Source organism: Aotus nancymaae, unplaced genomic scaffold, assembly GCF_030222135.1.
Source record: "Aotus nancymaae isolate 86718 unplaced genomic scaffold, 86718_ANA_hifiasm-v0.15.2.pri h1tg000010l, whole genome shotgun sequence".
In the NCBI taxonomy this organism is placed as follows: Eukaryota; Metazoa; Chordata; class Mammalia; order Primates; family Aotidae; genus Aotus; species Aotus nancymaae.
In genome coordinates this window covers 7856302-7927186 of record NW_026988421.1, presented here as the reverse complement: position 1 = coordinate 7927186, position 70885 = coordinate 7856302, and the positions used below count along the sequence as shown (strand labels likewise).

General features: G+C 45.6%; 3 protein-coding genes and 1 pseudogene across 4 annotated transcripts; all 4 read left to right on the top strand.

Annotated features, from left to right (window-relative positions):
* Positions 1 to 18591: 18591 nt before the first annotated feature.
* LOC105718009 (ATP synthase subunit d, mitochondrial-like) lies at positions 18592 to 19067 on the top strand (annotated as a pseudogene).
* Positions 19068 to 26505: 7438 nt separating this feature from the next.
* HMX3 (H6 family homeobox 3) lies at positions 26506 to 29952 on the top strand. Its single transcript, XM_012453484.2, has 2 exons — positions 26506 to 26986; positions 27586 to 29952. Exons 1-2 carry the CDS (start codon positions 26587 to 26589, stop codon positions 28263 to 28265), a joined length of 1080 nt encoding a protein of 359 aa, XP_012308907.1. The 5' UTR covers positions 26506 to 26586; the 3' UTR covers positions 28266 to 29952.
* Positions 29953 to 38613: 8661 nt separating this feature from the next.
* On the top strand, positions 38614 to 41176 carry HMX2 (H6 family homeobox 2). The gene is made up of 2 exons (XM_012453415.2): positions 38614 to 39114; positions 40044 to 41176. The coding sequence occupies exons 1-2, from the start codon at positions 38847 to 38849 to the stop codon at positions 40595 to 40597; spliced, it is 822 nt and encodes a 273-aa protein (XP_012308838.1). The 5' UTR covers positions 38614 to 38846; the 3' UTR covers positions 40598 to 41176.
* Positions 41177 to 44894: 3718 nt separating this feature from the next.
* On the top strand, positions 44895 to 55828 carry BUB3 (BUB3 mitotic checkpoint protein). Of its 2 annotated transcripts, none has more exons than XM_012453414.2 (8): positions 44895 to 44999; positions 45427 to 45621; positions 46157 to 46226; positions 48208 to 48359; positions 50930 to 51088; positions 52697 to 52874; positions 53072 to 53288; positions 55506 to 55828. In XM_012453414.2, exons 2-8 carry the CDS (start codon positions 45427 to 45429, stop codon positions 55513 to 55515), a joined length of 981 nt encoding a protein of 326 aa, XP_012308837.1. In that variant the 5' UTR covers positions 44895 to 44999; the 3' UTR covers positions 55516 to 55828. The 2 variants fall into 2 exon arrangements, with proteins under 2 accessions (XP_012308837.1, XP_012308836.1); XM_012453413.3 differs by having other exon boundaries at positions 54266 to 55828.
* Positions 55829 to 70885: the final 15057 nt, after the last annotated feature.

Sequence of the window (70885 nt, the reverse complement as noted above, 5' to 3'; positions counted from 1 at the left end):
CACATGACGCAATTCTTCTGTGATGGAAAATAACCGCAGGTCATCAGGAGGCCGGGCCTCCTCGGGGGCCATCTATTTGTAACAATTCAACTTTTAAGGATTCTAATGGGTCACCAGATTTGCCATTAGTATTGATGACAATCCTTTGGTGAGCCTTCCTCATGCCAAATGTATCCACCTAACTTATTTGCTATACCAAAAACCAGTGAGAAAATAGGGCACATATTCAGAGTTTTCCTTGATGCATCAGCCACCTAGAAAGGGGGGTTTTCTGAGTTTTGTAGCCATTTCTATTTAAGGTGCTATCGCCAATGTCTGAGACTTACAACTAATTTTGATAAAAGTTTCAGTGGAATTGGGATGCTTATGGCTGTTTTTCTTTGATGGAGAATCAAAACACGTGACTTGAGTGAGTATTTGCCTTTTACTACCTATCCCTCTCTGTGAAATATCTGGTTTATGTGCCAAGGAAAGTAAAAACGTATGGCACAGTATTGGTTTTTCAGTAACCTGGCTTAAGCCAAAGGGGGAAAAATCTCATCTTGACACTATTTATGAAACAATTAATGTTGTCAACAGCCTTCCCACCTGCTGAGTTACACACAGCCTTCTAGACTATGAGGACTCCAAGAAGTGTCAACAATTCTAATATGAACTGTTGAAGCAAATCCATTTGAAAAGACTTATTTCTACAACTTATAAAACCCGATGATAGATAGCCCTTCAACTGTAGAGTACAAAAGATGCCTTATTCTCCAGCAAAATCCCCTCATCATAAAGCTAATATCCAGATAGCAAGCAACGATGATATGCCAGCCATTTCTGCAAATGGTATCTCACTTTATCCTAAAAACAGCCAGGTGAGGTAGGCATTGCTATTGTTATCTTCCACGTTATAGAAGAAGCTAGTTCTCACTGAGGTTAAGTAACCTGTTGAATAAGAACCTCATGAAAGTACTTAGAAGCTGAACAAGGATTTCAGGTCTGATCTTTGGGATCTAAGGGAGTATGTGCCCCAAAGGCAGGTCACCCAGGAGGGCCTAGGGTGAACCTCACCTAAATAAACCAGACATTTCCAAATTTCTTTGTTTAAAACTCAGATTCTCAAATTCAGTTTTTTAAAAGACAAAATACTGTGAAATACTTTCAAAAACTGTTTGGCAGTTTCTTATAAATTTAAATACAACTCTTGATATGGTTTGGCTGTGTCCCCACCCAATTTTCATCTGAATTGTAGTTCCTGTAATCTCCACATGTAGTGGGAGGGACCCAGTGGGAGGTAATTGAACATGGGGGTGGTTTCTCCCATGCTATTCTTGTGATAGTAAGTTCTCACAAGATCTGATGGTTTTGTAAGGGGCTTCCCCTTAGAAAACCTTCCCCATGTTTGCTTCCCCTTTCACCATGATTGTAAGTTTCCTAAGGCCTCCCCAGCCTCATGGAACTGTGAGTCAATTAAACCTCTTTCCTTTATAAATTACCCAGTCTCGGTCAGGTATTTCTTCATAGCAGTGTGAGAGTGGATTAATACAACCCTACTGTATGACCCAGCAATTCCACTCCTACGTATTAGTCAAGAAAAATGAAAGCATATATCTACACAAAGACATGCACAAAAATGTGAATAGTCATCCTAAACTGAGGACAAACCAAGGGTTCATCAGCAGATGAACAAGTGAACAAATAGTGGCACATCCATACAAAGGCATACTAGACTGCAAAAAAAAAAAAAAAAAAAAAAGAGTGAACCACTAATACCAGCAACAGCTTAGATCACTCCAAAAACATTCTCCTGAGCTAAAGATGCCAGACAAAACAGAGCAGATAGCAAATGAGTCCATTTAAGTGAAATTCTAGAATGGGCAAAACTAATCTATAGTGACAGAAAATGGGCCAGTGGTTGCCTGAGGCGGGGGAGGGAGGGAGATTGCAATGATGCAGGAACTTTCTAGGGACCAGGAAATGCTCTTTATCTTGATTGTGGTGGTGGTTACAAGGGCATATGCGTTTGACAAAACACTGCACTATGTACTTAAAATTGGTACATTTTATGGCATGCAAATTATACTTAATAATGTTGATTTTTAAAAATATAGGATGGGGCGGTTATGTTGAAAAGTAGCATGATTCTCAAGGTAAGAGGAGGACCTGAATGCATCAGCCTAGCAATTTCTTGGACTGGCTGCTTTATCCCCCTGAGCCCCAGCTTCACCTTGTATTACATAGAGATGAAGATACTAAGGCTGCGCTGGGTAGCATGAACTTTGGCTGCACAGAACAGAAATCCTAAAGCAGACTTCCCAGAGGCGTTTTCAACACCTCCACTTGTACCTGGTTGGCTAAAAGCAAATAGCATGACAATCCTAGCTGCAAGGAAGGCTGGGATATATAGTTCTTTATTCCAGGCAGCATGTGCCCTCCTAAAAATTGGAGTCTGTTTCAGAGAAGAGGAAAGAGGGTGCTGGGGGAGGCACCCAACAGCCTCTGCCCCAAAGATCTCTTCTTCCCAATTAATCTGAGGATCCAAACGCTTTCACTCACCCATTCTGTGGTGCGCAATGCACATAGTTACCAAATTGGTTATTGATTAGATCTTGTTGATTATTCCTCCTCCTTAATGGAATGTTTTCTATGCAAAAGCTGTCACTTTAGAATTCCACTAAAATAGCACCTTCTTCCACTGCTTTTGCACCAAACTCAATCACTCTCCCAGGAGCCAGAGATCCTGGTAGGATTGTTCAGTTGGTCAAATCTAGGTCTCGTCTGCAATAATTATTAAAACAATACTAAATGCTATAACAATGATCACAGCAGACATTAATGAGCCAACACAGTGTTCCAGCCCACACTGTGTGCCAAGCACTTCACACACGTGTTCTCACTTAACTCTTTCCACAACATCCGGTGGCCTCAAGGGACAGTTACCACATTTAGGCCACCTGACAAGAGATAAAGGGGAATCACACCATTGTGTGGATCTTGGGGGTGGAGGCAGAGGAAGGTGAAGTGAGGAAAATCTGCTGCCTTCCCATCATTGGTGGCTGGGATGAAGCATATCACCTAGGCTTGACCTCTCAGATGCTCCCAGCAGAGACGTTTCACGTTGGGAGAGAGTTGCAGAGAGGCAGGACAGTTGGTGTTCCCAGCAGAGGCTGGTGGCCGTGCTGGTGAGGGCCTGTGTTGGTGGCTCCCACAGCAGCCATGTGCAAACTGGCAAGCCTGTCTGGTGTGACTCTGTGCCTGCTGCTGACTGGACAGCCGTGGTTCCTGCTTTTTTCTGAGCCAGTTCTCCAGATGTCCTCTCTCTCTTGAATGGGCCCATGTCTTTCCAAAGAATTTATTTTGGCCTAATCCTACTGCCACTGCTGTCGGGGCCAATCACAAGTATTCTAGGGCCTAAGCCAGGGGGTGCTTGAGTCAACTTCTAAAGAGGCGCAAGACTGGCTTTCTTCCTCAATAGGCCTGAGTCCCACATTCATGCTGCCTGGGCCCAGAGTCTCTCAGATTCTGTGTGAAACACCTCCTCATTCTGGCCTCACTCTCTCTCTGTACCAGGCTCCAGGCCAGTTCATGGGATTGGGAAGAATGGGGCAAACACATGCCATTCTGTGTCTCTTCTCTCATCTCTCCTTCTAGTTGAACAAAAACAAAATAAAACAAAAAAATCTTACTCCTCCTTCTATCAAAGCCAAAGCCTCCATCCACATCAACTTACTAAATAAGAGATCACCAGGTTGCCAGTTTAAAAAAGAGTGATGGGCACAGTGTAATCCCAGCACTTTGGGAGGCCAAGGTGGGAGGATTATTTGAGCCCAGAAGTTTGAGACCAGTTTGGGCATTATGGTGAGACCTTGTCTCTAAAGAAAATACAGAAATTAGTTGGGTGTGGTGGCTTTGCCTGTAGTCCCAACTACTTGGGAGGCTGAGGTGGGAGGAGCGCTTGAGCCTGGAAGGTGGAGACTGCAGTAAGCCATGATGGCACCACTGCACTCCAGCCTGGGCAACAGAGCAAGAACCTATTTTAAAATAAAATTAAAAAGTGCTACATTCTAAATTCCATTGTGCACCTAGCTAGGAACTGCCATAGTAATAAATACATTGTACTCATATGAACGCACACTGGTGAATGTGGTCCTCAGATGGAGTCTTCGGGAATACACGCCCCCGCTCTTTGACTGAGCTGGCTGAGCTTGTCCTCGCACAACCAGTTTAACTTATTCTTAAGCCGAACCTGGTGGCTCATGCCTGTAATCCCAGCACTTTGGGAGGCCGAGGTGGGTGGATGACCTGAGGTCAGGTGTTCGAGACCAGCCTGGCTAACATGGTGAAAACCCTGTCTCTACTAAAAATACAAAATTAGCCAGGCAAGGTAGCACATGCCTGTAATCCCAGCTACTTGGGAGGCTGAAGCTCGAGAATCACTTGAACCTGGGAGGCAGAGGTTGCCGTGCGCAGAGATCATGCCATTGCACTCCAGCCTGGGCAACAAGAGCGAAACTCTGTCTCAAAAAAAAAAAAAATTATTCTTAACCATCAGCTTCACTATTAAGTGACTTTCCAATCTACTATTTTTTTGTTCAAACTACCATCATTTTGTCCTTAGATTTCAAAGCAAATTGATGCTTAGCAGAAGCCACGCTAGATCTTTTGTGTTCATCTTGTGGTTTTATTACAAACAGCATCCACATTTTATCCTCAAAATACTTTCCTTTAAATGCTTTGTTTCAAATGTACTTTGCTTTTTTAAAAACAGAACTTTTTTTCTGATTATAAAAATAGTTGCTTATTGCAGAGAATTAGAAAATTATACAAAGTACAAAGACTAAAATAAAATTACCCATTATCCCATTATGAAAAAAAACCTCAGAAGTTTTATTATATTTTTCAGGTTCCCTGTCCCCTCCCCCAACACGCGCGCGCGCACACACACACACACACACGCACACACCCCTTTTGTCTCTGTCAAACACACATTAACAGAGTATTTTTTCTTAACTGTGAGAACTTTTTCTTGTCATTAAGTAGACTTCAAAAACCAGTTTTGATGGCTTATGTAACATTCTATTCCACTATGTGGCTATACCACAATTTATTTAACCATTTGCTTATTTACATTTTATTGTATTACAAGTAATAGTCGAATGTATGTCTGTGTATTGGTAGGTATGAGTGTGCGTTAAGAATCCAGCTACTTTTTTTAAGGATACACTGTATCTGAAAGGGAAACTTCTGGCTCAAAGTGTTTGAATTCAGGAGTCTTGATCCATATTGCCAAATTATTTTCCGGAAAACTTAAACTTATATATTCCCAACAGTGAGGTATAAATAGATCATTTACTTTTCATCCTCACCAGTATTAAGCGTTGACTTTTTTTTCTTAGCTTTGCTATTTAATAACAGACAGGTATTTCACTGATGTCTTAATATGCATTTATTAAATTCATAAAGATTATAATCTGCTCATTGTTTCTGTGACTTGCTAATTATATTAGTTGTCTAGACTTCTACACCTGTTAAATATTTTTGTAATGGCACATAAATGCTTATTTACTTATTTATTTATTTTAGAGACAGAGTCTCACTCTGTCACCCAGGCTGCAGTACAATGGTGCATTCATAGCTTACTACAGCCTCAAACTATTGGGCTCAAGCGATCTTCTCACCTCAGCCCCCTAAGTAGCTAGGACTACAGGTGTGCACCTACTCTGCTAGTATTTTTTTAATTTTTTTGTAGAGATGGGGGCTCATTATGTTGTCCAGGCTGGTCTTAAACTTCTGGCTTCAAGCAGTCCTCCCTCCTTGGCCTCCCAAAGTGTTGGGATTACAGATGTAAGGCACCTGCCTAGCCCTATAAATGCTTTATCTGGAGTGCAATGGCACGATCTCAGTTCATTGCAACCTCTACCTCCTAGGTTCAAGCGATTCTCCTGCCTCAGCCTCCTGACTAGCTGAGATTACAGACATGTGCCACCACGTCAGCTAATTTTTTGTATTTTTGTAGAGAAGGGATTTTACCATGTTAGCCAAGCTGCTCTCAAACTGCTGACCTCAGGTGATCCACCTGCCTTGGCCTCCCAAAGTGCTGGAATTATAAGTGTGAGCCACCACACCCAGCCTTGCTTTTCATCTATTAAGGATCTCTGTCTCATTTGTGTCAAGAAATTTTTCCAATCGTTTTTCTGTATTTATAGGCATATTTTGGTTGCATATGAAAGCCATAATTAAAAAAAAATTCTAAACTTCCAATTTGATAATAGAAATAAATGCAGAATTGCTGGACTTGCTATGCAGACTCTCAATTTAATCTGTTTCTTTCACAAAGTAGATAAAGGCTTAACTGACCATGGTTTCTTCTTCATAAACTAACTTCTGAACTGAAGTCAATCTTCGCAAAAGATACATAAGTCAGCTGTATGTGTATACTGACCTCCCTTTTTTGGAACTTTCTGTGTGTTTCTCTGTGGTTCTCATGTCTTCCCTCTCCACTGCCTTCCCATGGCCTTTGCTCTTACGTAAACATCTTTCCGTCTCACCTTAGTCCCCGCATTCATGAAACATTTCTCCAAAGCTCTATCCCATTTGAGTGAATATTGTATTGTCTCTTATTTTCCTTCCTCTCTGTTAAATATGCTGTCAGAAAGGAAAGAGAGGGCCCTTGGAGTCAGGCTGACCTGGAGTCAACTCCATGTTTGCTGTGTGACCTCAGGCAAGGTCTCTGAGCCTCAGTTTCCCTTTTTGTAAAGCAGGATTACTGTGTGCCGGGTTTAGCGTATAAGGGAGTCAGATCCAGCATAGAGCCTGACTCAGTTAGCAGCTTCTTTTATGAGTTTGGCTTCTTGAGTTCCTTTTCATCTAATTTTAAAGATTAGGAAGAGACGTATATTTTCCCCCGGACTCCTTCCCCCTCCTCTGTCCTGTAGCTGTTATTCATTAGCTGGGTAACTTGCCAGAGCACTTACTGGTACAATGATTATACTGTACTATTAAAAGTGAAGTTTTCTTGTATTATTTAATAATGATATATTTTTTGCTGTTTTTAAATAATGGAAAATGTGTGAACTGTGTCTCTCCCCCTTATTGCCAGGTGCTCCATTACTGTAAATTGAAAAATAACATTTTAGTGAGTAATACTCCTTCTTCAGGTCATACATCAAATATATGTCATCTTCATTGTTTAATTGATGCTTTAATCTCCCCATTAAGATACAAGCAGAAATAAATTTCACTTCCTTCTCTGTAGATGCAATTTCATTTCGCTCACACGTGTCACTTGGAGCAATAAAACATCAATTAAACAATGAATCCCTGACAAATACATAGCATTTGATGCATAATTACCTCCCCTACCCAATCTCATTTTCTTCAAGGCAAAGGCTTCCTCAGCCCACTTATGTTCAAGGTTTCACCCCCTAAAATAGAGCATAAGCTTTGCACCTTTCTCCCCACCCCCAGGACAGGAATATTGGATACACCTCACGGAAGAGGAGCTGGGCTGGCAGGGATCTTCTAATCATCTTGGATCTTCTAATCATCATCTTGTTATTGAGATGAATCTTGGGAGGCAAAAGCCTTGCACGACCCCACCGCCACCCCACCAGGGTGCAAGCCAGGGCTGGAGCTCAAGTGAGCTCACTTTCCGCCTCAGATTCACCCCAAGAAAGGCCAAGAATGCAGGGGAGTGGGGTTCTTATATACAGGAGAAAGGAGTGAAAGGGGCCTGGAGAAAGCCTGGGAGGCGTGGCCGTGCATCTTGAAGTGAGGCTCCCTGGGAGCGCCAGGAGCCTTGGGCACCTGGCTGGGAAGGTGGAGCAGAGACGCGCTTCTCTCCATTCCAAGCTCCCTAATGCATTCCACACATACAAGGTTAAGAGTTCTCTGTGTGCGGGGCCCTGTGCGGGGCCCTGTGCGGGCCCTGGGGACACTGGCTGTGTGTTCAGTGCCATGAGAGATGAATAAACCCGCTGCGGCGAGGGTAGGGGGAGAGGTGGAGCTCTCAGCCTGAGAGCCGGGCGGGGGGCGCCTACGCAGGAACACCAGAAGCACGCCCCCTTCGGAGTGTTGAATGGATTAGGACGGTCGGAGGCAGTGACTGCTTCACCGCCAGAGCCGCCACCCAGTGCCTGGGCTGGGAGCAGCACCGCAGCACGTGGGCCACGCGCCCGAGCTGGCAGGCGGGCCCCAAGCCGGACGGCCGGAACCACGATCCCAGGAAGGCTGAATGTTTGGGGGCTGAGGCTGCCACCTGGAGCCCGACGGGGGCTTCATTTTCAGGAAAGGCTGTCAGATTCCACCACGGTGTCTGGTGGAGGGAGTGGAGGAGGGGAGGCAGGGGTGAAACGGGCCGTGCCTGAAGTGTCATTTAAGGCGATGTTTAACTTCCACTCCCTGTTTCTGAAGAGTAATTTTCTGCAGAGACAGGAAGAATAATAGGAGGAACTTGGCTCATTTTGGCAAATTGCTCCAATTTTCCCACAATCTCAGCCCCCTGTATCACCTGCCCCCACCTGTCTATTTGGGCCACTTACTGCCCTGGATTCAGACCTAATGGAGGTTGTTTGTTTGGCCCTGGCTCAAAGGCTAGACTTGTTTTCAGGACAGAAGCTGGAAGAAAAACCAATCTAGACATCTAAATCACAGCCCGGACTCATTACATAAATGATATATTTACACAATTGATCCCTTTTCTACTGGGTAATTAATTCGGCATCGGAACCCTTAACGATTTAATTGTCATATGTTTAAACTGAAATGGTTGCCACAAATTTCCAAAGACAAGAAGCAGATTGAGGAGAGGGTCTTCTTTTGTCTTCCAGTGGGGTGGCCTCCCTTGTTTCAATATTGCCGTCAAAAGTAGACAAACGGGGCTGATAGCCGCAAAAGGGCTAACACGTCAGGACTGTGTCTGTTTGGGTGGATGCCTGTCTTGACGGATAAGGCCATTTAAGGGATGAAGGAGCCAGGCATGAAGAGAACTTAAATCCAGAAACGGTAGGTCGGGGCCCTGCTTCCACACTGAATAGGATGGGGCTGTGCCTACCCAGATCCCCTGACTCCTGCTCACTCCATCCCACCTCTGCACGCCGGCACTGCTTGCTTCAGGCACTTCGGAGTCCCATGGCAAGCAGCCGTGACTCCATTTTGGAGGACAACTGAAGCCACTTTGCCCAAATGACCAGAAGAGCCTGGGAGCTCATATCCCCCATGGCGACCTTGACCAAAGACTGCCTGGGAGCTGGAATATGAAAGGTCCAGCACCCTTGCCTCTGACAGGGACAACCCTGAGGCATGACTCGCCCATCGGAGCTCCCGGAAAGATCAGGATGAATCCCCCAAACTGCAAAGCTGTGGCCAGGGGTTGCACAGAGTGGCTTCCCTTCCCTCCCTGCCCTGTGACCCCTGCCTCTTCCCAGTCTTCCTGGTAGGACTTCCTTAATAAACCAATCCTTCCTTCCAGGCCTCTTTGGGAAAACCCGACTGAGGACAGCTACTCTCTAGCTGAGGGACGCTGGCAAGGCTGTTACCTTCTGTCTGCCTCACAGCCATCCTTCCTAACGGGGGGCACTTGTAGAGTGTGTGCCAGGTGCCATGAAGACACTTTCCACACTTTGTCTCACTTAATCCTCTCATCAACTCCAAGGAGAAGCTACTTCCATTATCCCCATTTGACAGATGAGGAGGTGAGGAGTGGAGCAGTTAAGCCCTTTGTCCGTGTTCACACACAGTGCAAGGGCTGAGTGTTTGCGTCCCTCCCAAAATTCACGTGTTGAAATCCTAACCCTCAAAGTGATGGTATTAGGAGGTGGTACCTTTGGGAGAAGATTAGGTCATGAAGATGGAATGAACCCTCATGAATGGGATCAGTGCTCTTACAAAAGGGACCTCAGAGAGCTAGCCGGCCCTCTTCCTGCCATGTGAAGACATCACGAGAGGATGGCCATCTGTGAGCTAGGAAGAGGGACCCCATCAGAAACCTGGCACCCTGATCTCAGAGTTCCAGGCTCCAGAACTGTGAGAAGAAAGAAACAAACCAGTGTCTCTAGAACTAGTTACGGCAGCCCAAACTGACAAAGACAGCTGGTGGGTGGCAGGGACAGGATTCCACCCCAGGCCATTTGGCTGCAGGATGTACCACTGACATTCCTCCCTCATGCATCGCACAGGCCACTCAGCAGAGACATGCTGAGGACTGAAGGTTGTGGAAGAACTGGTGACTTGCAGAGGGCCTGGGACCTCCCCAGGACAAAGGAGGCCCACCTAGCACTTTGTGTCACCTTAATCCCTGGAGAAGAAAGGGGAGTGTCCAGGTCACAGGCATATTGCCACTGCTTCAGTGCACGCCTCATAGTTCTTCAGAGAAATGAAATGACGTGCCTTCCCCACCTACATCCTGCAGCCTCTCCTGCCTCCAGAGGCTCCATGACCATGGACACCACTCCTGCACACTCCCCCACTCACACACAAATGCAGACACAGCTCCCAGAGTGGCCAAGTTGGCCTGCTGTCTTTGTGGATTAAATACATTTGAGCATACGCAGGAGGCTGAGGTGGGAGGATCACTTGAGTCTGCGTGTTCCACACCAGCCTAGGCAACACAGCCAGACGCGCCTCCACAAAAAGTTTTTAAAAAATTAGCCAGGTGCAGTGATGTGTGCCTGTAGTTTCAGCTACTCAAGAGGCTGAGGTGGGAGGATTACTTGAGCCCAGTTTGAAGCTACGGTGAGCTATGATTGCACCACTGCACTCCAGCCTGGGTGACAGAGCAAGACCCCATCTCTAAAACAAAAACAACAATAAAAACCATCTGTGCAACATAAGGGAGAAGAGGCTTTGTCCTAATGTCACGACCAACGTTTGGTGAGAGATAGAACAGGCATGAGGTGTCTGTGCCACCTCAGGCTTCTCAGCTGGGTCAGCCAAGGGGGCAGTGGTGGGGATTTGATGGGCCAAGGAGCCCTTGACCAGTTCTATCTTCTTAGATTTGTTGTGACCCTGCAAACCCAGTTAACTGCTGAAGTTAATATCACAAGCCTGGAACTTCACACCTATGGGCGTTGTCTAATGGGGATATGGTATAGCACAGGCGTGTCCGATCTGTTGGCTTCCCTGGGCCACGCTGGAAGAAGCAGCATTGTCTTGGGCCACACATAAACTGTGCTAACACTAACGACAGCTGACGAGCTAAAAAAAAAAAAAAAAAAAAATCTCATAATGTTTTAAGAAAGTTTACGAATTTGTGTTGGGCAGCATTCAAAGCCATTGGGTTGGACAAGCTTTGTATAGCATAAGTTTTAAGAACACGGGCTTAAAATCAGATAATGTACATGAAACATTTAGCACCATGACAGGCTCCTGCTGTAAAACACACATGTTACAAATATCCTAAGGGGGTTGTTAGTCATGTACACTTTAGTAAGAATCAGTAAAATCTTCCCAAATTGAAAGATGGGTGAGATTAAGTTCTCAAGCTACCCTAACCAGAAAATGGAGATTTAGTAATGGAAAGACACACAGAACCCAAAGGCAAAAATGCAACCAGGCCTCAGGAAGTGAGTAGAAAGAAAGTCAAGAAAGTCATCAGGGGCAGCTCCCCTAAACTGTACAGTTTCTTGCTTCTTTTCTCTAGACCTACTTTTTCTGCTTCATTATGCGTATGGTGAGTAAAATGTGTCCAAACATTTCCAGCCAGTGGGCATTGTCATGTATTACTGGGGAAGAGAGGGAGGGAGGAGGAAGATCAGTTCCCAGGAAAGGAGGTATCTCAATAAATGGAGAGCCGTTAATGCTGGAAGTGAGAGCGTGAAGGCCACAGGCACGAGGGAAGGCAGTGTGGCTTGTAAACAGAATGCCGTACCACACCTGGAGCTTATATCCCCGTGCCCCGCTTCTCCCCTTACAGCTCTGGTTGCTTGGGCAGATTGGTCAACCTCTGCTTTCCCAGATGCAATCCTGCAGAAAGATTAAGATGTGAGAGTACTGAATGAGGTTCAACATGTGCCTCGTACTACGCCTGCTCTCAATAGATGCCAAGGACATTTTGATGAAAGAGCCATGAAGGAAAATGTCACTTTTTTGCTTAAGGCTTAACCTGATCACTAGGCTTAGTCTCTAGCTTTGGCAATCTGGAAATAAAATATATAGTTGAAGTCAAATTATGTGGGAGGCTAAACACTAGAATTATTAAATAAGAGAATTGTTCTATAATAGTACAGCATTTTTACAATTGCCATTTTAAGAAACAGCATGCCAATATCATCATTTTTTCCCAAGTCTGAAATCTTGTTTGTTTCATTTACTAATTTGTCTTCCCCACCAGAATTCGAATCTCAGGAGATCAGGACCCTCTGTCCTGTCCATTGTCTCCCAGGGGATAGGCTAGAGCCCGGCACTCAGAAAGTTCTTGATAAATATTCATTTTAGAGTGTGTGCCCAGAGTTGACTCTTCGTGACAGTGGAACAACAAGTGGTGATGCCACAGTGTCCCGGTTGACAAAATAGGGACCAGGTAGAGCTGGACACAGAAACATCACAAATCACTACAGTTTTAGGATATTTATATGTTTTAGCAGAAAAGAACTGCATTTGAATTTTGACATTATAATTTGTATCCACACATATATATAAACACACTATCAGGTCATTTGTTCAGCATTATGCTTGAAACTTCAGAAATATTAATCTGTAATTATCAGGCCAAGAATATTCCAGATAAACTACTGTCCATTCTATACTATTATTTTCTCTTATTCTGATTATTCTCTACTCCATATTATTTAAAACCAGAGTCATCGTGATTAACCTCTGTATCAATCAGCTTGTGCTGTGTAACAAACCATGTCAAACTCAGTGGCCTAAAGTAACAACCATTTGTAGCTACCCTTGTGAGTTGGCTGATCTAGGCTCAGTTCAGTGAGAGACTCTGCTTCAAGCTGAGTGCCCAACTAGCCTTGGCTCCTCACCAAGGATTGGGCTTAGTTCCGTTTAGTCTGCGGCCCATCCTAAAAAGACAGTAGCTACCCCAGGGAAATTCTCTTCATCACTAAGGCATAGAAGGGCAAGGTCCACCATACAACTACGCATCAAGCCTCTACTTACAACATGCCTGCCACCATCTCATTGGTCTAAGTAGACCAGGCGACCCAGCCTGAAGTCAGGATTGGCCAGGTACACTTTCCTATCATTAGACCAAAGCAAGTCCAGGGCCAAGCTTGATGTCAATGGAATGGGAGATGTAATCCTCCCATGGAGGGGTGACTGTTTTGAATAGCAATTGAACCTGTCACATCCTCAAACCAGGTTTTCCTCTTATGTTCCCCAAATTATTATATTTCTTCTGTTCTAAGACATATGTGCTTTTCTATTTAACATTTCTAATATTGGGATATAAACTATACCTAATATATACATTTATTGTAGTGATTTGTTTGTTTTTTTTTAACATGAAAAGTTGTAATTAAATTGATGGTGTATGTTAAGATTGATATTGTTTTTAGAAGTGTAGAAATTACTTATTTATTTTAAATTGTATCTGATTGGGGTAGAACACTTAATATGAGATCTGCTCTCTTAACAAAATTTTTTTTATTGTTTTTTTCTTTTTTAATTATACTTTAAGTTCTGGGGTACATGTGCAGATTGTACATGTTTCTTACATAGGTATACACGTGCCATGGTGGTGGTTTGCTGCATCCATCACCCTGTCATCTACATTAGGTATTTCTCCTAATGCTATTCCTCCCCTAGCCCCCAACCCCCAACAGGCCCGGGTGTGTGATGTTCCCCTCACTGTGTCCATGTGTTCTCATTGTTCAACACCCACTTATGACTGAGAATATGTGGTGTTTGGTTTTCTGTTCTTATGTCAGTTTGCTGAGAATGATGGTTTCCAGCTTCATCCATGAGACATGAACTCATGCTTTTTTATGGCTGCATAGTATTCCATGGTGTATATGTGCCACATTTTCTTTATCCAGTCTATCATTGATGGGCATTTGGGTTGGTTCCAAGTCTTTGCTATTGTGAACAGTGCCGCGATAAACATATGTGTGCATGTGTCTTTATAATAGAATGATTTATAATCCTTTGGATATATACCCAGTAATAGGATTGCTGGTTGAAATGGAATTTCTATTTCTAGGTCCCTGAGGAATCGCCACAGTGTCTTCCACAATGTTTGAACTGATTTACACTCCCACCAACAGTGTAAAAGTGTTCCTATTTCTCCACATCCTCTCCAGCATCTGTTGTCTCCTGATTTTTTAATGATTGCCATTCTAACTGGTGTGAGATGGTATCTCAATGTGGTTTTGATTTGCATTCCCTTAACAAACGTGTAAGTGCACAATACAGTATTGATAACCATAGGCGTGATGCTGTATAGCAGATCTCTAGAACTGATCCTGCTTAACTCAAATTTTATGCCCATTGATTAGCAACTTCCCATTACTCCCCAGCCCCAGCCCCTGGAAAAATAAAATAGGGAACACCATTTCACGCTGTTATTTTATTTTTTATTACTTACTCTGTCACCCAGACTGGAGTGCAGTGGTGCAATCTCAGCTCACTGCAACCTCTGCCTCCTGGGTTCAAGCAATTCTCCTGCCTCAGCCTCCCCAAGTAGCTGGGACTGTAGGTGCACACCACCACACCCGGCTAATTTTTGTATTTGAATAGAGAGGGAATTTCATCATGTTGGCCAGACTGGTCTCAAACTCCTGACCTCAGGTCATCCACCCATCTTGGCTTCCCAAAGTGCTGGGATTACAGGCATGAGCCACTGTGCCTGGCCTCCATTTCACTCTTTGATTCTATGTATTTGACTATTCCGGATACCTCACATAAGTGGAACCATGCAGTATTGGCTTTCTGTGACCGGCTTATTTCACTTAGCATAATGTCCTCCAGGTTCATCCATATTGCATCCATATTGTAGCATATGTCAGAATTTCCTTCCTTTTTAAGGCTGAGTAATATTCTATTGCATGTACCTACCACATTTTGTTTACCCATTCATCTATGATCGATATGTTGTTTACATATCTTGGCTATTGTGAATAGTGCCGCAATGAACAGAAGAGTCCTAATATCTCTGCGAAATCCTAATTGCAATTCTTTTGGAGAAATACTTAGAAGAGGATTGTTGGATCATATGTGGTTCTACTTTTAATCTTTTGAGGAGCTTCCATATTGCTTTTGCATAATGGCTGCACTACTTCTGCGTTCCCACCAACAGTGCACAGGATTTGATTTCTCCACATTCTCGCCAGCACTTGTCCTTTGTTTTCTTTGAGAATAGCCATCCTAACAGGTGGGAGGGGATATCTCATTGTGGTTTTCATGTGCATTTCCCTGATGATGAGTGACATTGAGCTTCTTTTCATACATCCCTTGGTCATTCACACATCTTTCTTTGGAAAAATGTCCATTCAAGTTGAAATTGGTGATTTGCGAGCCTCCTCCTGAATATTTTCATCTCAAGCACCTTCAACTCCTCCCTCTCCCTGACTCCCATGGCTAATTAGTCACAAGTCCTGCGACCCTCCAACTGAGTTTCCTCTTCCAGTCCCAGGGCCATTATCCTCATGTGCTCTGCTCTGAACTGTAGCCATAACCTCCTGCCTGGTCTCCCAGTCACCAGACTCTCCCTGCTCCCATCCAGCCTCACTCCATGGCAGATCTAGCTTCATGAACTACAGCTTTGATCCCGCAGTCCCCTTAATTCCATATCTTCTCTGGTTCCCCATTGCCACAAGAATATCCCAGCTCCCTAGCCTGGTATTAGGATTCTCATGACTTGGACCCAACTTCCATTCTCACCGCCCCTTCTCAAACACAGACTGTGCTCCAAGTACAGGAGAGGGCCAACCCCATTCTGCATTTGCAAGTCTCTGTGTCTCCAAATGTGCTCCTCCCCTCTGCCTGCTGCCTGGAATGCCCTCTTCTCTCTCTCCCATCTGTGTTTATTGAAAGCTCCATCTTAGAGACCTACACCATATCTCTGTGAGAGCACTTATCCTGTTTTGACTTGACTTTCTAGCTTTCTGTGTTCCCTGTTGGACACTGCTTTAGACAGTAAAGTCCCAGATAGCAGAGACTATATCTCAATTGAATGTTTGCCCCCTTAGAGGGTTTTAACACATGATGGGTGCCTGTACATACTTGCCAAATTCATTTCTACTTTTAGCACTCTAGTCACCCCATATTCCAGAAAAACAACACACACCCCCGGTGGGGTCAGCGTGCAAACCACACAGATCACAGCATCCTGTGCATTTAAAGATAATCAGTTTATCTGATCGATCATTATAATCCTTTCAGAGTTTTAGAAAACGCTTACGTGTTTCAGGGACAGATCTGCAGGGCTAGCATTGCTCTTGCACCTCCCATTTAGGGAGAAAATTGGGGCAAACTCTTGTGCTGAGGTGTTATCCTCCTGGCTGCCATTCCTGAGAAGACCAGCCTTATTGAAGGTCAGTTATGAACTGTGAGTATGAGAATGCTGTCTTCTTTCAATTCTGTCCAATCTGTAGGAGTTTCTACAGGAAATGAGAAAAGGACACTACAGAATCATAGCACTCTCAAACTGGATCTATCTACAGCAGCCTTTCACTTTGTGGATGAGGAAACAAGGAAAATTGAGCTTTTCAGAGGCAAAGGATTTAGCCAAGCCACGCAGGTGGCCAGTGATGAGCAGGACTGATCCATATTCAGCCTTCAAGCACTTCCCCTGTCTTAGGGACTGAATGTTTGTGTCCCCTCAAAATCCGTATGTTGAAATCTAATCCCCAATATGACGGTATGAGGAGGTGGGGCCTTTGGGCAGTGACTTGGTCATGAGATTGGAACCCTCATTAATGAGATTAGTGTCCCTCTAAGAAGAGGCACAGAGTGATTATATCTCTCTCTTTACCATGTCAATTACAACAAGAAGGTTGCCAACTGCAAACCAGGAAGAGAGCCCTCACCGAGAACCCAACCATGTGGGCACCGTGATCTCAGACTTCCAGCCTCCAGAACTGGGAGAAATCAATGTTAGCTGTTTAAGTCACCCAGTCTTGGGTAATTTTGTTACAGTAGCCTAAGCTGACTGACACACACTGTGACTGCCCTCCTGCCCTCTGTCCAGCCTTAACAAAGTTTTGTCAGTTGCCACTTACCGAGCATTTATTAGGAGACAGATTCCATGCTGGACGTTCCACACACACGACCTCATCTCCGCCTCACAGCTGCCCTGACAAGTGGCCTGTGTTATTGCTGTCATTTAGACAAGGGGCCTGAGACTTAAGGGAGGTGAACAGCTTGGTAAAATTCACATAACCAGGAAGTGGCAGAGCTGGAATCTAAAGCAAGTGCTGTCTGATTCTAAAGCATTTATTCAGTAACTGCCTCCCACTTTCCAACCCAATTCCTATTCCCTGGCAAGTCCAGCAGAACCTACACCAAGAGGAGAGAATTTTCTTTCAGGACATCTCAGAAAACTGAACCCTGTGTGAAGACCTCAGCACAATCTGGCAGCCTCTCCACAGCTAAGGGCCTGGTACCAATTTCTAATCAATGGATTTGAGCCAAGTTGTCAGGGAGGGTAAAGCCTTGGCCAACTGGATGAAGGAGAGGATGTCAAGTTGCTTAGCATCCCTGGGGCTTAGTATTTGTTTTTGTTTTCTTTTCTGAAAGGTCACAATAGAGACCCCTGGCCACAGAGTCAGGAGGAAGATGTGGGAGACTGAGTGAGAAAGTGCTTTTCAAAGTATATGCCTGGCACTCATGTGAGGCACAGTAGGGATGACCTGAGCAGTTCTGGCTGCACAAGGATCCCCTGTGGGATGCTCAGCTTTGAACCTACCCAGGTTGTCATATGAATGTCTGTCACCTGGTTTTTCCCTGTGTGTAGAAGGGAGCAGAAATATATCCTAAGGTGCATAATTCTGCTCCTGGAGAGGCTGAACAAAAATGCACACATCTGTTTATTAGAAAATATGTAACTATCAGTTGTATGTATAACTGCCCCAAACCGGAAACTGCCAATATGCCTATAAACAGCAAAATGAATAAATACATTTCACTGTATTCACCCAAAGCAGTAAGAAATAGCAATGAAAAAAAAAAAACAACCTACAATTGCATGAAACAAAATGACTACATCTCACTAACATAATGTTGAGCAAAAGAAGCCAGACACAAAACATAGAAAACTACATATGATTCTATTTATATAAAGTTCAAATGGGCCAGGCATGATGGCTCATGCCTATAATCCCAGCACTTTGGGAGGCTAAGGCAGGTAGATCACTTGAGACCAGGAGTTCGAGACCAGCCTAGAAAACATAATGAAATCCTGTTTCTATTAAAAAAAAAAAAATTAGCTGGGAATGATAGTGCAGGCCTGTAATCCCAGCTACTCAGGAGACTGAGGCACAAGAATTGCTTGAACCTGGGGGGCGGAGGTTGCAGTGAGCTAAGATTATGCCACTACACTCCAGCCTAGGTGGCAGAGCAAGACCCTTTCTCAAAGAATACTAAAATTTTAAAAAATAAAGTTCAGACTTACTTGCTGCTGTGGACCGTAGGCAGCTGGGGTCGGTGAAAGATCCCAAGATGGCTGGGTGGAAACTTGCTCTAAAAACCATTGACTGGGTAACTTTTGGGGAGATCATACCCCAAAGTCAAAAGGCCATTGCAAACTCCCTATCTGGGAATGAGAACCTCACCTCCAGGTTGGCTACTCCACCTGAGAATCTACCAGCTATAGACTGGGCTTACTACAAGACCAATGTGGCCAAGGCAGGCTTGGTGGATGACTTTGAGAAGAAGTTTAATGCCCTGAAGGTTCTATGCCAGAGGATAAATGTACTGTCCAGGTGGATGCTGCAGAAAAAGAAGATGTGAAACCTTCTGCTGGTGGGTGTCTCTCAAAGGCCAGGATTGTAGAATACGAGAAACAGTTGGAGATGAGGAACTTAATTCCATTTGAGCAGATGACCATTGAGGATTTGAACTGAGCTTTCCTAGAAACCAAATTAGACAAGAAAAAGTATTCATATTGGCCTGACCAACCAATCAAAAATTTATAAAATTGAGTCCAAGAGGAGGCTCTGGCCCTTATATTACACATTCTGGACATTAAAAATAAAAATAACTATACAGTTAAAAAAATAAAGTTCAAATGCAGGCAAAACTAATCTGTGAATCATGATTATCCTTATTGGAGATGGGGGCAAGGATGATTGCATGGGAACCCAAGGAGGCCTTCTGGGTTTCTGATATGTTTAGTTTTTTAATCCGAGTGCTGATTTTATGGGAGCATTCAATTTGTTAAAAATTGCTGGTAGTTCAGGTCCTCATTAACCACCTCCTAACCAGCCTCCTAACTCCCAGTACCTGTGAACTGACCTGATTTGGACCTTATTCTACCGGAAGCTAGGAGAGAGGTATCCTTCCCTAGAACAAATCCTTCTTTGGAACTCGGAGAGAGCATGGCCTTGCTGACTCCTTGATTTTGGACATATGGCCTCCAGAATTATGAAACAATAAATTTCCATGTTTTAAGCCCTCCAGATTGTGGTACTTAGTTAAGGTGGCCCTAGGAAAGTAATACAGGGATCGTGCTAGGAATCAGCCTACTACATCTAGCAAAATTGCAGATTCTTGAGCCCATGTTCTCCTTCCTGACACCACAATGTGATATGATAGGCTTTGTGGAGCGATCTATTGATTTTGATGCAGGAATTCAAGAGCCCACAATCCCTGATACAGGAATTCAAGGGAAGCCCTCTCTTTGGCCCAGCTCTGTTCCCCTTACTACAGCTCTCTATGCACCCTCCCCACCACAAACTCTATGGCTATGCTCTGACATTTCCTCTGCCTCTTTGTCCTTCTCCCTTCCCTACCTGATAACACACTCATCAAGACCCTGGTTGATCACCTCCTCCAGGAAGCCTCCACTGATTACACTAAACCACCAGACTGAATTAGTTGTTTCCTTCTCTGTGATCCCGAATAACTTTGTGCCTAAATGTGCTAGAGGCACTTTGCCTCTCACACTGTATTGACATTATTTGCTCCCTTTCCAGTTTTAATTTCTAGGCTGTGACCACCCCAAGAACAGAAGCTGTGACTTGCTTAGTCTTGTATCCCCAGAGCCTGGCACAATGCCTGCCCAGGCATGTTGCTAACTAAGTGAACAAATGAGATGACTCTTCAGGGCTGCTCATGCATCGTTGGGAGGAAGCTTCAGCCACTCCCCACCTGGCTGTCTTTAGGAGTCATCTTGGCTTCTATGACATGACCTTTGATTGTTCTGATTGTGCCACACTCATGTGGCAGAAGTGATGGCTCAGGGAGAATGGGTCATTCCTCAGTCATTGAGGCAAGAAGCACAAAATCAAAGACCATCAAAGCTAGAAGAGAGACATCCCGGATAACAGCCCAATGTGGGCCATGGGGACAGGCTTCGCTACTGAGGGGCGCAGCTCTGATGCGGCTTGCATGATCTCATTGAGGGCTGCATAGGCTAGGCTTCCCCCCATGCTGTGGGGAGAGAGTTTCTCACACACAGGAGGCTGAGCCAATGATGCTTGCATCCTTCACCCCCTGCCCAGCCGCCAGCAGAAAGAGGAACTATGGAGGGAAGGTTGGGGGAGTCCCAGCTAGGTCACTGGACCAGCTCCATGGGGCTCTCAAGACAAGAGGCATTAGAAAGCTCGTGCTTATGCATGGTGGCTGGGAGGTGGCTATTTTCATAACAGCTTTACTGAGATTGCACTCATGTATTATACAATCTACTCACTGAAAGCTTTAGTATTGTCATGGAGTTGGGCAACCATCATTACAACCAATTTTAAAACATTTTCATCACCCCCAAAAAGAAACCCCATACCCATTTGCAGTCATTCCTCATTCCCTTCAGCCCCCTAGCATCTGCTAATAACTTATCTCTTCTCTGCCTCTATGAAGTCGCCTACTCTGGACATTTCATTGAAATGGAGTCACACAATATGTGGTCTTTTACGACTGGTGTCTTTCACTTAGCGTCTTGTTTTCAAAGGCTCATCCCTATCGTAGCCTGTATCAGTGCTGACTCCTTTGTGTTGATGCACAATTTTTCATTGTATGGATAGGCCACGTTTTCCTTCTCCATTCCTGGGATGTGGAATTTCTTTAGGTCTCCACCTAAAGAATTCCATTGGAACTTGATGAATCTAAAGCTGACTTAAATGTAAGTCAGATGTGCAACCCTTCTGCTAAAAATACCCTGCACAACGAAACAGATAAATTGCATGGATTCATTAGTTCAAAGCAGCAGACTCAGCAAGTAGATACCAGACATGGTTATTTAGAACTTCTAGAACCAGAAAAACTCATCCTTAATTCTAAAAATCAAATCAGGTGTCTCTTAGGGTGGGGTTTGGGGGAATTGACTGCAAAGGGCCGGGAGGGAAGCAGAGTTGAGGATTATGCAGGGGTATACATTTGTCAAAGTTTATGAAGCTGTATCCTCAAAATTGTGGATTTTATTACATAGTAAATTATACTTCTTCTTCCCTACTGAGAACTCTGAGGATAGATAGCAACCTTCAAATAATTGTACTTGAAAGATTCTTGGTTCGGAGAGAAAGACTTTTTAAAAATTTTTTTGTAGAGACAGGGTCTCACGGTGTTGTTCAGGTTGGTCTCAAACTCCCAGCCTCAAGCGAGGCCCTCCCACTTCAGCTTCCTAGAGTGCTGGGATTACAGATGTGAGCCACTGTGCCTTACTGTGAGAAGAAATTTCAAAGAAGACAAGAGAACCAGGAAGAGAAAGGGGGATGTAGGAGAGCTGGCTCACTTCTAGATAGTAGAGTAAGGCCTCCTCGAAGCAAGGAAGAAACTCTTGGGGCATCTCTCCATTGTAGATCTGTGTTAGCTTTCTCAAGGCAACCCCGCAAGAACAGACTTTGGCCTGTGGGTTCATCCTGAAGAACGAATGAATAAGGAATAACAGCACAATAGTTAGTAGCACTTACCATACACCAGCCCTGTCCTTGTAATAACCCTACGAGGGTAAATATTTCAGTACTCTCTCCAGCTCTTCCTTATCATACTCAGGACCTCCGTTTCCTCATCTATCAATCAGAAATAATAATAGTACCTACCTCACCAAGTTATAGTGCCTGGCTTATAATGAGGACTCAATGACCTCTATATAACTGTTACCCTCACTGTCAGGAAAGGGTTAGACATTCAACCACTCTAAGAACATTGTATGTGATTCAGGAAACATATGATCAAGCACAGCTTGACTATGACCTGTCTCCTAGGGCTGCGTATTTTCTCTGAATCAGTCATTAACCAGAGGGAGACTTCATTGGCAGGATTCCCGGTGGCATCGAGAAAGGTGGAAGCGAACTTTCCAGGAAAGTTCCAGCAAAGAGCTTGTGTAGCATGTGTAGGCAGCACAGTTTCCCCAGGATCACAATTCCAGGCTTTTGTCCATTCTGCCTTCAAAGCAAGGACCTGCAGGTCAGAAGAGTTGGGTGGGAAAATGAAGCCATCGGGACCAGGGCAAACTCTGTTAATTGTCGGGGCCTCCAGCCTGGGAGCTTTGCAGCTTTGGCTAGAAGCCTAAGCAGTCACTGCCTGCTCCACGGATAAGGAGGTGGGCTGTGCCAGGAAGCTGCTCCAAGGAGGACTGCAGTATGGCTATGCAGGGAAGGAAGCAGCCTTCTCTTAGGTGAAGTACTAGAAAGCATGGAAATGCTCCCCTCCTTTGGGAAGCACCTTGCTTACTGACTTGTGTGTGCGCACAATTGTGTACGTGCTTTGTGTGTGTGTGGCGGGCTTGGGGCAGGTGAGGACGCCATGCCAAGCACTCCTGCGTCAGGCCTCATGCTTTTGTGCAAAAGTTGGGTGTTAATCACTGGCATTTTCCAGGTCCCCTCTGCCCTCTTGGCTCCTTGTCCCAAGGGTGGGTGGTGTAGAGATCCGGCTCCCACGGACCATCTGTCTGGGATTAGCCTGGGAAAGGTCCCCCAAAGATCCCATTCTTTTAGCTCTTTCAGGTTTTGTAAAATGCAGCAGCATCAAAAGAATCTCAGATTTTTCATTAAACTTTTTAAAAACAGCTTTTGGGTATGATCAGGCTATCTGAAGATCCCTAATCAAGTGGGCCAACTCCCTGTAAGGGAACTGTGAATTCATCCATCCATCCATCCATTCATTCATTCGTCTGACCCAGGCATTCAGGCATTAACACAAGCGGTTCCTGAGCACCCGCTGGTTGGCCGACGGCGCTGAGTCCTGGGAAGAAGAATGAGGCAGGCCCGTCTCCTCCCCGCGTCCTTCCTGGAGGACACCTAGCCTGAGGTTAGTTAGGACCAGTACCTAAAGGATAGAGCGAAACGGGGACCACAGAATAATGGGCCCTAAAACAGAGGCAGGAAAAGCGGGAAGGAGGATGACAGGCAGGCGAGACTACTTCCTGTCGTGGCCAGGTAAAGATCAGCAGATATCTGAATGCGATTTCACCCACTACTTCTCCCGGGATCCAGAGAAAAGCTGCTTTTGTTCTCTAACCGCGACCGCGAAGGGCGAGACCTCAGTGGCTTTTAAAGGACCTGCGCCGGGACGGTGGTTTCTCCAGCGGAGCCCGCAGGCTTGGTTCACAGGCTGTCCCATAGAGGGCGCTGTCTGCCTGACTTTGAATGGAGTCGTAAGCGCAAGAACGCAGGCAACACCCCTCGCCAGAGGGCGAGTGAAGGGCTGAGCCGGCGCCCAGACCCGACTCCCACCTGCTTTCTCGAAGGGGAAGGGAAAGATCTACTCAGTGTATCCTGCTGTTCAAGCCAATCAATCCCTAAAACTCAGAGGATGAGCTGAGAGAGCAGACACTAGAAAAGCTCCTCTCCCTGGCCAAGCATACAAGCACACAACACCGCCCCTGCGCTCCCCTGGGAGGGGAGTTAACGGGTGAACTTGGGGCGACAACTGGAAAGCCAGGATCGAGCCGCACAGCAGGGACGGGGGCGGCTGTCCAGGACTCTTCTCTTGCCAGACTGGGACTGTCCCCTCCCCATCTGGGTCTAGCCCTGGAGTTCTGATCAGCCACGAGTCCTCCTCCCCGGACAGAACCCTCAGCATTTTCAGTGACCTCTGCCAGGGCGCTTCTATTTCAGGGGAGCTGACAAACTTTTCCAGTTTAAAGGTGACTTTCGTGCGTCGGAACTCTACCCAAGTTTGCGTGCGTCTGCCCTGGATAGCGGAGCTCCCACAACACACGCGCACCCACGCAGGGGTCTCTCCATGCGTACTCGGCCGCCTGGGAGGCTGTGTGCAGGTGGTGCCCACCCAACCCTCATAGACCTACGTGCATCGAACTATTTCTGCGGGTAGGGAGAAAATGACCTCTGGGTATCCAGTAGCGGTCGGGTGACCTAGGCCCAATTTCTTCTTCTCTGGGCGCGGTTTCCACCTTTAAAATCCAAGTGTGAGACCCGCCCTGCTGGGGTCTCAGGGCAGTGATCCGTTACAACCCAGAGTTTTGGATGGTGTAGTGTTTTGCATTCCAGTAAAGCCCTGTGTAAACTCAAGGGAGTATTAATAGTCATTGTTTATGGAAGCACCATTTACGTTTCCAGATTTCCAAAGCAAAAATGGGGTTCACTGCTGTAGATGAATGCGGAAGGAAACATTACAAACGCCCGTCGAGATTTGGTAGGGAGGGTCTCACGCCCTAGGACCGAAAAACAAAATCTACGTCTCAAGTGGGGACCCCACACGGTCGCGTCTGCCAATGCAGGGAGGCCTTGAAGTAGGTGGGGCTCAATCTAACAAAAAAGAAAGCGGTGTGGAGGTGAAGGGATCCCCAAAAACCCTCGTGTGCGGGAGCTTCACCCAGGTAGAAGAGGGTGAGGCCAGTTTGTCACCTTTCTCTGATCAGAAAGCTGTCTCTCAGGAGGGGACCCCACAAACAATTCTGATTTACTTGATGCTTAAATCTAGAGTCTTAAATGTCTGCCTCATGGGCTTCTCGTGCGAACCGGGGAGCTGTTTCTAAAGCCAATGGAGTGGAGTGACCGTTCCCTAAGCCGTTTGCAAAGGTCCAGTGTGGTTCTGTAAGGACTGGGCTGCCGTCGAGATGCGCAGCGGGTGCCGCTGCCTGCCGCGGCCGAGGAAGTTACGCCGCTGAGCCTTCGGTTCACCTTGCCCCTGTTAAAGCCTTAGTTAGGCAGCTCCAAACGCCGGTCGGCCGGAGAGACTTCCTGGGAGAAGGTGCTGTCTTCGGGGTCACAGACTCGGAGCTGATCTGCGAGCCTTGGGCACCGGCCGCCAGAGCAGAGGAATGCCCTTTCGAGTGCAGCCGTCGGTGCCGAGACGCTGTTGCCCCAGCAGCCCCACCGAGTGAAGCCCGGGTTTTGGCCGGATCGGCGCGCATACGCACAGACGCACAACCACTCCTGCTCCCGGGGAAGGCTCACTCTTCAGTTTTCCAGGGCCAAAGGCCAAGGCCACGCGGATTTCTGAGCTCGAATACGCAGTGTGAGGACTTACACCCCGATTCCCTTACTATCGGCTGGACGATGGGTGGGGAACCCCAATCCCTGTCTTCTTGGCCGCGCCCGTCCTAGCAGGCTTAAGGAAAAATGCTGAGGTCGCCGGACCCCAAAGGGTAGGAAAGTGATGAGTTCGCCAAGGGCCGAGGACGCGTCCTGCCTCTTGGGCCCGCGCTGCGTGGCTCTCCAGCCTAGTAGGGGCGGCGGGCCCCTGTCCAGCCCCAGGAGGCGGGGGAGCGGCAGCTGCGAGCGTAGATAACCCCGAGGTGACCCGGGAGGGCCTGGCCCGCCCCTCTCCCCTCCCGCAGGCCTGGCGGCGGGAAGCGGGTCCCTGCGCCGCAGGGGGGAGAGGCAGGCGCTGGCTCCCGGCTCGCGACTGTCAGTGCGCTTCGGCCAGGGGCGCCGCTTGCTCCGTGTTCCTCGCTAGCCTCCTGCGCTGGCAGGAGCGCTCCGAGTGCCTCTTTAGCGAGAGCCAATATCCTTTTGTGCTAATAGGCTTGTCCTCATTTGCTGCCTAATTGGACTATATAAAGCCAATAACAGGCGGGCTCTTATAGCCCGAAGCCAAAGCGCCAAAATCCGAGGGAAGACGAGGAGGGGGCGGTGGCGGAGGAGGCTGCGGGGCCGGGGCTCGGCTGAGCCTTCGCCTGCCTAATCCCATTTGCCATTGTACGCGCCCAATCGCCGTATACTCCCCGCATTTAACTTGGATGACATTTTGATTTCATCATTAGCATCCGGCGCCGGATTGACGCAGCCTCGAGCCGGGGACTGCTCTTGCTGCCTCCTCCGCGGGAGCCGCAGCCGCAGCCGAGCCGCCTGGATCCCTCCGTGCCGCGGCTGGGCCGCTCCCCGCCCCTCTGCACCCCTCCCCCATGCTAGCCCGCCCCGACTGGGTCCTCACCCCGCCCTCCCGCCGCTGGATTTGCGCCCGGGGCGGCCCCCGACTTTGCGCCCGGTAGTTGAGTTTCGTTTATGGTCTGATTTCCGGCCTCTCGCCTGCTCGTCCCGCCGCCCGCCTGTCCCACTCCCTCCCTCCCGGGGACCCGGAGGAGAGGGGACCATGCCGGAACCCGGACCGGACGCTCCCGGCACCGCCAGCGCACAGCCCCCTCCGCCGCCGCCCCCACCACCCGCTCCCAAGGAGTCCCCGTTCTCCATCAAGAACCTGCTCAACGGAGACCACCACCGGCCGCCCCCTAAGCCGCAGCCGCCCCCACGGACGCTCTTCGCGCCGGCCTCGGCTGCCGCCGCCGCTGCCGCTGCCGCCGCCGCGGCGGCCAAGGGGGCCCTGGAGGGAGCCGCGGGCTTCGCGCTCTCGCAGGTGGGCGACCTGGCTTTCCCCCGCTTTGAGATCCCGGCGCAGAGGTTTGCCCTGCCCGCGCACTACCTGGAGCGCTCCCCAGCCTGGTGGTACCCCTACACCCTGACCCCCGCCGGCAGCCACCTCCCGCGACCTGAAGGTACTGACCTCTCTTTGAACTTTCGTTGTCCCCCTGCGCGCCCGTCCCGTCCCCGCCCAGCGCTGCTTCCCTCCGCAGCTCTGGGATCCCAGCACCCGCAAACCCTCTGGTCAGTTTCTTTCGGCCCCCTGGCCTGCATCTCTTGCCCTCGCACTGGGTTGCACTGCCTGCGAATCCAATCCCACTTGGTGAGAAAAGAAGTGGAATTGGAGCTTGGGGCACAGCGCTTCCTGGGAAAAGTAGCCTCAGGCGTGAATAGGGAGGCTTCGGACGGCCGGGGCAGGGGACAGGGCCTGGAAGGAGGGGGTGATTCCAATGCGCCTAAGCTGAAAGCAAACCATTCCGCGGGACCCAGGCAGGGAAGCTGAGGTGGCCGCGCTGCCATCTCTGCTCGCCTGTCCTCGGAAGGAGGGGGATCCCAAGACCTGGCGTCCCTTCTCTGGCCCAGCCAGGAAGGAGGCATCCCGCGGGAATGGTGAAGCCTCGCAGCCTGGGACCTGGAGGCCGGCGCGGGTTGAGCTTGTGGTCCCCAGGCGCCGGGCCTCGCTCAAGGCTGTGTCGTTGTGCATGTGTGTGCGTCCGTCTGTCTGTCTCCCCAGCCTCGGAGAAGGCCCTCCTGCGAGACTCCTCCCCCGCCTCGGGCACGGATCGCGACTCTCCGGAGCCACTGCTCAAGGCCGACCCCGACCCCAAGGAGCTGGACTCCAAGAGCCCGGACGAGATCATTCTGGAGGAGAGCGACTCCGAGGAAAGCAAGAAGGAAGGCGAAGCGGCGCCAGGCGCGGCCGGGGTGGGCGCAGGGGCGGCAGCGGCGGCGGCGACTCCGGGCGCAGAGGACTGGAAGAAGGGCGCCGAGAGTCCGGAGAAGAAGCCGGCGTGCCGCAAGAAGAAGACGCGCACCGTCTTCTCGCGCAGCCAGGTCTTCCAGCTGGAGTCCACCTTCGACATGAAGCGCTACCTGAGCAGCTCGGAGCGCGCCGGCCTGGCCGCGTCGCTGCACCTCACTGAGACGCAGGTCAAGATCTGGTTCCAGAACCGCCGCAACAAGTGGAAGCGGCAGCTGGCGGCGGAGCTGGAGGCAGCCAACCTGAGCCACGCCGCGGCGCAGCGCATCGTGCGGGTGCCCATCCTCTACCACGAGAACTCGGCGGCCGAGGGCGCGGCGGCTGCAGCCGCGGGGGCCCCGGTGCCCGTCAGCCAGCCGCTGCTCACCTTCCCGCACCCCGTCTACTACTCGCACCCGGTGGTCTCCTCCGTGCCGCTGCTACGGCCGGTCTGAATCCCCAGAGGGTTGGGGGAGGGAGCGCCCGGCCTCCTCTTCTGGACCCCAGAGGAGACTGGGCCGGGCCGAGGGTGCCTAGATGTCCAGCGGTCTTCAGGAACCCGGGCTTCGGCGCGCAGCCTTGGCCTCCCCTCCCCCAGTCGGTAGCGTTTTGTAAGTATTTGCAATGCATTTTCGTGCAATTCATCCCTAATGGATTGGTGGCGCTTCCCCTCTTACTTTTGGTTTTGGCTTATATTAAGAGAAAGCAGGAACGAGACAAAATTTCTGGGGCAAATATTTAGACCGAAAGTTTTTATAAAATGTGCAGCCCTCCCCTTCAAATTTCCATTGCGCTGTGGCTTTTTAGTTTTATTTTTATAGAAGGTAAATAAGTGCAAAACCTGAATCCCTCTAGTTTATTATTTTATGTTTTTTCCTAGACGGAGTCTGGCTCTGTCGCCCAGGCCGGAGTGCAGTGGCGCGATCTCGGCTCACTGCAACCTCTGCCTTCCGGGTTCAAGCAATTCTGCCTCAGCCTCCCGAGTAGCTGGGATTACAGGCACGCGCCACCACCCCCAGCTAATTTTTGTATTTTTAGCAGAGACGGGGTTTCATCAAGTTGGCCAGGATGGTCTCCAGCTCCTGACCTCGTGATCCGTCCGCCTCGGCCTCCCAAAGTGCTGGGATTACAGGCTTGAGCCACCGCGCCCGGCCTAGTCTATTCATTTTTCTATAGAACAGGTTTCAGAATCCAGAGAGAAAGAGAGAGAGAGAGAGAGAGAGAATTCATATGGTAGTAAGTTTATTTCTGGATTTCTGGGTGTGTTTCTTCCTCCCCACCCCCAAGTCAGTTATCCACCTTAATTTTCAGAATCTGAGCAGCCTCTCACAAGAATTTCGACTCAGGCCGCTTTTCTCTTCTGGAGAGGTCTGTCGCAATGAGCCTCTTCATCGGTCTTATTTTGCGATGGAAGAATTCTCTTAAGTGTTTAAAGGGAAAAGACAGCCAAAAATCAGAACTGTATTGAAACAGCCCTACATCTGGCCTGGTCTGACTGATCTTATTTATTAGTAGCATTTATTTTGGAAATTTCATTTGGTAAATTATTAATATTACTATTATTACTTTGTTCCCTGTTTTGAGAGAGTAATTTCAGTATTTTTAATGTGGTATCTTTTATCCTCTCCTCTTACCTTTCATGTTCTGCAGTAACTGTTGTACTTTGACCTGTGCAATATTGTACAAAATTTTCTGAGAAAGCTGTTTCCTCCTCCACCGAGGGAAACGGGCCTTTTCACTGTATCATCATGGTCATTCATTTAGAAAGAAAAAATTAGGCAGGGGAAAGGGGGGAAGAAGGAAACAAGCTTAGGTAGTGATGCTCAAAGGAGTAAGTTAGGCATACTGGAGCGCTTTAAGTGAAGGACAATCAATTTAGAAGAATTTTAACTTATTTGATAAATGTACAGATTTCTTGTAAAGTTCACCCTCTACTCTACGGGGCTCCTGGCTCTGTCACCCAATCTGTTTTCTTTCTGTCGGCTACACCTGTTGTTCTGCGATACTTTGTTTCCCCTCATCTCCCTCACCACTGCCTGGGTTGAATCCCTTTTTAAGAAAAAGAGAAAAAAAAACCCACGAAATATTGTTACACTAATGTTGTCGTGACATTGAATTAATTAAAAAGAAAAGAAAAGCTTTTCGTGTTGCCAGAGTGTGTAAGTTTGGACGATTTTCCCCAGAGCAAGTGTCTCCAAAACTCTTTTCTGCCTTGCTCGCTGACTGCCTCTGCTGCTCCCTAAGTGCGACCTGGACGCACATCCCTGTAATCCGGGAGGCGGCAGAGACAGAGGCGGCTTTGTTCACGACCAGAGGCACTCTCTCCCCTGTACCTTCCGCGGCTTGAAACGCCCAGCGAGCAGGGAAGAATGCTGGGCGGAAGGGGCGAGGACCTAGGCTTATCTAGTTTGCGAAATTGAGCAAAGCGACAGCCGCGCTAGGCGAAATACCAGACAGCTGGTATTTTCCAACACTGAGCTGCAGCCTCGCGTTGTGTTCTTAAACCTAGGTTTTTTTCGGGAGCCAAGAGCTTCTGGGCAGGGCATCCCTGAGCACTCGTCAACTGGTTAACTTTGGTGGGCTCTGGTTGGAGTGAGTTCAGAGTTTAGCTGCAGCCGAAGGCCGATTGCCAAGTCAGGCTAGGAAAGGCTGGGCCACGAAAGGACAGCCCCGAGGACAGCCAGCTCTCGGGACTGCGGCCCCCACTTCCAGGAGAGGGGGACCTCCGCAGGGCTTGCGGAGCTGAGATGCCCGGGGTGGCTGAGGCATGGGCGCGGTCCTGATGTGCCAAATGCCAGGGAACAGAGGCTACCCAGCTACGGCAGCTGCAACGGAGAAGAACTTGCCTCTTCTGTGCCAGGCCTTTCTCTGTCCCCCAGCTCCCAACACCTCCAGGGCGGTATCTCTAGATCCCGGTCCCTGTCCTGGCTGACACCGGGAAGCGTAGCGCTCACCGCATCCACGCGCTGCTGGGCGCCAGGCCACCGCGCTCTTGGTGGGCAGCCTTCGGAGGAGGCACAGCAAGCGTGGGATCTCCTGGAAGGGTGGGTCCGCCAGACAGAAGCAGGTGCTTGGGTGACCCTCGTTGACCGGGTGTGGCCGCCTGCCTTTAAGCTGAGGGTCTGCACTAACAACTCCCTGCGGGGCAGCTGTGAAGCTGGGGAGCCGAAAGGGGGAGATGAGGAACCGGGAAGCTGAAGAGATTCCAGAGAGCAGCCATAGGGCGCGACCGCTGGGGAGCGCCTGCACGCCTCCCTTTTCCCTCGCAGTGCGTTGCTAGGCTTCTCAAATTCAATCGACACAATTGATTCTACTGTGGCTGAAACGTCCAGTATAGTTTCCTGTTAATGGAAAACTGCCCTCCAAATAAACCGACATGCGTATTTATGGCAAAATTTTAGCCTGGACCCCAGTGAAGATAGATCTCTCTTTATTTCCCTCTGGTTTGGAATAAAAACGAGGGCATGTGTCATAAATGAAAAATAAACAGAAATTCGGGTCAAAATATGTTGTTCCTTATGTTACCTACAAACATGGTGATGCCTTTTACTGTTGGCAATACCAACCGCAGGACAGGCCAATAACAGTTCATTAAAAATAATGTTGCAATAGCAAACACGTTCTCAGATTTTACAGCCAGAACACGATGTTATCAAATGCCAAGAAAATACTTCTTTATTTGTGTATGGATTCTAGAAAACGGTTCTTGACTGACCAGGTCTTTACAAAGTCGGGAAATAACTGGTTCTCCACAAGCACAGTTTATCCTTTGTCCTGCTCCCTACAGCCTCCCTTTCCCTCCTGTTGGGGAGCCCCACCGCACTGGACCCCAGAGCACTCCTCCCCCAAACAGTGAAGCGCGCCCTGGGGGAGGGAGGTGGTGCCGACTTGGCCTGGGGACTGAGGGCTGTGTGAGCCTAGAAGCTGGCCCCTGTGGGAAATGTTGATTCCCTCCTGTCAGGGGTCATGGCATTTATCCCAGGGCAAGAGAGAAGGTTGAGCTAAAGTACGGGGCCGTGGAGCACAGAAGCCACTCTACACAAAGCGTCCTAAGCTCAACTCCAAGTTTTTCTGTGGTGTTCAAGCCAGGAGAAGCCAAGAAACCACTTAGTGGGGCCGCCACAGCACCAGAGCTGTCTTCTCCCCCTCACCCAGAATGCCCCCCTCCCTGCTGCCTCTGTAAAGAACTGCTGGCACCACTCATCAAAAGGCACCATTTTTGGGAACAGTGAAGGTGCCTACACAAAATTTCTCCTGGACATTCCCTAGGGGAAGACAGGACATCCCTTGTCCTCTCTCCGAGGACACTGAACTGGCACTCTCAATTTTGTCTTTTGACCCCTCCTTCAGACTGTGGAGCCCAGCCTTCTCTCTGACTACCCTAGCTTCAGATTCTTCCCCATCTGCATCCCAATTCATCTTCAAATCAATGCAAATGACTTCAGCTTCCAGGCTAAATCATTTCTGCATCACCCAAAGAGACACACATGTAAACACACAGGATACACTCACATTTGATATCAACACTCACCACACACACACACACACACACACACACACACAGTAGACCTCCTAACAGACACTATTTCCATGGATTCCTAGCAAACCCAATCACAAATGTTTAGCATCAATGCCATTGCTAAGGCACAGACACGATCACACACACCTGGTTCGAAGTGACCCTTTTCTCTGATGGCCCCAGGCTAAGGCAAGCTGAAAAGAATCCTGGGAAAGGACTGGGGAGAGAGCAAGGTGGCGCTCCCACCTCTACTGCAGGAAGCCTGAATGAACATCCTCGGGACCGGGATACTTCGAAATCCCTCCTCACAAGCCATCTGGGATAAACTGGCAGAACTTGCCACCATCCCACCGCAGCCCCCCATGCTCTTGTAGGCTGGGATCCTACTCAGTGTCCGCCTCCTTACAGTGCCAGGCTCTGCACTGGGAGCACCCCGGAGGCCTCTGGACCCTGGGAGACCACAGAGCCAGCACCCGAACTGTTTCTGTTGGCAACACAGATGTATTTCTTTTATTTGGTAGTAAATAGAGCGGGTGTGTGTACATCAAACAACAGCAACACAGATATAAACTGCCCCCCCCCCAACGGGGCGCTCATTCTGAGCCGCGACGCCCCCTCAACAGACTCCCGGCGCGGCAGAGCCAGAGGCCACGCGGTGAGAACCCCAGTGAGTGCGCTCTCCTTGCGTGAGTCTGGAGGTAGAGTTGGGAGAAAGAGGAGCAGGCCAAAAGATCAGTGGGATCTGCTTTCCCTTCCGCGGCGGAACGCTGGGCCAGCTAGGGCTTGGGAGATGGGGACCAGGGTTGGAGGCTTGGAGGCGGGCGGGGGGGTGCAGACGGCTTCTTTCAAGAGCTTCGACGAGGCCTCGCGTTTTCCGGCCGCCTGGAGAAGGGCCACACGCTGCTGCTTTCACCCTTTGCGCCCGCGGGGCATCTGAACTCCCCTTGAGAGCCCCCGTGGGGCCTGAGCTTCTGCTGGGCGAGACCCTGCCCTCCACGATTCCGTTTTGCCCTGTTTCTTTGGGTTGTCCACTTCCCGCGGCTCAGTGACCCAGCCAGGGGGCGTCTTCCGCTTAGCGATCCAAATGTAGACTCTGCAAAGCGGCTAAGAAGATCTGTCTACCCGGGTGCGCGCGATGGGGTCAGGGTGTAAGAACCAAGAGCCTCACAGAAACCCCGCTCGGGGTCCAAAGCGCAGCCGGCAGCACCCGGCAGACAACATCCTCTCCTATACGTACACCTGGCCCCGTAGGAGCCATCTGCAAGGCTCCCACTCTGGCTTCTCGCCCTCTCGCTACCCCCCACCCCTCACCCCAGCTTTGAGGGTGTGAGTGACCCCTTGCCTCTGGGCCTAAGCCACTGGATGTGTGCAAGCGGGTGTGCAAGGTGGATGGTGTTGACCTTTTGACCTGAAAACAGTTGGGGGTTGGGGGCGGGGAAGGAGGGCGGAAGAGAGGAAAGAGCCACGAAGTCACCTAGGCGGGGTTCCAGCCCTGCTGGTGCCTCGGATCCAGGTCTGGGGATGAGATTTGGTCTGCCCTTGTCCCGGAGTGTCTCTTCTTCGGAGTACCCTGAAGATGCAGGAGGTTGGGAGCCGAGGCTGAGGCAGGTAATCGGCTCCTGGATGGAAACACAACCCTCATCCTCACTGGCGCCCCTGTAAGCGCCTGGGATTCCTTCCCACCCTTCCGTCTCCAGGACTCCTAAGTATATCACTCGAGCAACGGGGCGGTTCCAGAGACCTGAGGGAAGGGATAGTTGGAGGCTGCAGCGCGCCTCCTCCAAGAGTCCCCTGGATGTTCGCACGAGTTGGTACTTGCCCAGATCTCTTCCTTGGCTGCTGCTCCAGGCGATGCATCTCTGGGGAAAACTTCCCAAAGTCTGAGTCGCCGGGGTTCCAAAAGGATCCCTTTGGGTTTAGGCCTGGGAGAGCTATAGAGCCAGCGACGAGCGCGTTGCGCCCATCACTGAGGCAGGAGCGGTGAGGTGGAGTCACCTGGCGCGCCTCAACCAAGCGCTAATGTCTTAAAGAAATATAAAGAATCCCCTTCTTTCGTGAGTTCCTTCACCGCCTTCGCCCCCCTTGGTGATGGAGTGCACGCATCAGATTTTCATCAAAGTTCTATTAAGTGAAACATAGGTTGCAGGGCACCCTTTGATTGAAACAGTTTAAATTTTAATTGTGTTTTTAATTTGACATATAGTTGCAGAAAGGAATGACACTGCGTCGCCAAGGGGCGGTCGATTTTCTTAATTTCTCCCAGAGGAATTGATGAGTCTATCAGGCCACTAGATTGGAAACCCATTAAAGCTCTCTGGTTAGGCTGTTAATTGGAACTTGATGGATGTGGGAGGGGGGGTGTCGGGACTCGGCTATGCTGATCCAATCTTCATGACTTTCTGTTTTCCAATAAATTACACAATTCATTTTCCAGGCACAGATTACATAAATTGTACACCTCTGGGGCTCTCTTTTTCAAATAGGGAGCCCTTTTCCCCAAAAGCCTATTGTGAGATGTCATTTGCACCAAAGAACGAACAGCAGAGGCCCTTGAATGAAAATCGAAACATAATCAACGTTTATACTTAGAAAATTTATTGAGATCATTTTCTCTGGTATTTCCTTATTTTAAAGTTTGGACGCACCATATATCATAATCCACTCGCGTGGGGGGGCAGACTGTGTTTAATATTTATCGAAGCTTGATTCCAAGATCAAACTTGTTTATGACTTCATCTGTCATTTCGGAGGGAGACTTCTTCCACTATTACCCGGCTCAGCCAGCCTATTTCCCAACTGCCGCAGAGCAGAGAGGATCAATTTTTATTAGGCTCCTCAGCAAGTTTGCTCTGGGCCGCTTTAATATTTAGCAGTGGCATAATCTCGGGACCTAAACTTAAAACGTTCTTTCAGTCTGGTAAAGTTTATCATTCCTTGGAACCTGGTCATGCCTAATTCCTAGGAGAGTGAGACAGAGGGTCGGTCCCAAACAGGCAGAGGGGCCATCCTCCAAGGTGTGGGCATTAAACTGAGTAGGGAGGGGCGGAGCTGTCCCAAGACTAGGAGGGTGGGCAGGGTGTGGGTGTGGGATAGTACTGAGTTGAAGGATTGCCACTTGTTAGGGGAGAGACAGGAGGTGTCTGTGGGTGGTGATTCCAGGAACTGAGTGTTCCTGGGAGTGAGTTTTGCAGCTACACTGGCCCAGGAGAGGGCGTCTGGGCCTCCGCTCTCCCGGTGAAGATCCCCATATACCGGAAAGGGGTGGCAGGGAAGGTCTTTTCTTGTCCCTCGGGTCCCTGAGGCTGTAGGTGCTAGAGGGGCTTGAGGTCCCTCGGGTGGTCAATCGAGGGGAGTCCAGGGAAGCTGCAGTCAGTCAGGCTGCAGAGTTGGGTCTCAGCCACAGCCTTCCTTGCCCCAGCCAGGTGCCCACTACCATCTCTTCCCTGGTTAAGTACAGCGTGTTTGTGACGTGCACACACTAGTAGGAGCTCAGTGAACGTTTGCTGAATGAATGTGTGAGCCTGAGTAGGCATTTATGCAAGTGCCTGCATGCAAATCAATGAGTCCTGTGCCGGGTGAGGCGGCAGAGTAGGTATCTCGATGAAGATCAGACCCTCGGAGGGATTAGAGGGCCGGGGCAGGGGGAATACAAGGCAAGATGAATCCTTTTGACTTCACAAACTATCCCTGGGGGGAGCAGAGATGGAGATGCAAGGATTCATTATTTCCTTGTTTAGAGTCCACAAGTCAGGCTCCTTGGGTCGACCCCCCAGTCTCTCACTGTTTCAGGGCCTGGGAGCTGCTTTTCCGAGGCCTGCCTCAGAGGTCCCCTGCCCTGACAGAGATCACTCCTTGGGCTCTTGCCCCACCCATACACACCCCCCCACCCCCGCCGCCAACCCGAGTTAGCAGGATCCTCACAGTCTTCCCCTGCAGCCATCCTCCAAGCTCAGTGTCAGTTTCTGCTCCTCTTTCCCTCCTCCCAAGTGCGATGTATTGGCAGTGGAACAACCTTGAACACGAATCCTGCTTTCTCTGCCTGGGCTAGTCACTTTTTTCTTGAGCCTCAGTTTCCCCGCCTGTACATTGAGGGAATAGATCTGTGTCACGTGTTTCCCATCAGGATTAAAGGAAATAATGATGGGGAGCTCCCAGCATGTTCCCAGCACGAAGTATTTACAGCTCAGGAATGTACGACCAACTCCCCTTTCCTGCCTCCAGCTTTCTTCCCCAGTGGGGTGGCTGGCACTGCTTGCTCCCGGAGTAGGCCGACCAGTTCCCCTCGGGGCTGTCTTGATCCCGGCCTCGGAGGCAGCGCCCAGCTCAGGATGTTTATGAGAAGCGGATGGTTAGTGGGAGTTGGACGATTCTTTCCCTGAACCTCCCGTGTACCCCCCAACAGCGCAGGAGCACGCGGGACCCGCTGCGACGTCGCCGGGAGCCTGCATCACCGCGGCACAGAGGAGAACGCACAAATTGTATTTCAGTGCCAGGTCCTTCCGGGTTAATGAGCTGACACCATGATTAAAGCTGACCATTTGTAATGTGTCTCGACCCTGCCGCAGAGCCCTGAAGAGGTTAATGCGGTGACGGAGGCCGGCACCTGCCCCTCGCTGGCCTCCCGGGCCGTGGCGCGCAACCCCTGTCCCCCGCCCCCTCGCCTGCCCCTGCCCCGGCTGCGCGGCCGACTCCTAATCAATTAGCCCATTAACGAGCCCTTCGAGGAGTTAAGTAGGGAGAGTTCTGCCACAGGCAGGGCCGCAGTCGGTAACTCACCGCGGTTAATGATATTATAAGCGCTTTACTTAATAACCAGGGCGCGGCTCGGGCGAGGAAGGAACTGCACGGTCATGGTGCAGCGTCTGGACAACTGTGGCGACTGATTCCAGAGTCTCTTCTCACCCTTGGCTGCACTTGGGGGGCACCTTAAAGATAGGGCTTCTAGGGTCCGGAGGCCACAGCTTGAGGGGGCGCGGTTGCCTGAGCACTTCGGGCCTTGCTCCACTTCAGTTTCCAAGAAGCTTGCGCAGACGACTGTGGTCCCCAAACTGCTTTGCTTAGCTGGGCTAATTCTAGCTCAGGTAACAGCTGATCCAGGAATTAAAGTGGTGAAAGCCATGGCATAGAAGGGGGCCAGGAGAACTTAGAGGGAATCACTATTTACTGAGCCCCACCGAGTGCCAGGGTCGGTGCTGTGACCTCACAGCAGCCTCTGCGAAGGAGACACTGCTTCCTTCAATTTTAGGAATAAAGAAATAGAGGCTCAGAATTTTCAATTATCTTCCCCAAGATCACCCATCCGAGATTTGAGTCGATTCTGCTCAATTCTAAACCCGAGTCCTGTTGCCACCTCCTCTTCTTTCTGGGAGCAAAGCATCTATTTCAGCAGCAGTTCCGAGACTTTCAATATTTACAAAACAAAAACAAAACACAGATTCACTTAAAACACGAGCGGGCCGTCGGCTACCTGGTCAGATTTATGGAACGTACTATGCGCTGCTAGTGCTTCGAGGCTTTCCATCCCTACCTGAGGCAATCCGAGAAGTTATTTTCAACTATGAGGGCAGAGAGGCTTTAATCCTTATCAGAGTTGCGCAAGTTCACGCAGTGTGTAAATAGTTGTGCTGGGATTTGAACCGAGATCTCCTGGCTAGAGTTAGGACTTCCTCTGTCCCGCTAAAGGTCCGTAGGGCCTGTGACAGGGATGAGGTCTGCAGACGGGGAAGGGGGGACTGTCTGCTCCTAGGGATCCTGGCCATCCTCCAGAGGAAGAGCGTCCTCCTAGAGACGCCTGCTCCTAACCCACCTCACCCCCACACAGGGCGCCGGGGTCCTGGGAACGCCGGCCCTGCCCGCCCACGGGGGCTAGAAGGGGTGGAGTGCTGGGGGGGGGATCGTGGAGCACCCAGTGCAAGACCCTGGGAGGCACGGAAACCCGTCGCCTGCGGAGGCGTCGAGCCACTCCAGCTCCGAGTCCCACATCACCCCTGCCTCCGGAGAGAGGGGTCCAAAGGGTTCAAGGGGCCGCAGCCTCCAGAAACCCGGGCTAGAATCTACGCTGCTTTCGGCCCTCGCTGCCCCTAGTGAGATGCCGCTGATGCCCGCCGGGCCCTCGGCGCGCTCTGGGGGCGCACGGGCGCTGTGTGCCTGGCCGGAGCGTTTTGAAATTTTCCGGGGCCGCTCGGCGGCGCTGCGATTGGCCGCGTTCGGGTAACCTCTATGCAAATGAGGCCGCGCCGCCTCCGCGCCGCCGGAGACCCGGAGAGCTGGCTGGCGAGGAAGGGGCATTCGCACCCGGGCTGGGCGGGCGCACCCAGAGCCGGGCGGGCAGGAACCCCCGCGCAGCCGTCCGGTGCCCTCGTGTCTCTCGCGCGGAAGGGACGCCTCACAGGCCTCGCCGCCCCCTCCCCCAGGTTCCCTCCCCGCCCCTCCTAGCTGCCTGCCTGCGGCACCACCTTCCACCCAGATCGTCTCTAAAGGGAGTTCTTGGTTTCCTCCGATTTCTTATGAACCCAGGATGGGCAGCAAAGAAGATACGGGCAAGGGGTGCCCGGCGGCCAGTGGCGTCTCCAGCTTCACCATCCAGTCCATTCTGGGCGGGGGTCCCTCGGAGGCACCGCGGGAGCCCGTCGGCTGGCCAGCCAGGAAGCGCAGTCTGTCCGTGTCCTCGGAGGAGGAGGAGTTGTACGACGGCTGGAAGGCGCCCGCCTGCTTCTGCGCAGACCCGCACGGCCCTAAGGAGCAGGGCCCCAAGCACCATTCCCCGATCCCTTTTCCTTGCCTGGGTAAGGATTGCACGTCGCCAGTGTGGCAGCGAGCGAGCGCGAGGGGAGGGAGAATGAGCGCCCAGCCAAGACTTCCGCGCCGGGCCCCTTTGGGCCAGAGCTGCGGCAGCCTGGGGTTCGGGATCGCGGGGAGAGGGCGCGCGCACTGTGGTGCCTCCTCCACTCGGTGGGCCCTCAGGAGGAGGCGAACACAGACCCGTGCGGGCTTGGGCGTCTTGGGGAACGTTGAGTTGTTAAGAGTGTGGACCACAGCGAGAGGGGCACGCGACCGGCCGTCCACCCGGCTGTCCTCAATCACTTTGCACATCTGGTACTTTCTTTCGGGACACGAGGTGGAGGTCCGCAAGTCGGGTCTGGGCGATCTGTCTCTACCGTAACCTCCTTCTGCGTCTTGTTCCTCACTCGCTCCGTACCTCTGCCTTTCTCTCTCTCTCCTCCTTGGAATGATTAGCACTCCAAGATGATTGACAATGGTGCGTTTCAGGGATGGTTCCTCTTTACAACATTTGACGAAGGGGAACCCTGCGTTAGTCCTTAGCGTGATTTCCAAACAATCGGCCTGTGAAATGATGCCACCCTATAAAGCTCGAGGAACTCTTCCAGCTCAGTTACTACCAGGCAAATTCGCCTTTTAAAACCATGCTAATGTTTCCCCCTCCAGTCCTCCTCCCCCTGTTGCCTCTGGCCCGTTCAGAAAGGTGGACGCACAGAGACCCCATACTCCAAGTAGCTGGGTCCCTCTCTTGTCACTTTTAAGGGCCACAGTGCTGGGTTTGGGGGGCCACTGAGAGGGATGAGGAGGGTATTGGTAAGGTGGGACCGAGGCTGCCAACCAGGCGCTTGCGAACCGCCCGGTCGCAGGGAGAACTGGCGGTCTCCGAGGCTCTCCAACCCACTCCATGGCCTTCCTCTCTGCTCTCGCTTCTCAGGTACCCACAAGGGCAGCGGAGGCTCGGGCCCCGCCGGCTCGGAGCGCACGTCTTTCCTTTCTCCTTCGCACTCGGACTTTAAAGAAGAGAAAGAGAGGCTCCTGCCCGCAGGTTCGCCCTCGCCGGGGTCCGAGCGTCCGCGAGACGGCGGCGCCGAGCGGCAGGCGGGCGCGGCCAAGAAGAAGACGCGCACAGTCTTCTCGCGCAGCCAGGTGTACCAGCTCGAGTCCACCTTCGACATGAAGCGCTACCTGAGCAGCTCTGAGCGCGCCTGCCTCGCCTCCAGCCTGCAGCTCACCGAGACCCAGGTCAAGACTTGGTTCCAGAACCGCCGCAACAAGTGGAAGCGGCAGCTCTCGGCAGAGCTGGAGGCGGCCAACATGGCGCACGCGTCGGCTCAGACTCTGGTGGGCATGCCGCTGGTGTTCCGGGACAGCTCGCTGCTGCGCGTGCCAGTGCCGCGCTCGCTCGCCTTCCCCGCGCCGCTGTACTACCCCGGCAGCAACCTCTCCGCCTTACCGCTCTACAATCTCTACAACAAGCTCGACTACTGACCTGCCTGCCGCCCCGCGCCGCCCGCCTGCGCCCGGGACTGCCTGCAGCTGCCCGCAGAGCCGGGCGCGGACTGCACTCTAAGCCGGGCTCCAGGCAAAGCGGAGTGTTTTCAGAAATATGAAGAAATACACCATGTGTATTCATTAGCTCTTATTTATGGCCTCTGCCCTACTTTTTGTTTTGATTGTTTTGGGTATTTACTGGCATCCCGTGAGTCAGAGAGCCTGCTTTCTACCTAGATCGAACCCAGTACGCTTTGTAAACCATTCGGAGTGGGATGTTCTCGGGTGGTGGTGGGAGAGGGAGTTTTGCCCAGATAGGCTTTGGTTGATAGGAAAAAAAAAAAAAAAAATCAGGAAACACCTACAAAGCCAGGTACACTCCTCCCCCATATATACACCTGTATGTATGTACATGCACACAAGCTCGGCCAAGCCAGGCCCTCAGAGGCTTTGGACAATTACCTAATTGCCTCTTTTCGTTTCCCTCATCCCGAGGATGGGTAGGAACGAAAAGGGGAGAGTTCAGATCTGTAAATATTTTTAAAGAGAAAAAAAAAATAAAACATTTTAAACCTCTTTGCTAACTTTGGTGGGATTGATTGCCCGGCATGATAACGCACGGAAGATTTTCAGGTTTTTCGGTGCAAAGACTTGCATGCGTCTGTCTACAGAGGTCTGGCTAGCGCCACGTGGAGGGTGGGACTGGGGTCAGGGGTTAAAGGTCGGGACCTCGGTGCCGCCCATCTGCACGTGGATAGAGCTGCCCGCCCACTCTCCCTCCTGCGCCCAGAATCGTCGCGCGAGCTGGGGCGCATTCTGGCTAGAATCCAGCTCCAGAGCCCGCACAGAGAAAAGACAAAGGCCCCTAGGGAGGCAGGCCTCGCCACTTAAGCGTTTGCCTTCCGGGAACGAGCGAGCCGGGTGCCCAGCGGCATATTCCCAGCACTGGGCTGGCCCTGAGCTTGGCCACAGCAGCTCATGCTACGACATGCCCTGTGCCGCGCACTTCCTCTCCAAGGGCATAAGGCAGGCCACGGCGCTGCTTGTACCTGGTAAAGCCTTCACTTTGCTCGCCGCGAGCTTGGCGCGACCGGCTTGTCGCTGTGCCCAGCTCCCTGGCCGGTGGCACAGTTATGTGTCCCGGCGGAGAGGGAACTGGACGCAGTGAGGCAGCACTTAGGCTCAGGAGAGACCCAAGGCTCGGGACCAGGCAAAGAAGGCGAGGGAGGCAAAGGCGCTTCCTTGTGATCATTTGTTGTTAATAGTTTGCATTGGTCCAGCGTGTGGCTGGATCGCCAGCTAGCACCGGGCCGCTTGCTCTGAAAGGAACCGTGACGCGCGGCGGGGGCGCCCACGGACTTCCTCGCCCTGATACCGGCGGCCGCGCAGAGGCTGGAAGAGCGCTGGACGGAGAGAATAGCCGCGCGAGTGTCATGCAAATCGCAGATTCTTGCTTCCCTTAGGTCGCAGCCACCTGTTCTTGGTAAAACGTTGGAAAAGGAAGCCTGAGCTCGGAGGAAGCAGGTAGTTCGGCACCACCTGGGGCGAGCTCCACCATCCGCCAGCTTCTGGCCTCTGGCTCCGCAGAGCGGATGCAAAGGCGCTGAGGCCTTATCTCATCCCCTAGAAGGAAAACATTTGCGTGTGAGAGTTGACTCTGAGCTGCAAGGCACTGAAATTATCTACATTTTGTGAATACATACAGGATATCTGTAAACGTCTATATGACTCGCAGTATTTTGTGTAAACTGGCCAAAAATAGTCTATCTGATGTCTATTTTGGGATCATGTTTTATCTTCTCACATTAGATTTCATAAAAATCACAATTCAAGGTGACGTCAGAAGGATGTTACCCAAGAACACATCTGCTGATACTAGGTTAGTTCAATTTCATTTATTTCAGCTGAGTTTACATCAGTAAATATTTACTGGGCTGAGTACATGCTGAGAAACTATGTACATGCTGACAAACTATGCTTTTGAGTAGTCAGATAAAAGAGACAGTGCATCCGTTTTCTTCTGATTTATCCAATACATATACTTCATTTCAATGCAATTCTTTTGCTCCAGATTACCCTCTTTAAATTGTTTTCTAACGTTACTTGAATATTTCAGGAAAAAACAACCAAACTGCTTCCAAATTACTGCTTGTACAGGAATATTCCATCCATACATTTTTGTTTGCATTTCAATAGATTACAGTTTTTACAAGAGATAATGGTTTTAACAGTATTGGGTCACTGTAGCTTCCCTAGGTTTCCCATAAAGGAAGTGTTTTTTTTAAATAGCCATTGTAGTCACTTAATGACTGTGATTTGTGCCCTTAAGATTTTAGGGAATTATCCTTTTCCAGTTTGTCACGATGTATATATTTCACTCTTTACTAATCCAGAAACTAGCTGTCAACTGTGATTCAACAGTATAATTAGTTCTTTGGAATTCCTCCTTACGGGTAACTTAATTTTTACACACACACACACACACACACACACACACACACACCCCTTTGCATTTCCATTTAAATGTTGTTCAGGACTCCATTGTTGCCAGATTTCCTGTCTCAAGACTATCAATTCATTTGAATAATCAGCAAAATAATCAGCCTCCTTTCAGGCTCTAAACTGGATTTAAAAGATTGACGTTTCTTAAAACTCAAATCGAGTAGGGCTGCAACTGCATGCCCAGAGGGACCTGAATCATACTCGCTGGATAATGAAATACACTTAGATTTTATTAGTGGGTGGTTCATGCTTAGAATCTTGGAACAATAATAGAATTAAATAAACAACTGGGAGAAAGAACCAGATAAATCAGGAGGTAAAATTATTTAGCTAAAGTTAGAATGGAAGTAAGGATCTGCATTTTAAAATTTTGAATTCAGCCATTAACTTGTGGAATAAGAAGACATAGAGAAGAACCAAGTAACAGGACTGGCAAGAAAGGAGGGCAAGAAATCTTTCAGCAGTAATATCATCAATGCAAAAGGCAGAAATGTTGCTGTTGCACCTGTGTTTATTGTGTCAGGAATCATACAAAGAGGTGCATCCAATTCAGGGTGTGTGAATGCATAAAGATCATCAACACTTTCTCTTATTAATGTCCCTTAAAAGTTAATCACTTTAACCCCAACAATTTCCTTTCATTTCGTACAAAACCAAATAATAAAACAATATATTTTTTCTTTTACAAAAGGCAGTGGAAAAGCGATTAAAGCATGGATTAAATTGAAATTTTTTAGTGAGCCTTTAACATTTAATAATAACTCAATCACTTCATTCTACTGATTAAGTGTTGCTTTTCTTTCATGGAGATAAAATAATTTCTCATTACCCAAGCAATCTTCTTGATCCTCATTTCTGGAGGATGCTAGAAAACAGCAAATGGAGCAAACTGAGCCTGCAACTTTGGGGAGTGGCAGGACAGAGTGAGAGGCTTGTAGCTGTCATTTTAGGACCCTACAATAAACAGCTCTAAAAGAAGAAGAGGTGGGAGCTTTAACATATTGCAGAGTACTGTCTCCTAGGCTGTTCACCCTTCTGAGGGGAGGTTCCTCAAGGGCAAAGGCTGGTCTGATTAAATGCATCTTTCTAGAGTCTCTCACCAGGCCTGGCACCAGTGGAGGCTCTATAAATGTTTGTGGAAAGATGGAGTGGAGAAATAAAGCATAATATAATATGAATTTCTTCAGCAAAACTTGAGACAATGGGAAATGGGAAACCCTGGTTTATAAGTGGAAACTCCAAGAAAATGAGAAAAAAATAATCAAGGCAAAATAATGCGGTTGATTAGAGCAAATATTTCCTTCTCTACATCAACTTTTAGTTAGCCTCACGAGCGTGTGCACGTCCAGAGATGGGGAGAAAACTTTAGCACTATATTAGTATTGACCAAAATGGAATTCTTGTATCTCAGAGACTAACTTCAAGGGGACGGTGCCACAAATGGAACAGGAAAGATCTTTCCCGCTTTCTATTCAGAGGGCGGGCAGAACGTCAGCCCCAGAAAAACTACATTTCCCAGAATGCCATACATCGGTGGCAGACGGCGTGAACGTGGCCTTGACACGCGATGCTCTTTGGGAGTTGTAGTTTCCACTCGTCCAGCTAGAACGCGGGTGCCTCCGCGCAGTGGTAAAATGAGCCCACGTGATCGGAAAAGCGGCGGTTTCCCTTTGAGCCGGAACAGGATGACTGGGTTGACCGATGCTGGGCAGCTGAGCGGACCAATTGGCCGCCTAGACTGAGACGTTGGTGTTTGAAATCAGCCAATGGTAGGTCTACGCTGGAGCTTCCTCTCCGCCTCCTTCGCCCAGACTGCGAGTGCACGGAGGGAAGCGAGTAGGCGGCGGCGACAGCGAGTGGCTAGCGGTGGAAACCTTGCTTCTTAAGGGAGCCCAAGGTAGGGAGGCGAAGCGACGGCGCGCGGGAGCGGTCTCTCCAGGGACTTCCCGGGCCCGCAACTGGCAGTGCCGTTCCGTTCGCAGGGGATCCGGTTTTGTTTCTATTGTTCTCCCTTTATTTTAGGAGTGCCCGGGGCCATGGAACCCGGGAGAGGAAACGGTCTGGGGTTCGGGCATCGCTGCGGACTGGGCCGGGGATAGGGGGACGGCGGTGCGGGCTGGGCCAGTTTGGGCGCGGCGGGGGCCGGATTGCCGTGTGAGTCCCGACCTTGGCGGGCGCGTACTCGGCGCAGGCGCAGAGACTCCTCCCCGGCGTCTTCTCGGCCCCTCCCTCTGGGGGGGGTCCCCGGACGCCGGGCCTTCAGCTTGCATTGCCCCAGCCCGTGGGACCCCCCTGGGGACTCTGACTGGGCGCCTGTTCTGCAGATGACCGGTTCTAACGAGTTCAAGCTGAACCAGCCACCCGAGGATGGCATCTCCTCGGTGAAGTTCAGCCCCAACACCTCCCAGTTCCTGCTTGTCTCCTCCTGGGACACGTCCGTGCGCCTCTACGATGTGCCGGCCAACTCCATGCGGCTCAAGTACCAGCACACTGGCGCGGTCTTGGACTGCGCTTTCTACGTAGGTGCCCTTCCTCGCCACTCCCGCCCCTGTGTTAGGATTCTCCATGCTAGGAGCGTTTATTTTGCAGTGTTGGGTAGAGGCGTCTGTGGGTGGGGTTATTTGGACAGTTCTGCAGCTCTTCAGGAACACCTACCTGCCTTGAACCAGTATCGTTTTGGGTTGGGGACGTGCGGACGTTAGAAACTCCGTCTCCCCTTTCCATTACAAGCTTGTGGAGTAACTGTAAACTTTCGGAATATACGATAATTATATTTGCAACAAGATTGTTTTGGCTGCTGTGTTAAAAGGAACGTTTAGGGGAAATGTGTGTTTACCCTCAGCTAGCCTGTTGGCTAGGATAAAAGCAGCCCTCCTTAATTTCGTAGTTTAGTGACCACTTGCTTTTTTTTATGCTGTTTTTTGGTGTGTTTACCATGAATAGTTGAGCCCAGTGCATATCCCGAGCATAAACTGAACAGTTGCTTGTAGAAATAAGAATGCTGAAACACTTTCTAAAGTACTAATTTTTAAATGGTTCAAAACTATTTTGTAGGATCCAACACATGCCTGGAGTGGAGGGCTAGATCATCAATTGAAAATGCATGATTTGAACACTGATCAAGGTAATGTGACCATATCTTTACCAGTTTGTTTTCTTGGCCAGCGTTGTGAAGTATAAATGTTTATATAGGAAGAGTAGTTCCTGAATTGCTTAATTACCAAATTGCTTAAGTACATGGCTTGAATTTAGGATTTTTTTGTTTACATAACCATTAAGTTACTGATTACAGAACATTATGCATGTATTTTTGCAGTAAAGCCAGTTATGGTCACCATTTTCAGTGTTTACATAAATTGACACGTAAGTATTCGGCCTTTATCTTGTCCTTAGAAATGGGCTGGATCCCAGACTGGTCATCGTTTCATTAGGATTTTCCACTACAGTGCTGATATTTGACAGTTCTGTTTTCAGAAGCTAATTTAGTTTTCAGAAGCTAAAGGCAGATTTAAAGATAGAATTTAAAACCGGACAAAAATTAGGCAGTCACTGTGTTTGTATATGTTTCAGTTGCATTTTTTGAATGCGTAATTAGATGATACATTTTCTTTCAGTTAAGTAATTTCTTAGAGGTCCAGATATGAAATGACTTACTCAAATTTTTTTGGTGACATTGGGACAGAGTAGAGATTCAGATGGAACCCAAATGCATAGAGCTCTCTAGCTGAGGATTTGTTTCCATGTGTATACATCAGACATAGCTATCCTAAGGACATGGGAGGGCACAGAGATATGACGAGATGGAAGATGAGTTGAGCAACAGGAGAATGGATGGAGCGTGGACACATTTTGTCAAAAAACTAAACACCCATTTAGAAGAGGCTTTTGCATGAAAGCTACTTCCTTCTGTAAATTATACTGCAGGCATTTGGTTTTGTTTGCTGGTATCTTACCCTGTGTAATAAGTAAGCTTGTAGGTCTAGGGTCCTATTTGTTCAGAAACTTGGGGGGTAGGGAGAAACACTGAAAAGCAAAATTAAAAGATTTTCAGTGTTACATAGAGAATTAGCTGTTTATTCTGTGAAAGTCACTGCCAAACTTCATGCATGAAATCCTTTCTTGTTTAAATGATACTTTTTTTTTGAAATAGAGTCTTGCTTTGTTACCCAGGCTGGAGTGTAGTGGTGTGATCTCAGCTCACCACAGCTTCCGCCTCTTGGGTTCAAGCGATTCTCCTGCCTCAGCCTTTCGAGCAGCTGGGACTATAGGTGCGTGCCACCATGCCCAGCTAATTTTTGTATTTTTTAGTAGAGATGGGGTTTCACTATGTTGGCCAGGGTGGTCTCAAACTCCTGACCTCGTGATCCACCCGCCTTGGGCTTCCAAAGTACTGGGACTAACCTTACTGTTTGAAGGTCAGGACCATATATTGTTCTTTCCTATATCCTTAGCAGTTGGCACAGATTCTAGTACATAGTAGATGTTAGTTGAATGAATAAATGAAATATAATGGGAAGGTTCAAATTGAAAAGAAAGAAAATGTCTATTGAAAATTTGAGCCACAGTGGAACCAAGTGAAATACTGAGAGGACTTCACTACCAGTTCTCAACCCTTTAGCCATGTAAATAAATTTCTTAGCAGCATTGGCTTAATGTTCAACATAAATGTTGACTCAGAAGCCCAGAGTTCTCCATTCATTTGTTCATTCAACAGATATTTCTTGAGCACCTAACCTGTACCAGACCTTGCACTAGATATGGGCAGAGATACGCAGTTAAATGAGGTTCCTGATAGGAAGTCTGGAATCAAATGAGGAAGGTAACAGATATGCCACCATTCTAATGTAATCTGAAATTCAAGACAGCCTTTGATATATGCCATACTAGTGAGTCATGTGAAGTACACACTGTAAGGTGAACAGAGAGGAATGGATAACTTTGTAGTAATGGAGAGATTTTTCTGTGTGTAGACATTTCCATGGGGTTGGATGAGGCAAATTCATTACAGCTGAATGAATGTTTCTTTTAATTGTTTATTTTAGGAATCTTTAGTAAAGGTAGTAAGCTAGATGTTGGGGTTTTTTTTCCCCCTTTTTTTCCTACAGAAAATCTTGTTGGGACCCATGATGCTCCTATCAGATGTGTTGAATACTGTCCAGAAGTGAATGTGATGGTTACTGGAAGTTGGGATCAGACAGTTAAATTGTGGGATCCCAGAACTCCTTGTAATGCTGGGACCTTCTCTCAGCCTGAAAAGGTAGGATCTTTATTTATATTCATCGCAGGAGTTGATGGTTTTCGGGTGATTTTTGCCTCGATGCATGATTGCTGAATATGCTTGTTGAATTTAAAAGTGAAAAGTCAACATAGGAAAAAAAAAAGTCGACAGAGTCTGTTTCATAAATCCAACTACATAGAAATGCATAAATCCAACTACATAGAAATGCTTTAATGCAAGAGAAAATTAACTTTGGGATTTTGGGCCAGCTTTTATTTGTCAGATGTTATACTTGCTTCCATGTACAGTTAATGTTTTAAATCGCAGAACTGATAAGCAACTCACTGCCTTTTCAGAGAAGTCATTTAGCAGACTGTTCAGTTGTCTTAAATTGACGCTCCATCCCAAACCAGAAAATTGGTTGGAGCATCACTTATTTTCATTTGTTATCTGACGTTTCTTTTGGAGTTGACTTGAGAGGACAAAATGGGTTATCATTTCAAGTTCAGTGAAAAAGGTATTTTATGTTCCCTGGCTTCTACTGTTTGTATATTTATTTTTTAATATTGACAGATGTAGTTTCAAGGCTCATAGTGAACAAAGCTTTTTAAAACCAAAACTTTGTGTATTATTCTAACCTTTTGACCTGTATGATGAAAGTGTAATTGAGCATTCCTGCTGTATCCTCATCAGACCTTATCAGGTGGTCGTTAATTTTGAAGATTGATTGTTTTAGTGGTTTAAGGTATCCTTTACTTTAGTCCATTTCCTCAGCGTAAATATACTATTCAATTCCTGTTAGCCATCATTATATACAATAGTGCATCCAAAGAGCCATTATTTTTGTCACATCACAGTCGAATCTACTCCTGGCAAGACCTTTGTTCAGAATAAAATAATTGCATTGTTTCTAGTTTTGATTTATGGTTGTATGTAACATGTTAAGAACTGTGATAAATTGCTGACAGAATATCATATAATGGACAGCCACACTGAATCAAGCTGCTTATTGGTTCAGCAAGGTTCATTATGTCACTTTTTTTAATACTTTCTTTGATAAATGTATATACCTAGTCAGTAGCATGACAGTGGTTTCACTTGATTTATGATCAGTGGGGATAGAAACCACTGTTAGAAGCTTGTGTGTCACCTATATAGTAAAGATTTAAGATAAAATTCCCAATATGATTGTACCATTATAAATTGATCTCTTTCTGGATTCTCTTTATTTTTAAAGTTTGGTACTTTATACATCTTAGATTAATTTTCATTTTCCTGCAAACATTTTGTTTTCTGAGTGAGCTATGATAAATCTTACAGCATTTCTCGTATTTAAATCTGCTTATATTAAATCTATTGTTTTAAATCTTAATTTTAATTCCTTGTTTTTCCCTTGGTCACATTAATTGTTGAATTTTAAGACTAGATTCTAGAGAGTGGTTGGACATGGCATAAAGCTAACCTGGATTTTTTTCAGCTGATGGTATGTGGTTAATAGACGAGTGATTATTAACATATGGCTTAAGTACCGAATGTTGAAGAGACATCTTACCTTGACATGGGGTCTCTACATTTTTTATGGCAGTTTTTCGGTTTAAAAATGCTAGGTCAGATTAGAGTTACTTATTAATTGAAAATAATAGAGCACGCTTATGAATCGCCAGTCTAGATTTTTTAAAAGGGACTGAACATAATAACTTTTTTTGCCACCTTTTTCGTGAATTGTCTACCTCTGTTTTGTTTCCAAATAACATTATATTTGCAAATAACTTGGTATTTGCAAATAAACCACTAAATGTTCACTTGCAGGAAATTCTATGATTTATTATAAAGGAATTTTTGTGGAAAGTTTAATATTGCAGAAAGGCATTATGAGAGAAAAAATAGGGGCTAAACTACTTTAAAACATTTTCCCTAAAGTTGAACTTCTGTCTTAAATGTGTAGCAGGACGTCAGGGCACAAGAATTGCTTTGGCATATGTCAGACCACTATCCTTGTCTTTTAATTTTGAGTTTGTATGCCACCAAAGGCTACTAAACATCTAATTAGTGGTGACTCCCTCACCCCTCCTGGAAAGCTCTATTTATTCCATGTAACAACTGGAGGGGAAAAAAATCAAGATTTTTAGAGTTGCAAAATGAAATGCTCTAAAAGGTGATTATAGAAAAATAATTTTGAAAATGATTGTTTGATGAAAAGCCAGAAACCCATTAAACTCTACCTTGAATTATTTTATGGCTTTATTATCTCATTTTGAATTTTTTTTACACTTTTATATTGTCTCTAAATGAAACATGAAGACTGAGAAAAATAGTTTAATTTGTTCTAATAATGGAGAGAATTAAGACTTCAAAAGCTCCTTTACAGAATTAATTAGAATGTACATTATATGATACTTGGTGAAGTATGAAGATCATCGTGGGTTTGCTATTTTGTATGAATTACTCAGTTTGAATAATTGCAGTATTTAAAATTGTTACCTGTGATTGGGGGTTTAGTCAGCTTTTTTTTTTTTATGGTTTTATGATCAGATGGCCTTTATTTTGAGGCAAAATGGTGTTTTCGGGCAAGTAGGTGATTTTTAGCAAGTTTTGATCTTTTTTAAAAGGTATATACCCTCTCAGTGTCTGGAGACCGACTGATTGTGGGAACAGCAGGCCGCAGAGTGTTGGTGTGGGACTTACGGAACATGGGCTATGTGCAGCAGCGCAGGGAGTCCAGCCTGAAATACCAGACTCGCTGCATACGAGCGTTTCCAAACAAGCAGGTACTGAACTATACCCCCTCTTCTTTCTGGAATTTGAAAATAATATGATATTATATAATAAGTATTTGGCCACTACCCCTCTAAAGCCTTCTTTTTTTTTTTCAGTAGTGATTTAGAGTTTGCTGTTAGGTGTATTCTTCCTTGATATTTTTGACAGCCATGTGTTAAAAGGTAGTGCATTAATCCCCATTTTAGAGATAATCTTGATGTTCAGAGAGGCCAAGTAATCTGCTCAGGAGGTAGTTCAAATAGAGGAGGACTTCTGGAATCTTTCGTTGATCCTGGTCCAGGATACTTCCTAGGTATACGGTAATCAGAGATGGCTTTGCAGATATTTCAATTTACAAAACAAATTAAAATTTCTATCTGGAAATTTAGGTTTGTGGGATTTGCTATTTTCTTTTTGCCTTTTTGTAACCCGAATGCTTACAGAATTTTTTCCCCAGCTTGACAATAGAACTTTGATTTTTTTTCTCAAACTCAACTGAGGTTAGAGAGGCAGGGCCCTTCATGACTGACCCTTGATGTACAGTGTGGGTCACCTTCCATCATCAAGAAATGAGATTAGCCTGTTTATTAGTGAGCTCCCACCTCTTTCGAGTCCTCAAAGTTCTAAGAGGAGATGGTGGCATGGTCAGTTGCAATAGGAATTTTGCAAGAAGAAAACTGATTAAAAACAGCAGGTGTCTCTGGTATCTTATGGCTGTCCTTTGGTGGTTGTAGAACTTGAAGCAGTTACGTTATTCTCTTGGCTTTTTAACCTGTAAAGGCCAGTACCTCAAATGGTGATCACAGTTCTTTTTTTTAGGAAATTGTAAATTTCCATTAAAGATAAAAGAATTGCAATTATGTGAAACTTTAGAGTTTTAAATATGTGATTAAAATATGCTTACATTGTGAACATTAATGCCATTATATCTAATATTTTCTGTAGAATTATCTCTATTTTGTAATGGAAGTTAAAAAGTATAATTTTACTGACTTATTTATTTCTCCATAAACAGTTTTTCATATTTGGTGGTGTGTTATCTTATTTTTTAAGATACTGTCATTTCAAGGAAAGACGAGAAAAGGTTTGAATTGTGAACCACTTCTGAATGTCCCTGAAAGTCTTTGTGCAAACCTTACTTGCTGTACTAAATGCAAGAAGTAGCATGGCTGAGATGGAAGACTCGTGTTCCAGTTGATTTGGATTATTGATGCCCCCAGTGAAGGAAACACAATTCTTAATGGTTGTTCGTGATGAAGAAGCACGAACGTAGAAGAATATATTTTAACTGAGAACAAATTTGAGTCTGTTGGGCAGAATAACAAATAAGTGACACTAAAACACTTTACAGTTTTGTTTAGGTTTGATGAAATAACTAGACATTTTTTATTGTAATGTGAAAGGCCCTGGTACCTGTAAGGAAAGCAAGTGATGACAGCCTTATTTTCTTTTCAGAGTCGTCATAACTATGGTAGTACAGCTTAAACACTTCATTAAAACCTGCTGTACTTCTCATTTCTGAAACAATCATTCTTCAGTGTGGGTTGAATTTGGAAATTAGCACCTTGTTTTCGGAAGCTGGAATTTACCATTTTTTTCTTCTGGTTCTCTCTTGGCAGGGTTATGTATTGAGTTCCATCGAAGGCCGAGTGGCAGTTGAGTATTTGGACCCAAGCCCTGAGGTACAGAAGAAGAAATATGCCTTCAAATGTCACAGACTAAAAGAAAATAATATTGAGCAGATTTACCCAGTCAATGCCATTTCTTTTCACAATATCCACAATACATTTGCCACAGGTAAAGTATGGCATGCTAACCTATATTTAATTATTACATTATTTGATGCTTGCTTTTTATGGTATTTAGCTAAACAAATCTGTACAATACTGTAGGAAAATGTAAATTCTCTGACCTTAAAAAGTAACTGTTATGATAATGATTATTTCTGTATGTGGTGTTAAGAACCATATTAACTATTTTGAAATTACTTCCAGGTGGTTCTGATGGCTTTGTAAATATTTGGGATCCATTTAACAAAAAGCGATTGTGCCAATTCCATCGGTACCCCACGAGCATCGCATCACTTGCCTTCAGTAATGATGGGACTACGCTTGCAATAGCATCATCATATATGTATGAAATGGATGACACGGAACATCCTGAAGATGGTATCTTCATTCGCCAAGTGACAGATGCAGAAACAAAACCCAAGTGAGTATGCTTCACCTGTATTTGAGCCTTTTCTTGCATTCAACCCAGGATTTATTAATTTTTCTAAATTCATGAATAGCATTGTTGATGCCTGCTCGATATTACAGCTGACTGTAGGGTTGGAGTTGATGTTATCATGTTCTCCCAAGCTTTCAATATCCGTAGGTTGATAGACGTCTGATGGATAAAATTGTGCCTAGTTGTTTTGTAGAGAAGAATGTCAAACTCTCATTCTTCTTGAATAGGCTCTATTATTTGAATCTCTGGAGTTATTACCAGCTCATTGCTTCAAAATTAAGTTGAGGAATTCAAGAATAATTTATTTTAGCAAATTCTATTTAAGATATTTAAGAATTTGAACTGCCAAAAGTCTTTCCTCTCCACAGAGGTTGTTTCTTTAATATTAACACAAAGTAAGTGACCTTCAGGTCTTATTGGAAACCCAGAGTAATATGGCCTTGCCTGGAATTGCAAATTTCCTTAGTTTTGAAATTTTCATAGATGTCTTTGGTTCTTGGTTGTAACTGTTGACTGAGAAGAGTCATTTACATTTTTTGATACCAATAGGGCAAAGTTTTTTACTTAATTACCTCCACCAGGCTTAAGGGAAATCTGATACTTAGGCATGTGTTTAACTATGAAATACCTACCCCAAGTATCTTTCTTTGTCCAGTTCCCTGTCCCCCTCTCCCCAGGCCCTTAAAGGAAGTTCTGGATACATAGTTGTGGAATAACTGAATGTTTTCAGGGTTCCTATACTTTGCTGAATTAAAATGGGTGTGGTACCATGAGAGGGGGCAGAATATTATATATTCTATATCAGATATGCTTTTACAAGTTTGACTTTAGAAAAGTCTTAGCATGTGAAGCCTGTTGGATAAAGGGCTGTGTTTGCATTTAATCTGTCACTTTTGTATCTCCTGTCCTGGCTGGCCATTTTGATCTCATGCTGTTCTTTTTTTCTTTTGAACTTGTAGGTCACCATGTACTTGACAAGATTTCATTTACTTAAGTGCCATGTTGATGATAATAAAACAATTCGTACTCCCCAATGGTGGATTTATTGCTATTATCAAAGAAACCAGGGAAAATACTAATTTTAATATTATAACAACCTGAAAATAATGGAAAAGAGGTTTTTATTGAATTTTTTTTTTTTTTGAATAAAAACTTTCTTAAGTGCATGAGATGGTTTGATGGTTTGCTGCATTAAAAGTATTTGGGCAGACAAAATTGGGCAGTGATTGCACTTCTGAGAATCAGTTTTGACCTTGATTTTTGTTTCCACTGGAAATAAATGTTTGTAAATAAATATAGGTAATAAAAATCCCTTTGCATTCTTTCTGGACCTTAAATGGTAGAGGAAAAGGCTCGTGAGCCATTTGTTTCTTTTGCTGGTTATAGTTGCTAATTCTAAAGCTGCTTCAGACTGCCTCATGAGGAGGTTAATCTACAATTAAACAATATTTCCTCTTGGCCGTCCATTATTTTCTGAAGCAGATGGTTCATCATTTCCTGGGCTGTTAAACAAAGCGAGGTTAAGGTTAGACTCTTGGGAATCAGCTAGTTTTCAATCTTATTAGGGTGCAGAAGGAAAACTAATAAGAAAACCTCCTAATATCATTTTGTGACTGTAAACAATTATTTATTAGCGAACAATTGATCCCAGAAGGGCAAATTGTTTGAGTCAGTAATGAGCTGAGAAAAGACAGAGCATATCTGTGTATTTGGAAAAATAATTGTAACGTAATTGCAGTGCATTTAGACAGGCATCTATTTGGACCTGTTTCTATCTCTAAATGAATTTTTGGAAACATTAATGAGGTTTACATATTTCTCTGACATTTATATAGTTCTCATGTCCATTTCAGTTGACCAGCCGCTGGTGATTAAGGTTAAAAAGAAAAAAATTATAGTGACAATGAGATTCATTTCAATGTAATGCACTAAAGCAGAACACGAACTTAGCTTGGCCTATTCTAGGTAGTTCCAAATAGTATTTTTGTTGTCAAACTTTAAAATATATATTAATTTGCAAATGTATGTCTCTGAATAGGACTTGGACCTTTCCTGAGATTTATTTTATCCATGATATATTTTTTAAAAATTCTTTTGATACAGAGAAGGGTCTTTTTTTTTTTTTTTTTTTGAATTATTTCAGTGAAAACTTGGTGTAAGTCTGAACCCATCTTTTGAAATGTATTTTCTTCATTACAGGTCCACCTAATCATCCTGTGAAAGTGGTTTCTCTATGAAAAGCTTTGTTTGCTTCCTACAAATACATGCTTATTCACTTAAGGGATGTGTTAGAGTTACCGTGGATTTCTCTCTTTTTGTCTTACAAGAAATTTGTCTGTGTACCTTAATACTTTGTTTAGGATGAGGAGTCTTTGTGTCTCTGTACAGTAGTCTGAAGAATTCCCCCTTCTGTCCCCTAGCAAGCCCAGTTGCTGTATATGAACAGTTTGAGCTCTTTTTGTAATATAACCTAAACCTGTTATTTCTGTGCTGTCTAATAAATCAGATTCAGAACCCTTGAATGTTGGGCGTTTTTGAATGTGGATAATTAATGTAATTTACTTAAAAAGGCTTGTGTAAAGCAAAACTCCTCATCACAGTCATGTTGGGGGATGACATTTTACCTTTAAGTCCACTCTGCCTCGTGTAATTGTCTCCTCTGATGTGTGTTGGAGATTCAGCCCTGCATAAAGTGATTTGTTGGAGTTCAGCCATTTCCCTCATGCCCCCTTGTGCCTTCTCGGTGGATCAGCAGGGCTTTTGAGCCAAGTGTGCAGCTTCATTGAGGATGGACAAGAGACTGTGGCAGCCTCCGGGGACCTTTGTGCTCTCCTAGTAGTGTGGTGCAGTAGTGCTGAGGTAGCTTGTACATCCCGTGTTGATGTAGTCATAGTGCACACAGAGCCAAATGACAGACACTGTACTTAGCCATCAAATACTAAATCACAGTGAAGCCCTTGGGTGGGGGGGTAGATAATGTAATAGCCAGGGACTAACTGATGGGATTGGTCCTTTAGTGTGATTATGTGCTTTTAAAAGTCCCTAACCACTTGGTCGAGGACAGACCATAAATTTAAAACATGGTATAATTGAAAGAATTAATACAGTATTGTTACAGGTGACCAAATTAAAGTAATGTGGAATTGTTTTTCAGGTTGTGAGGGAGGGCTTATTTTGTGGTTCCATCTGTCTGTCCTCTTGTCTCTTGAAATCAAATGTGTCTCCCTGCCATCTCCATATACCCCTTAATCAGCTCTCCACAATTTGCCTGTTTATGGTTATAGGTACCTTTTCCCCAAATTACCCAAGTATAGTTACTTTGGCCTTCTCATTGGTTTCCCTTACCCACGTTTTTTAAGCGTATCTGCTCTTTATCTTTTCTTAGTACTGTCACCGTTGCATGGCCTTCTGGGTGAACGTGGCAGCTTCCAGTTTTTGCTTTAAGTCCTCCATCTAATAGAGCAGTGACTTTCGAACATTGTAGTTGTGACCCAAGTAAGAAATACATTTTGAACTACGGTTCAGAACACAGGTCAATATAGTATGCATGACAGGCAGAAGGGTCCTGAAACATGACTTGGCCTTCCTGTATGCGATGTATCTGGTGCATGCATGCATTCTTTTTTTGGTTTGCTTTTTAAGAAATCCTGATTATGGCACCTTGAATTGATTTTACAACAAATGCCTGTCACCTGTAATTTGCAGAAACTGCTCAATAGATTTCTAAAAAAGTTTGTAAAAGGTTTTTAAAAAATGTATTCTTACGTCATGCTTGGAATCCTCCACTGCTTCCTGTTGCTCATAGTTGCCCTTCAGTGATTTCATAAGGAGGTGTGCTGCTTCCCAAGCTTCCAGATCATCAGGAAGGGGCTGCGGACGGTCAGGTGCTCTCAGAAGATGGGACTAACCTTCGTTGGGAATATAAATAAGCAGATGGGATGGGAATGTTACAGTGACAGCACTATCTGGTTCTGAGTTCTACTGTATACAAATTTAAAGGTATATTAGCAGGTTAGCCTTAATTCTGTGGGAAATCCAGGCCTTGTTAGAAGGACCAAGGCCAGAATGCCCAGTTTAGCTCTGACATTCAGACCCTTCATTATTTTCCCGCCATTATCTGTTAAGCTCCCGCTTTTCCTAAGGTGTTTTCTATACCCTAGTAACACTAGCTTCCCTCCCTCAGTGGGGCCTAAACACACATTAGCCTACTGAGAGCTTAGAACACTCAATGAATCCTTGTAAATTTGTTTAACTCAGTTTTCCACAAATTCGTTTGAGCTGGATCTACTTTTCCTGGTTTTGATCCTACAATCATTTTACCTTTTACCACTCCCCCAGAAAACACGGGTTCTGTTACGCTGAGAGCCAGGTTGCTTTCTTCGCCATAACTCAGATGCTTGTGTTGATTCCCAAATCTCAGTCTGCTCAGGGTCATTCTCTTTCTGAACTGCTCTTTCAGGATTTAATTTGAATCCTGCAAAGTCCTGTTCAAGACCCTCTTTTCCATGAAACCCTTCTTCCTTGCTGCTTACAAATAAGTGTGCCCTTTCTTAAAACTTGCATGAAACATCTCCCGCTTATATACCTTTAGCCGTAGTTTCTCATATTGCCTGGCATTTTAACTTCTTTTTTATGTGTACATCTTGCTTTCCTACTTAAAGCAAAAGCATGACCACATCTTTTTGTGTGATCTGGCACATGACTGTTGGACCACTTTGATATTGCTGAATTATATGGACTCCTTTTAAAATAATTTGAAATAACGATTTTGGAGTATAGACATCTTGTCTGGTGCACTAGACATGTGACCTTTGACTTTGTTCATTAAGCATTTAGTGTCTTAGAAGTGATATGTTTACTGCAAAAAAATTCAGATGACATGCAAAAAATAAAACTATCACAATCCTATGAAAAAACAAAATTGCTTTCCAGCTTCATGGAAGTATTTGATGAAAATTGTGTATATTAAGGTATACAATGTAATGTTTTGATACATAGATACATTGTGAAATGATTACCACAACCAGGCTAATATATCCCTCACCTTGTTAAGTTAAACAGATTTACTAGTTGACAAGTTACATTTACAAATTTATGGAAGTTTTTAATGTGGTAAGCTTAGGATATAATCTCAGCAAATTTCAAGTACACAGTACATTATTACTAACGATAGCCACCACACTAAATGTCAGGGCTCCAGAACTTACTCATCTCAAAGGAGGTAGCTACTTGTAACATTTTTGGTGTATGTCCATCCTTCAGGATTTTCTGTATATTTCTCTGTCAATAAAAGTTTTTGTTAGCCACATCATGTGAAATGTCTGGGTAGATAAATTTTAAAATGTCATTTGGGATGGTGTGACTTGTCCAAGCCACACAGCCTGCATGGTGTTCACTTTGAGGGGGGTGCCCGTAGCTGTACTTTGAAGTCATCCCCTAGAGCAAGCTTGTCCTTTCTGTGGCCTACGGGTTTATGAAAACAAATTCATAAACTTTCGTAAAATGTGAGATTTTTTGCAATTTTTTCTTTTAAAGCTCATTAGCTATTGCTAGTTTATGTGTAACCCAAGACAGTTCTTCCAGTCTGGACCAGGGAAGCCAAAAGGTTGGACACGCTACTCTAGAACAGCTAAAGCCTGGATACAAGAGAGCCTGTGGCTATGACTAACAGGAGTCTGGCTATGAGGAATACTGTGATGTGGACAGAAAATGGCAACCTCAGATTTGCACCCGCAGGTATCATGTGGGCAGGTGCTCCATGTGGCTGTTAGTGATGGCTGTGAGTGAGCCTTTTCTTGCACAGGCTCTCCCTCTACCGGGTGTTCCAGAGCAAGGGGCTGCAGGTATCTACTTACGTACCTATAGCTAAGATGCTCCTGAACAACTTGGGGCCAGTTAGTATACATACTTTTTACAAAATTTATGTATTACATAAATATCTTGCTTCATGCACTTAATATACAATTTTGCCCTTGGTTTATTTTTAACCTTATTTTTAATGGCCACCTAGTTAGTATTTGATTATTTGAACAACTATTTAGTGCCTGCGATATGGCAGCCACTGCTAGGTTCTGGGGCTCAAAACACTGTGACAGATGCTGTGATACCACAGTGTGGCCGCATTTTGTTTTTAAGACCTTGGCCAACCTTTGGACCTCACAGCCACTGCCCTGGTAGTAAGACTTACTTAAGTTTGGTGATTGCTTGAAGTCTCAGATCACTGTGACAATCTGAGCACTAGGAAAAGCAGTGTGGGCAGAAATTCCCTGTTCAAGAACCTTCTGGTTATACTTTAAAAAGAAGGGGAGCCTAGCATCTTGTCAAATCTTTGAGCCCACTCATCTGGAGGGCCTGTCACTCATCCAGAAATGAATCTGCTAGTTTAACAGGTCAGGTAGTGTGATGTTACAGCGTGAATCTTAAGAGTCCAGCCTTTGAACCTGGCTTTGAATCCTGACTACTCCTTATTCAGGGGGTCACTAGCTAAGTTAATTTCTGAGCCTGGGCAACATGGCAAAACCCCATCTCTAAAAAAGATATAAAAATTAGCTGGATGTGGTGGTGCACGCCTGTAGTTCATAGCTACTCTGGAGGCTGAGGCGGGAGGATAACCTGAGTCCGGGAGGTTGAGGTTGCAGTGAGTTGAAATTGCACCACTGCACTCCTGCCTAGGGGACAGAGTGAGACCTTGTCTTAATCTAAAAAATAAAATTTCTGAGCCTTAGTTTCCTCATCTGTAAAATGAAGAGAATAGCTAGCTCATGGAGTTATGAAAAGGTCTGTAAAATATTTATCAGAGTGTGCCTGACACAGTGAGTAGAAAGTGTCTGCTGTCTTTGGATGAAAAATATTTAATCCTTTACTCTCAGATATAATTATTAGATGACTTTTTAGATTTGTTTTTCTTTTTCATAAATTAACATAGTTCTCAGATATGTATGGGATTTCTAGTTCTTAAATATGCTGGTATTTTTTTGTGTTAAAATATCTCTGAACTATTTTAAATATTCAGAAAAACTCAGGTTCATACTCATAAACCCACTGTCTAGATTTTAAAATGTTCAGCATTTTTCCGTATTTCATCTCTTCATTTTAAAAGTTTTGCACATGCGTGCTTGAAGCCTCATTTGTACCCCTCTGTCGCCCCTTTTCCACTTTTCTTCAGTGCTTTACCCATTTATGCTTTTTTTGCTTGTGTAGTATCCATGTAAAATATGGGCTTTGTATTTTTGCAAGTTTGTATAAATGGTAACTGGTAACCATTTCTATCCCAGAATAAGACTACCCCCATTTAACATCAAGCGTGGTTAATAAGATATAGAAAGGGAAAGCAGCAAAGCTACGATCCATCACTGACTGGGAAACAACTTGGCAGCAGCAGGGTTGGGCAGGGGAGTGGCAGAGCTGAGCGCTCCCTCACTTGAAGCCAGCCACCATTTTTGTAATAGAATGGCAGTTGTCTCTGACTTGGTGAAAACTGCGTAATCTAACAGAAGTTGTTCTTTTCCTCCGGAAACTATGTGAGAGTGTTAGTATTCAATAGGTGAGGTGGATTAAAAACAACATCCGTGCAGTCATCTGGGGAGCAAACACAGCTCTAGTTTCATAGTTCTTCTCTCCTTTGACTTCCCCACCTCAGTCTTTGAAATGTCTCTGGGTAGCCCATCTTTCACTTGGGAAAGTACTGATTTAAGCTATTAAGACTAGTTACAGCAGTTTCCTTTCAGAATGGCACCTGGCTATGTTGCCTTTGGAACTAGCACTAAGAGAAATGAAAGCTGCTGTACCGGTGGCTGCGAATACCAATTGGACCATTGAGTACAAAGGCACTTTCCCCTTGATCAGTGGTGTGTTCTAACAGTGCTTTCAATTTTGAAGGATGCCCATGGAACTTGTCCTGGGGTGGTCGTAGGGCACTTAGTTGGGAATCACTCTGTGTCCTGATAAAAAAAAAAAATTGGAAGGTAAAAACTAGACTCTACTGTGATTTATAGAGGGCTATAATTGGAAGAACATACATGAGTTGGCCAGCCCATTTAATATAACTCATGATTTGGCAACTGGTCTTCAGACTTATTTTAAATGAAAAGCAATTGGTTTTATTTTGTTGTTTTGCTTTCCTTAAATACACCACTGATACGACTTTCCAAATCACCTGACTTGAAAGAAAGAAGAAAATACAATGCCTTACTGAGCTTTATTTTAGCAGGTGTCAGATTTCAGTAATTGAAGGTTCATTTCCAATGGTTTACTTCATTAACTAATTTCCCAAGAAATATTCTTTCACCTCTGACCATAGTAGCCAACTCTGTGCAGTTAATACAAACCTGAAGAAACCATACAAATTATACCTACTGGTCTTTGAAGCACCTAAGTTGGCTTTTCCAATGTTGTAACGAAGTACCTTTCATCCCCTTTATAGGACTCTGTTATAGGCTATTGCAGTAATTTAAAACCTATGTACCTAGACTCCTGACCTTGTTATAACATCACTTTATAATTCTCAAAATACATGGCTCTTGAAGATTTTCTTAGCACCAGCCATGTATTCTTAAAGAGCCCAGACAATTTGTCTTCAGTGCTATATTACCCTCCTCAGCTGCTAAGACCTAACATTCTTATTGAATTGGCTGACAAAAAAATCTTTCAGTCCCTTCATCATTTCACAGGCTAACATGGCGTTCAGTTATTAGCATTCTCCACGTAAAGAAATACCCTTGCATGGAACAGTAGCAATGGATGCCTTCATCAAGCTTTGGATACAGAAGCAACTCTCTTGCTGGGTTCTCTGTTAGTTCATCAAAATTGCTGGTGATAGGGAGAAACACAGCTTTCCATATGTGACTCTAGCATAAAGGTGGTCATTGAAATGGAGGACAGGTATACCAACAAGCCTCTCAACACAATACCTTTTGTTGCTCCTGTTGCTCAGGTGAACATTGACCTCAGTTGCTAGTAGAAGTCTAGAATGGATGTTGTTCATTGAGAGCTTGTTACTTGGTAGCTTGGCTTTCTGGTCACTTTAGTTATATTAAAGAATATATATTGTTAATTGTGTACTGTTAGAATGTGGACTTCAGCTTTGCGTTGCTTAGCTTTGCAACAGGACATACCATCTCAAAACATCCCGTACTTGTGTTGCCAACCATTGCCCAGAATTTTGCTTTTGAGTAAACTCTAAAACTATTCAAAGGTTAGAGAAATTGCATTTATTTGGACTCCACGGACACAGAATATGATAAATTGACTTGACAGAAAAAAAAATCAAATGAGATTACAGAGGATATTCTAACTCCTAAATTGTGAATCTCTAAAATAGATTTTAACACATTGTTAATAATAGTAGTGATATTTGACTTGGAAACACTTGACTAGCTATCTGCATTACTGAGGCTGGACACATTTAATATTTATTAAAAAAAAACACTTTTTGGCTGAAAACAATGAATCAGTTTGATTTACCCAAGACCTCCAATTCAGGACAACCCTATAGAAACATATAGGGAAACTAGCCTCTGTGGATGAATTAGGAAATAATTGGACCAATGCAAAATTTAAATTTGAAATTGTAATTGGGTCAAGACAAAAATGTATTTGACCACTAGTCAAAACTTTAGAAAAGGTTTTCTTATTCACTTTTGACTCTGGTATAAATAGAACTCAGGAAACAGGTTTCTTTTCTCTTTTGGACCATGTTTAGGTTTCTTTGGCCAACATTCCTGATCAATTTTATCTTTTTAATCTAAACTGGCTTCTCCCTGATTAGAGCTTAGTAAAATGGATGAGAAAAAAAAAAAAAAAAAGATTAAGGGAAGTTGCTTTTAATGCCTGTTGCTGTAAGCATCTAATAATAGATTTGGAATTATGGGGACAGATAGTGCTTGTAAAAGGTCCTGCTTTTTGGCAACTAAGGAGAACCTGGTAAGAGAAGGAAGAGGACTTGTTGGGTGGGTTGACAACTGTGCCGGAGTATGAGCTGGTAAGATTTGTGGGTGGAATGGTCATTACTTTTGTGAGACAGGGATTAATCTTTGTTTTTATTAGCTCTCCAGAAATAGAGATAAAGGTCAGGAATTGGAAACTGAAGAAATCAGTTTGAAACAAGCCTCCTTTGAGCTATTTTGGAACCTGCTGAATGAGGGTCTCTCAACTCTTTGGACATCCAAGAATTGAGATCTAAAAAGCTTCTTAAGGCCCAGCCTCTTAACTGGATGCTGAGGGCCTCTGAGAAAACTTGGAGTCATGGCTGTTCTAATGGAGTCATCCATCACTGCCAACTGCTCGCTGGAAAAAATAGAGGTCTTTCACAAGAGCCTCATAACCTTCAGGGGTTAGAAGCCTGTGCCAGGCTGAATGTCACAATGGCATGCCATTGAAGGTCTTCTCTTGACCACTGCTTATAGGTAATCATGAAGGTCTGTAATTCAGGGCATACGGTGTCTTTTTCTTCTCTTTTTTTTGCTCTCTTACTCTCATTTCTTTCTTTGTGTCCCTTCCTTCTTTCCTTCAGTCGATAGTCAGACAGTAAAAGGCATTTGTGCACAAATGTGGCTGTTAGCTGGTGTGGTTTTGAAATAGTTGTTTGCTGCTCCATTGTGCCATTTGGTCCAGGTGGTGGTGGGTAGCAATGGATAAATCAGCCTGTTGGCATGCCCACAAGCCCATGAGTTGGATCTGATGTAGCATGCATATGCCATGAAGGAACTGCATCTTTTGAAGGCATGGTGATATGGCCCATTTTACTTATAGTACAGTGAAACCTTGAAACACATGTATTGTGGGGAGAATCTTCCACGCAGTATCTAAGGAGACTCTCTTATCCTCACTTTTGGGTCCAGCTCAAGTTTAGCTGAACATGGGGTTTCAGAAGATAGTAGGTATTTGGGGACACCACCAGGTGTTAAAATTGCATATTAATCAGGTGGTTATTGGGCTACTGTATAGATTTTTCAAGTCTAGTAATTTTGGAGAGAGGAAGATAGGAAAATATTGTGAGCTTGTTCTTGAAATTTCCATCTGAAATTCATGAGAGACTTCATGAGAAAATGTAGGGTAGTGATAATAGCTTTGGGCTAGTTGTCAGGAGACATGTGGCTTGGGAGATCATGTTTGAAGACCTTGAGTTACCTTCTGACCATATCTCAGTCGTGATTTTAACCACATCCTCAGCCATTTGAATTATTTAGCATCTTTTTGAGATTACATTTTTTACTCCTAATTATATGACAAAGATATATACCATGAAATATTTATCAGGTAATTATGATTAAAATGTGCAGTCTCCTCAAAGATGTGAATAATCACTTTAAACATTCTATATTTAATTAAAGGAGTCTGGTAGACTTTGCTGGGTCAACTTGGTTAAGCTGAGAACTACATTTCCCAGCATCCCTTTCCCTATATGCTTCCGAGTTAAGAGTTGGCCAAAAAGGGAATACACACAGACAGGAAAGGCTGAAGAAACATGGTGGTCATTTCTCTCTGGGGTTTCTTCGCTGTTAGATGTAGCGATGGATGGTTGCAGAGGTGCCTGATAGAGTTTAGCTTCTCTTTACTCTTTGGCCCTGCCCAAGGGCCTGCCACCAGATGCTTGGCTGCAGACCCACAAGACATAGCTACCCAGAGGCCCTTTCTCATATCTTTTTTGCAGTCCAGTGGCGGCTAGATGTTCCTGGCCTCTCCGACTGCTTGTGCTTGCTGATCCTCCGGCATCCCATCCTTCATGTCTCCCCCACAGCTCCTCCCACAACTACAAGGTCAGATTCCTATAATAAATCCCTGGTCCGTGAGCTCCTGGGACTCCGCTTCCCTGTCTGAACCCTGACTGGACACAAGGAGTAAGAGAGTTACAGCAAGTGTGAATGAAGTGTGTTCAAATGGGCTTTCGTTCTTTCAAAGCCTTTTGCTTTTAAAATTGTTGTGAAGTGCAAGTGTTTAGAGGTGGATGAAAGTGCTAAAACCTTTCAGCTTCTGTGGTCTCTAGAATATAATGAGAGTCTTTTTCATATGAAGATGATCCTTCTGACCCTTCAACATTTCTGAAGGTGGATTTGTGCTGATCAAATTCAGATTTGTGAAACCTAAAACAGAATCAATACTCATTGCATGTCTATTTCTGTCCTTTGTCTCTTCCTCTCTCTCTCCCTCTCATATGACCCTTATGCTTTTAGGACTTGTGGTGGGATTTTTTATTAGAGGTGCAGGTTTTAGCTAGTCCTGGAATATAGCAAATCCATGCCCTTGACCTCACTCAGGAACATGCCTTAATGTGCTTAGCTTACCAACCACCACAGCACTCCCTTTGTGGATCGCATTTTGTTTCCCTAGAAGATTCATTCATTTGCTCATTCATTCATCCATCCATCCATTATCCATTCACTCATTATTCATCTCTTGAACCTAACATTTCTGACCCAGCCTTGAACATAGCATTGAGTTTAGGAAGCTGGGCTCTATAGTAGACCTATAAGGCTTGAATACAGGTGCTGTAACTCCCTAGCTATGGGATTTGGGGTCATTATTTAACTTCTGAGCCTTGTGTTCTTACTCTTTAAGTGGTGATAATAACAGTGCCTATTGCATAGTGTTGTTATATGAATTAGGTGAGATGGCAGATATAAAGTGATTAACACCTTGCACAATGTTAATTGCTGTTATTGTTATTATTCAAAGATGAATCACATGTGACCTTTGCCTTCAAGAAACATACAGTTTACTGGGATGAAACAGGTCTATAAATCAGCAAAGTGTCCTGAAGCTGAGAGGAAGGAGACATTAATTAGTGCCACTTAGAAAGAAGCCCTCTTTTCCTGACCTTGAAAGGGATAGGAATAAGCAAACACATTAGAACAAGTTCCAGAGTTACCCAAAGTCATTTCTGGTTCCCTCATATGTCATTTCTTTTGAGTTGTACATTTTGTATTTGTTTCTTCCCCTTTTATGTAAGCAGGCATTTTCTCTCGCAAGCCTAGAGATACTGGAGTTGTGGTGAATGAACATTATATAGATACATATAAACTTTAAGTATTTTGCATAATAATTAAGAAAATCATTGTTAAGAAAAAGGTTTCCCAAGCTGTCACTTTGCCACCATAATCTCTGCACGGGGGTTCTTTCATTCTTGGACCAAATCCCTTTTTGGGGATGGTACCCAAAGCCACAGAACTATGTATCTGACCCCTCTCCATTCCCAACACCTCCCTAATATATTTAAGTGGACACCGGATGGATACTTGACTCAAGGGAATCTGATTTCCTGGTTGACCTGAAGATAGTGACCTTGGAGTTTTGTTGTCCTTCTCAAGAAAGATGAGCTGGATCAACTGGAATTCATTCCTAGGGCACTAAAGAGACTGAATCCATTGGTGGTGGTCTTTGCAGCTACTTGGAGGGTCCTGTGGATTTGGGGGCTGGGGAAGCCACATCTGGTCCATATGCAAGCAGATGAGAAAGTTGAGAAGGGAGCAGAGGTGTGCATTGAGGAGCAGAGACCATGAGGCCCCTGAGAAATGGAGGTCTTGCTTGCATTGACACTTGGTCTAGGGATATGTTTTGCAATGGCATCTAGGCTATATTTTCTAATACACATCCTGCATACCTAACTTTGTTGGGAAATAGCCTTTTTTGGGTATGCAGGTTCTGTAGAACTGAGGTACAGTTCTACAGGATCACTTATAGGGCTTTTTTTTTTTTTTTTCTGTTCTGCATTGTAGTTAAAAATCAATTGGCTAAAAATTGACAAATGGGATCTAATTAAACTAAAGAGCTTCTGCACAGCAAATGAAACTATCATCAGAGTGAACAGGCAACCTACAGAATGAGAGAAAATTTTTGCAATCTATCCATCTGACAAAGGGCTAATAACCAGACTCTATAATAAAGAACATAAACAAATTTACAAGAAAAAAATAATAAAAAAATGGGCTAAGGATATGAACAGACACTTCTCAAAAGAAGACATATATGTAGTCAACAAACATATGAAAAAAAGCTTATCATCACTGGTCATTAGAGAAATGCAAATCAAAACCACAATGAGATACCATCTCATACCAGTTAGAATGGTGTTTATTAAAAAGTCAGGAAACAACAGATGCTGGAGAGGATGCGGAGAAATAGGAACACTTTTACACTGTTGATGGGAGTGTAAATTAGTTCAACCATTGTGGAAGACAGTGTGGCGATTCCTCAAGGATCTAGAACTAGAAATACCATTTGACCCAGTGATACCATTACTGAGGGTATACCCACAGGATTATAAATCATTTTACTATAAAGACACTTACACACGTATGTTTATTGCAGCACTGTTTACAATAGCAAAGACTTGGAACCAACCCAAATGCCCATCAATGATAGACCGGATAAAGAAAATGTGGCACATATACACCATGGAATACTATGCAGCCATAAAAAAAGGATGAGTTAATGTCCTTTTTGGGGACATGGATGAAGCTGGAAACCATCATTCTCAGCAAACTAACACAGGAACAGAAAACCAAACACCACATGTTCTCACTCATAAGTGGGAGTTGAACAATGAGAACATGTGGACACAGAGAGGGGAACATCACACACCAGGGCCTTTCAGGAGGTGGGGGGCTAGGGGAGGGATAGCATTAGGAGAAATACCTAATGTAGATGACAGGTTGATAGATGCAGCAAACCACCATGGCACATGTACACCTATGTAACAACCTGCATGTTCTGCACATGTACCCCAGAACTTAAAGTATGATAATAAAAAAATTTAATTGGCTATTAATCACCAGATATATGCTATTCCATTTAAAAATTGGAAGCTTTATTTTTGGAGGTGCAAAGCCTACCCAATTTTCTGTTGAGTTGTAAGGCAATCCAATCTCTGTCTTCAGCATTTAATGTATGGCACAGTTCAAAGAGGACCAGGTGGGTATGTTCTCTGCATGGTCCTCACTGGAAGAAGAATTTTGTCAATAACTGGGAAGCAACAAGTTCATGTGATAACTGCAGCTTGGTTTATGAAGATCCTCTTCAGGGAGGCTCCCATTTTCTGAAGGGTGTGGGTGCCGTCTTAGTGAGCAAAATGGGAACTTGCCCTGAAGTTTTACAAGAAAGAAAATTGAAGCAGCACAAAAAACATCTTGAAGTCATATGACTTGTAGAATGGAAAATTCCAAATCAGACAGCCTGTGGCTCGAATCCTGGCTTTTCCAGTGATTAGCTATGTGATCCTGGGCAAATTTCCTAGGTCCTAGGCTCCAACTGCCTCATTTGTTAAAGAAAACCCAAACTGTTGTTAGGAGGATTAAATAAAAATATGTGTAACATATTTAATCCAGTGCCTGACATATAGTGATAGCTCAACACATGCTAATTATTGAGTATATTTTAAAAATATTATGGCTAACATTATATGTAAATATAAATCTATATTAATTTGTATATAATACTAACCATTATTTGTTTTCAAAGAATATATGGCATATAGATATATCTTTGAAAGGAGTATATATATTTTATATGTATATATCTTCAAAAGGAGTATATATATTATATATACATATGCATATATATATTATATATATGTGTGGTCAACAAACAAATGAAAAAAAAACTCATAATCACTGGTCATTAGAGAAATGCAAATCAAAACCACAATGAGATACCGTCTCACAACAGTTAGAATGGTGATCATTAAAAAGTCAGGAAACAACAGATGTATATATGTATGTATTTGTTTTGAAGATGGTCTTTGACCAAAGAAGCCAAAAAATAAACAAAAATTTCTATCTTTTTTCTTTTGGGCTATAGTAATGTCATGTTATTCTGTAACATTAGATACTTAGGGCAGTTATTAAATCTAATATTCTCTTCCTAATGGGAAAGCACTTTTATTTCAGGCGGTGCATTATGTAACTACATCTTCCTAATTTCCATTTTATTCTCCAGTCTCTTTCAAAACATAAATTGAGTTCTAAACTCTGCACTGTTAATGTGGGAGTGGAAGCCCACCTCTGAGGATGCCTGCAGTGCTGTCTACTGCTAATAAAGTCCTTGCGACCGCAGTGAGATGCCACCTCACACCCATTAGGATAGCTGTTATTAAAATTCCAGAAAATAGCAAGAGTAGGCAAAGATGTGGAGAGATTGGAACTCTTGTGCACTGCTAGTAGGAATGTAAAATGGTGCAGTCTCTATGTAAAGCAGTATAATGGTTTCCTCAAGAAATTAAATATAGAATTACCTTATGATCCAGCAATTCGACCTCTGGGTATATACCGAAAAGAATTGAGAGCAGGGACTTGAAGAGATACTTGTACACTCATTTTCATATAACATTATTCACAATAGCAAAAAGATAGAAACAACTCAAGTGCCCATCGATGGATGAATGAATAACGAAAATGTGGTGTCTACACACAATGGAATATTAGCCTTAAACTAAGGGAAATTCTGACATATGCTACAACATGGATGAACTCCTCAGAACATTATGCTCAGTGAAATAAGCTAGATGTGAAAAGGCAAATACTGTATGATTCCACTTATGTGAAGTGTCTAGAGTAATCAAATTCATAGAGACAGAGACTAAAATGGTGGTTGCCAGAGGCTGGAAAAAGGGTGGATTTGGGGAGTTATTGCTTAATGAGTACAGAATTTCAGTTTGGGAAGATGAAAAAGTTGTGATGGATGGTGATGATGGTTGCACAACTATGTGAATGTACTTAATGCCACTGAAATGTACACTTAAAAATAGTTAAAATAATAAATATTATGTACATTTTAACCTACACATCTTAGCAAAGTGTTTAGCACACTGTCCGAATAAGCACTGGCTGCCTTTAAAAAAAAAAACAGGGTGGGGGCCTCTTGGGTTTGCATTATTATGCTCTGGAGGTACAGCCTCATGACCAAGGTTTGACTGATTTCATATCCACCTGAATCCACCCAGTCATACCCCGGAGCAAGCAAAATATGGCTTCTAGAAATGTAGCAGAGGGAAAAAAGAATATCCTTTCTGATTTTAGCTGGGTTCTTGCTTGTCTTTCTGATTCTTCCACTTTCTTTAGGTTTATTCTTCTGTTCTCTTTCTGACTTCTTAAGCTGGATACAATACTTACTAATTCTCAATCTTTCTCATTTAAAAATAAAATTCATATAAAGTTACACATTTACTTTTAAATACACTCTTTACTACATCTCACACTTTTTAAAGTGACAGGGTCTTGCTCTGTCACCGAAGTGAGAGTCCAGTGATGTGATCATTGCTCACTGGAGCCTCCAACTCTTGGGCTCAAGTGATCCTCCTGCCTCAGCCTCCTAAGTAGCTGGGATTACAGGTGCACATCACCATGCCTGTTTAATTAAAAAAAAAATTTTTTTTTAAAATCTGTAGTTACAAGGTCTCACTACGTTGTCCAGCCTGGTCTCAAACTCCTGAGCCCAAACAATCCTCCCCTGTTAGCCCTCCCAAAGTGCTGGGATTACCATGTCTGGCCCATCTCAAAAGTTTTGACATGAGATATTTCATAATCGTTTGGTTCTACATACTTAAAATTTCTATGAAGATTTCCTCTTTTGCCATAAACTACTGAGAT

Coding starts and splice junctions, on each gene's coding strand:
- HMX2 (XM_012453415.2), top strand. CDS start 38,847: ATGGGCAGCAAAGAAGATACGGGCAAGGGGTGCCCGGCGGCCAGTGGC. Junction 39,115..40,043: donor GATCCCTTTTCCTTGCCTGG/GTAAGGATTGCA, acceptor CTCGCTTCTCAG/GTACCCACAAGGGCAGCGGA.
- BUB3 (XM_012453413.3), top strand. CDS start 45,427: ATGACCGGTTCTAACGAGTTCAAGCTGAACCAGCCACCCGAGGATGGC. Junction 46,227..48,207: donor TGATTTGAACACTGATCAAG/GTAATGTGACCA, acceptor TTTTTCCTACAG/AAAATCTTGTTGGGACCCAT. Junction 51,089..52,696: donor GAGCGTTTCCAAACAAGCAG/GTACTGAACTAT, acceptor CTCTCTTGGCAG/GGTTATGTATTGAGTTCCAT.
- HMX3 (XM_012453484.2), top strand. CDS start 26,587: ATGCCGGAACCCGGACCGGACGCTCCCGGCACCGCCAGCGCACAGCCC. Junction 26,987..27,585: donor CCACCTCCCGCGACCTGAAG/GTACTGACCTCT, acceptor CTGTCTCCCCAG/CCTCGGAGAAGGCCCTCCTG.